At 42.1% G+C, this 71,785-nt stretch overlaps 1 protein-coding gene and 2 long non-coding RNA genes across 6 annotated transcripts; 1 reads left to right on the top strand and 2 right to left on the bottom strand.

Annotated features, from left to right (window-relative positions):
* Window positions 1-8,278: 8,278 nt before the first annotated feature.
* On the bottom strand, window positions 8,279-15,989 carry LOC101872802 (protein NDNF-like). Of its 2 annotated transcripts, none has more exons than XM_031053440.2 (4): window positions 15,956-15,989; window positions 13,650-13,845; window positions 11,579-11,712; window positions 8,279-10,579 (listed from the first exon to the last, which is right to left on the bottom strand). In XM_031053440.2, exons 2-4 carry the CDS (start codon window positions 13,835-13,837, stop codon window positions 9,228-9,230), a joined length of 1,674 nt encoding a protein of 557 aa, XP_030909300.1. In that variant the 5' UTR covers window positions 13,838-13,845; window positions 15,956-15,989; the 3' UTR covers window positions 8,279-9,227. The 2 variants fall into 2 exon arrangements, with proteins under 2 accessions (XP_030909300.1, XP_005153707.1); XM_005153650.3 differs by lacking the exon at window positions 15,956-15,989 and adding an exon at window positions 15,674-15,718.
* Window positions 15,990-39,408: 23,419 nt separating this feature from the next.
* On the bottom strand, window positions 39,409-43,628 carry LOC115947293 (uncharacterized). Of its 3 annotated transcripts, XR_004081233.2 has the most exons (4): window positions 43,522-43,628; window positions 42,325-42,371; window positions 41,230-41,369; window positions 39,409-40,799 (listed from the first exon to the last, which is right to left on the bottom strand). It is a non-coding gene; the product is annotated as an uncharacterized lncRNA (long non-coding RNA). The 3 variants fall into 3 exon arrangements; XR_004081231.2 differs by having other exon boundaries at window positions 39,409-41,369; XR_004081232.2 differs by having other exon boundaries at window positions 39,409-41,369; window positions 43,518-43,587.
* Window positions 43,629-48,027: 4,399 nt separating this feature from the next.
* Window positions 48,028-71,575, top strand: LOC115947294 (uncharacterized). The gene is made up of 3 exons (XR_004081234.1): window positions 48,028-48,159; window positions 56,175-56,273; window positions 71,094-71,575. It is a non-coding gene; the product is annotated as an uncharacterized lncRNA (long non-coding RNA).
* The last annotated feature ends 210 nt before the right edge of the window (window positions 71,576-71,785 follow it).

Raw genomic sequence — 71,785 nt, 5'->3', positions numbered from 1 at the left:
GATGGCTGTTGTCCTCAAAGGCACTGGTCACTGTCAGTAATGCTTAATATTGATTCCCTCTTTGGTCAGGGTTCTTCTATATGAATAAAAGGGCAAAGAATCCTCCAAGTTTAAAATTTCCACCATTTACAGTAAGCATCCTGAGGCCTCCTGATTGTCATCATAAGCAAACTGCTCTTGCTTTCATGATCCTTCATGAATCTGCAGCTGACAATCCACAGTCGTGGGTACTGTCAACTTCAAATGCTTAGAAATCATTAAGCTGGTCCCAGGTTATGAGATTGAGATACTGTTAAGCCAAGTAGCTCATGCATACAAATACTTCCTGTATATTGAGAATGGGAAAAGGTGAAGGAACAAACTAACTCAATACAATTATAAGGGTGCAGTGAATGAATCATTAGGAGATGAGCCATTGGTAGCACTGCAGTGAACAGCAATAGCTCTGCTTGTCCCACACTAATTATATGACAAAGTTGCGGACATCCTGGAAACACAGTGAGAACAAACAGTGTTATGCATGTTGTTGGTAGCTTCATTAGCTCCTGAAATTATGTAAAACTGCAACCATCTAACTTTTTCAGTCTCCTTTACTTTTTTCATTTCTGAAACATTGAGTTATGATTTATGGCAAGTTTTTCCAGTCCCTGCTCATGTTAATTTCTTCCAAGACAAGTTCAATGGGATTTGAAAGACTGGATTTATTTGTTTAGGAGCCTTGTGTGTGGCTGGGTGAATGTGTGGAGACAGCTTTAACTCTGTTCTTTAGTAGTTCCTAAAGCACACATTGCTCAGGGATAACTTGGTATCTGTCCAACTTCACATTAAGTTGTTTGAAACACAGGCTTTATGAAAATGAAGATGAGTTCAGGAAGAGGCTTTACAGATTCTCACCTATACATCTTACAGATGTACTTAGTATATCATACTGTCAGTTACGTGCATGCATGAGTATTGATTTGAAATAACTTTCCAAACAGATGGTGCTCATCTTCAACAGCCCTGAGTCCTACTTACCTCATTAGTGAGGCCTAGGAAACCAGTCAGGTTGCAGCTGTGCTTCACAGCCATTTCTGAGAGATACACCTGTGAAACTCTCCACTTGGACATGCTAGGAAAGTCTGCGCTCCTGTAACTGAAAGATCCACTCAAATAGCCAACATTAAACTTTCTAGTTAATTCTGTGGCCTTATCAGAGCCAGATCATGCCTTAAGTTCATAGTGGACTTTTATCTAACCTGCTTAAAGCCATCACCAAGCTCTTCATATCTCCACAGAAAAGTATGGGAGTGCACACCAGTACTTTCTATCTTTAAATTTGATGTTTTTCTCAACCATGGCATCACCTCAGCTGTGCTATATAGTGCCACTTTGTTGCCAGGCTGGTTTTGACTTATGCCTCCCAGAAGAAAGTAGAAAGTAGAAGAGCTATACTTTTAACTATTTGCTTCAAGGACCAGTTATGGTCTTGTGAGGGTTTTATGTAGCTAACCTGTTAAATGTGAAATCCTCATTTTACAGAACATTACCTTAACAGTGTGTTGTTTGTGGTTATTTTCAGAGGTCTCTAAAGGGGACTCTGAGATAATTTCCACACAGTCATGGTCTTGGTAAGGACAACATGCTGCCTGCTGAGTTCTTCTATTTGTGCGAGTCATGAGCTACAGGACTAGGGGCTTAGTGGGTTTATATGCTGGCACTGAATCTCCAGAGACGGAAATGAATCAGTAGTGAAGCTCAGTCTAGCCCAGTCTTCCTCGTGCTGGAAAGAGAATGAAAAAGTGATTAGTATCATAGTTATCACTGTGGTGCTGGTGCCTGGGAAATCCTACAGAAGGGTCAGGACTGATGTATCTCACTGGCAGCCTTTATTAGGGCTCCTGCAGAGCCCTGCTGATTAATGTCCTTCTTGTTAAATCTCTCTCCACCCAAAAACTCTTCCTGAGTTGCAGGCAACATATAAAAATGGGAGTTCAGTGCAAAATATGGATCCAGGCTGGGCCTTTCCTTTCCTTAGAAGATTCTAACAAACTCCAATTTTAGCTCATTACCTTCAGATTCTTCATGCTTCAGCTCCCACCCTGGCCTCTGAAGGTCTTCTTTTGCACTAGGTTCTGCTTTTAGAGCAAATTACCATAGGAGTCTGAAAAAACCCCAACATTTCAAACTGAGGTCCCAGGTCACCTTCTCGAAGTCCTGCTTGTGTCGCTCATGACCAATACCTGCAAAAAGAAACAGCAAGCTGGTGCTTGCTTCTTCAGTCTATGCTGCTGCTAGCCAGTGGAAGGTTATCCTTGTTCAAACACTTTCATCAGTCTGAGGTAGAGGACCAGTACTGGAGACAAACTTCCTCAGAAGTACAGTTTTCAGGGAAGGGTCTTAGTCCCTGTAAACAAATCCTCAGTCTCTCACAGAGGGCTCAAGATCAGTGACCAAATTCCCTGAAGAACAAATCCCTGAGAAATGGGTTTATTTGCCCCTGGCCCAGAGGACTGGTGAGACATCCAGCTCTGGTGCTGCTCAGGTGCTGCTGTCAGTGAGGCAGGGAAGTGATGTTCCAAAGAACCTCCCTCGTGGCAAGGGCACTACAGGGGAAGATACAGAGTTGTCAGGAGGATGCCTGAGATCACAACTTGCTGGGCAGATCATGTCTGAACTACCACTCCCCCTTATACCTCATGAAACCTGTGGCTGTCCTTGGCACCACTGTATTTCTCTGTTTCATGGGAGTTTTGGCCCCATCAGTGATGGCAGTCTTTAACATCTTGGAGGAAGTGGAAACACTGGTATTAGAGTGCTTTCAGCATGTGCCCATTTTCTTTTGTTCTTTGGCTGTCACTTTTAATTTTAAACAAGAACAGCCACATGAATTTGGAACACTTGAAAGACTAAAAGAAAATAAAATGTAAGCTCCTTGGATTTTTCTTGTATCTGTTCTTCCTTAATCTTATCAGTAAGATGCCTGGGTTTTTTAATTTGCTGAAATATTTACCCCTGATAAGCCTTATCAAATGAGCTGTTTCTGCTTCTCATGCAGTCTGATGCTGCCCTCTTGCACTTGCAGGCCTGGCAGCAGCACAACACTTTATGTGCTACCTGGGATGCTCAACCAGATCTTGGCAGCACTGCCTGCTGGAGTGGCAGCGGCTTGTGCCAGCAGCTCTTGTTAGCCCAGAGTCCTCTGGGCTCACCCTCGAGTTGTACCATACTGCTTTGCAGAAGAATGCAAAGAAGGAGTGAGACAAGCTTATTGTTAGCCTTTTCTAGGAAATGTAGCTGCTTTTTATGATGTTATTTCTTAATATTCCTTGAGAGACTTGCCCAGGAAATATCTGCTGTTTTGCAAGAGAAATACATTCACCTGTCTGTGCTTTGTTATCCTTTTGATTTCTCAGTTTAGGCTGTGCCGAATAGGCAGCACTGAGCAGCCATGCATCTTGTGTTCACCTTCACCCCCAAAGATACAATAATCTATTTTGTTTTGCCTGGGGTTTGTATTTGCTGAATGAGTGTTCAGCTGCCAAGTCATCCATCTTTTTTCTAAATGCCAGAGAGCTTCAGTTGCTTTAAGAGCACCTGAAAGCCTTTGGCATTCTGGGGTCACTGGTTTGTACTTGCTGTCAGTGCTAATATTACTTGACTTTCAAAATTAGATTTTAAGCCTTGTGCAAAGCTGCATGTAGCCAGGATGTTTAACTGCAGTGTCATAAACTCATAAGCTCTACCCACCAAACCCCAGCTAATAGTAATGAACCCAGCATGGGGGTGATGTGTAGACATGTAAACAAACACATCATCTCTGTGTCTTTGAAAGCAGTGAGCAAGATTTCAGTCCAGCCAAAATAGCAAGACTATTTTCAACATATTGCTTTAAGCTTGAAGCAAGTCTTCCAAGTGGGAAGGCTTTAGCCAAGAAAAAACATGCAAAGATGAAATAAATAAAAAAGCTGCTCAAAGCTGTGGCTGCATCACTGCCTGTACTTGAGGGCACATAGGGAACAATTTCTAAAAGGCTACCAGAACCACTTTGAAGGATTTATTTACATTTGTTAGAAAAATCAAAGTAATAGGGAATGAATAAATGGGCTGTTAAATACAGGAGGTAAAAGGAATGACAAAATAGATGATTCTCAATGTCAGTTAAATATTAATGCAGAAATGTTGTCAGTCCTTGAACCCTGTGTCAGAAACCTCTACACCCGTTTTAGGCAGTAGTATCTTTCAAAGTGTATAACTTAATCAATTACTACCTTAAGTTAATCTTAAAGTTTCCAATAATAGCAGTTGTATGAAATACTGGAAGTAGATGCTGAAGACCCCCTTGTACTGGTTTGCAGCTTACAGGCATACACAGTGCAAACTCAGAAGCCCATGCTTTGCTATTTCATTGTTTCACATACCAGAACCTCATTTCCAGAATATAAGTGGTGATTTGTGAGGATGAGCACAGCAAAAAGGGATGTGGATATGAAACCTGTTTTCTCTTACTACTTGCCCTCTTTATTTTTGGTAGCTGGATAAAGAACTGGCTGGATGGCTGCACTCAAAGAGTTGTGGTCAACAGTTCAATGTCTGGCTGGAGACCAGTAACGAGTGGTGTCCCTCAGGGATCGGTGTTGGGACCGGTCTTGTTTGACATCTTTGTCATTGACATGGACAGTGGGATTGAGTGCGCCCTCAGCAAGTTTGCGAATGACACCAAGCTGTGTGGTTCGGTTGATACGCTGGAGGGAAGGAATGCCATCCAGAGGGACCTTGACACACTTGTGAGGTGGGCTGATGCCAACCTCATGAAGTTTAACCATGACAAGTGCAAGGTCCTACACCTGGGTGGGAGCAATCCCAGGCACAGCTACAGGTTGGGCAGAGAAGAGATTCAGAGCAGCTCTGTGGAGAAGGACTTGGGGGTGTTGGTCAATGAGAAAATGAACATGAGCCGGCTTCAGTGTGTGCTTGCAGCCCAGAAAGCCGAGTGTATCCTGGGCTGCATCAAAAAAAGTACAACCAGCAGGTCCAAGGAGGTGATCCTGCCCCTCTACTCTGCTCTTGTGAGACCTCACTTGGAGTATTGTGTGCAGTTCTGGTGTCTTCAACATAAAAAGGACATGGAACTGTTGGAACAAGTCCAGAGGAGGCCATGAGGATGATCAGGGGACTGGAGCACGTCCCATATGAAGACAGGCTGAGAAAGTTGGGGCTGTTCAGCCTGAAGAAGAGAAGGCTGCATGGAGACCTCATAGCAGCCTTCCAGTATCTGAAGGGGGCCTACAGGGATGCTGGAAAGGGACTCTTCACTAGGGACTGTAGTGATAGGACAAGGGGTAATGGGTTAAAACTTAAAGAGGGAAAGTTTAGACTGGATATAAGGAAGAAACTCTTTACTGTTAGGGTGGTGAGGTACTGGAATGGGTTGCCCAAGGAAGTTGTGAATGCTCCATCCCTGGCAGTGTTCAAGGCCAGGCTGGATGAAGCCTTGGGTGATATGGTTTAGTGTGAGGTGTCCCTGCCCATGGTGGAGGGGTTGGAAGTAGATGATCTTACAATCCTTTTCAACCCTAACTATTCTATGATTCTGTGACACGCCATTTTCCCATTTGGAGTGGTGGCTTAGCAATGGAGCAATTCTGTAAAAATGCTGGGAAGAGATATATGGCCTCAGGCTTTGATCTCAGCTGTGACAGGTCTTGAGCTGTGATAGCTGGAAGCACACAAATACTGGCACCTACCACTGAACACTAGGAAAAATACTTTAGCCTGATGATAACAATTTTGAGAACTTTAAATGATCCACAAAAGCAAAACATTGCTCTTGAAATGTTCTTCATGAAGATATCTCTCTGCACATTCTATGTGACTCAGATTCAATGGGGATGGGTAGCAGATGGGAAGAACTGATGACAGCTTAGGGCAGGCTGGGCAGAAGGAAGTGGGCTTCCCTAGAAATCCAGTAAGAAAGACTGCAGAAAGCATTAAGGAAGGAGGTAAATGTGGCTTGGGAACTACGTATAATCAGAATGCAGCAGGCAAGCACTAGTCAAATGGGAAGGCAAGAAGATGGAAAGATGCCAAACTGCTTTGAAGAAGGACTTCTGATTGTTGAAGACAGATCTCCACACAGGTGCAGATGGTAGCGCGCAGGAAGAGCACCAATGTCATAATTCAGCGCCTATGGTTTTGTTGTGGACAAGGCTCTGAAACTTCACTTCCAGGACAGAAGTCATCAAAGTGGCACCCAACTTAAAATAACTTTTAACACAAAGGCTGCCTCATAAGCAGGGTATGGGCAAGAGTGAGTTAAAAACAGGTTTGCAGTCTGGTGCACACATACAGAAACACGGTAGAAAGATCAACAGAGAGGAATGTTCTCTGCTGCTCCTGGGGTCTGTATTACAGACTGTGGCTGACTGCACGCGTAGGTGAAGTGGGCTGATACCTGGAGGGCAGGCTGCCTGCTCTGCTTATATTAGAGGCGATGGGCTGTGACAGCACAGCATACTTCTCTCTATAGCCAGGCTCTCCCTCCCATGTGCAGGGGCCTTTGCTGTTGGAAGTACTGCTATGTGTGGCTGGCAGCTTCTCCTGTGAGTGAGGGACGAGCATCAGCTCTCCCAGCAGCAGCAATAGATATTGCTCTGCCTGTGTCACAGCCCAGGCTGCAGGAGCAGGAAATCGAGGTCTTCAAAGCTCCCCTCTGGTTTCTGCCTCAGTCAGTAGTCTATGTGTGGCAGTAGTGAGTGAGGGAGGGGTGAAGGGGAGCTGGTAAAGCTGGGAGGAGGAGGAGAATCTCTTGGCTCTTCCCACAGTCCTCCTGAAATATCTGTTGACCTTTTTCCCTGCAGATAGTGACTGTCAGTCAGCTCAGTGCTACACCAAGCTTTTGCTGCTCACCTCTGATGGCTCAGCTCTCCTTCTGCCCTCTTCCTGACTCTCCTTTTAGCCCTTCCTCAAAACCTCTTGCCTACAGCCTTAAACCAAAGTTTTGCTGAGAAGTCTAAAGTCAGTTCTGTTATGAAAGGTGTATTTTCTTAGAGGCACTGGTATCAGGCAAGGTGCCCATGTGTCTTCCTCTTACAAGTGACATTTTTGTGGCTTTTGTCTACAAAGGGCAAAAGCAAGGGTTAATTCTCTGACCAGCTGATGGCAGTGGATTAAGAATATATTGCATCTGCAGTTAAACAGATCTTCCTGTTCCTCCTCTATTAGTATTATGGTTGTTACTATGGTCATTCGTAGGGCATCTAAGTGAAGTTCACCCAGAATAGAGATGCTTGAAACTGAGGAGGAAAGCAGAATAAAACATGAAGATTTCCAAGTGAGGATAACATCTGTTGCTCTTTGAGCTCAGACTATGTGAGTGCATGATGACCTCTCATGTGACTCAGCTGTAACCATCAGTCCTCATCCTGTGAGGTGGCACAGAATGGAGTCCCTGAGCAGTGTGGATCATCAGGATACCTGATAGCTTTGTATTCTTTCTGTAGTCTTTCCTAAAGAAGTGAATTTCATGCAAATTAAGAAAAAGACCAACAAGCAGGAAAATGAGGAAGTTTGCAGGAGTGATTGGGTGGTGAAGGGAGGGCTTGCCTTGGAAAGAAGGCAGTGCAGCTGCCAGCCTGTGTAATTAGCCAAAAGGCCTGTGGAGTGTGGAGAGGATGTCACAAACTGCACAGCTTCTGCCATGGCACTGCTCACTCCAGAGTAGTGCCTGCAGGAATGTAAAGCCTAGCCAAAGCCCAGATATTGCAGCTGATCCTGTGTGAATGCCAGAACCCTTCTGGGCTAGTGAGTCTGCTAATGTATAGCATGCACTATACAGGGTGCACAATTCTATGAAGACTTTGGAGAAGGAAATGCATGATCCTCTGTACAGAGGACTGATTCAGTCCTTATGAAGTGCATCTGAGCATGCTGGGAGGTGATAATTATTACCTCAGCGTAAACTACAAACACTGATGACAAAGAATTGCAAGTGAACTTCTGAAATATATATTAATAGAATTAGTCATCTGTATCTTTGTTTAGTGTAACTGTAGAGGAAAAAGAATTATGGTAAACAAGGTATCTTTGTTAACCTCTGGGTCAGTGGATCTATCATATCTCCTTATATGTAAATCCCAGTCTTCCCAGGAGCCTACGTTCAAAATATTTTCTGCTGATCATTGAAATTGAGCATAAGGAGCCTTTTATGAGTTGCTGGTTTGGTTTTTGTTTTCAGATTTTCTTTATCCTGTCTCGTCATCTGAGGTGGGTAATCAAGGAAAAAAGACAACAAAAAAAGTGCTTGTCAGGATTTTTACTACAAATATTTTCCTTCTATGATATTTAATACAAAAGCACATTTAATTTTTCCTAAAGCAATTCATTCATTGATAAAGGCTGGGTTAAGGATATAAAAAGTGAGTATATTACACTCAGGAGTCACAGAGTAATAGATACAGGTTTGATATCAGAGACTATGGATAAAGACCCCATTTCTGTGGCCAGATTCCTTACATGCTGCTTTCCTCAATGGACAGCAGCACAGCAGTGTGTTTGTATGTTTCTTAGGAAAGCTGGATTCAGAGCCAGTTCCTGGGCTGAATGTTGTCTGTTTCTAAGCAAGCATTTTTTCTCTATGGAAATGAAAGCCAAGCAAGCATGCAGGTGATAGGGGAAGATGTATTTCAGCCTGCTTTACTGAAGGCATTGAGCTCTAAACCAGTTCAATTCCTTTTATTAATTTCTTTTTTGTCTCCATCCCTGTTGAAGTAGTGGGGAAGTTCAGCTTCTCAAAAGCAGCTTGACTTGTGGTGTCACTCAGTTCCTCATTAGTGATGCAGTTACAAAAGGTAGAAAACTCTCCGGGACTTTAAAATAATGATGTGTGTTTCTTGAGAGGTATTTCCCATCACTTCTGTATTGGATTTCAGAGGCTTTTTAGGTAACCAATCCAATTCTCATGAGTGCCATTGTGGGTGTTTTATTTCCATGTGCACAGATTTGTTTTGCAGGTCTGTTTTCAATGTCTGAATGAGTCAGCTGGGAGGAAAAAAAAATCTTAAACAGGAAAGAAGATGCAAAAATAAGCATAATGATCTAGACAAACATGAGATTTCCTCCTTAGAATCTCACAGCTTTAAATCTTTTGTGTGTCAGCATAATTTAAGCTGCACAAGCTCCGGTATTGATTGGCATATATTTTGATAATAGTCTTCATTCATTCACTGCAAAACATTTCTTTAAAACCTTCAACATTTTTTTCTGGTCTTCACAGTTTTGCTGTGATATCTGATGGGGATGCCAGATGGCCCAAAGAGATATACATCAAACAGGTAAAGTGTCCCTGCATCCAGCCCTTTGATGGTCTCTGTGGTGACAGCTCGCTGAAGATTTATGTCATAGAAATACTTGCACAGCACTTTCTCTGACTTGGGTCGAGATTCAGGCCCAGAGCACCTGTCCGCACTCTGCAGTTCTGTCCAGACCTGATGTTCTTCAATCCTTTTCTTGTACACACAGTACTTACTCTTCTCTTGTGTTCCTAGCCAGGCAATAGTGACAGAATTGCAGGTCCTCAGTTTACTGAAGGACTTGATTTTTAAGCTGTCTGGAAGAAGTGGGAATAAGGGCTTGTGGGAATGGGTCGACACCTGTACTTTCACAGAAGAGTTAGACTCCTCTGTGGAGCTAAGCTGCACCAAATACGTGTCCAGCAGCTTTCCCTTCAGTGAGAAATACCTCAGCCCTGAGATGTTTTCTGATGCCACTGGTTTACCATTCTTAGTTATGTGAACCTGTACTTGGCCACGACACAATTGAAAGGTGAATTGTATTTTCTTGTGCCTTGCCTGGTACTGCAGGCTGTAGAATTTCTGCTTTTTCCCATCCAGGACAACCTGAATCATTTTCCCATCTTTCAGCTCTCTCACCTTAGGTTCAGGTTCTTCCAGGGTTCTTGCAAATGTCCCAGTGTAAGCAGCACTAGCGTTTGTGAGGAGATTGACAACAAAAACGTCAAAGTAATACTGGGTACTGGGACTGAGATTGGGCACTGTGTAAGTGTTCTTGGTACCTATGCATATCTGCCTGACTTCCCCACTACTCACTTTGTTAATGATGCTCAATTCGCTTTTGGACAATATCATCACTTGCTGCGGTTCAAGAAGGTACGGAGAGAGAGACAAAGCTAATGTAGGTGGCAGTTTCATTCCAGAGGATCTGATTGCTGTCTCAGCAGCACATAAGCTCTTATAGTTGTGCTTTTCATTAACCAGAAGACAGTACTGAATGTTATCTCTATGTTGCAAGACAGAGGGACTGTGTTTCCAGGTTAGAGTCACAGTTGTATGCCCAATGCCAATAACATCTATCCGTGGATCCATTGGAAGTTCTGGATAGAGGTGCCCAGATGTTGTGTCAGTTGTTAAGTACACAGTAATATGCGTGTCTCGCTCAGTGGATAAGAACTCTAGCATATAAAGGGCAGAATGAGAAGACATACCCATATAAGTCTCTACAGAATTTCCTTTATAGTTAAAAATGGTGGACACCATGCTTGGAGCCTTCTGAAACATTGAGACCTCTTCTGTGCCATGATCACCTGCAGGCAAAAAGCAGACTTGTAGCTTTTTCTTTAAACAGATGTGAAATAAAGTACACTGCATAGCTTTTATTGTTCGTATGTCAGGGAACATCATATTTTCTTCTTGAAAACAATTATAACTAAAAATGCTTTTTGCTACTAGCAATTTATTAAAATTAAAATTAACTAGCTTTTATTTTAGCAGTGCAGTTGTAGGATTATGTTTTCAAAAGGACAATAACTATAAAACCACAACTTGCAAAAGCTTGACTTGAATTATCCCTGATGTCCCTATAATTTTCTTCTTCCAATGGCTGTCTCTTCGTGTACTTTACTTCAAGGAGACTCATACTTTCTGTGGAAGGGGTTTGCTTTGGTTTAGTTTTGTGTCATCATCTCTTGTGAAGAAGGAAGATTTTTCTCTTCAAGGGAACATATCTGAACTCCTCAGTAAGCTGTACCTGCCTGACAGGTAAGAACTTGTTAAGGGCAGCTTTCAGATTTCAGTTTGAAAAATTAATTCAAGAAATCACGAAAGAGAATGGAATTTCCTTTTAAGCTAATGGCAGCGTAATGCCCACTGCCATAGTAGATAGTATTCCAAGAAAAATAAACTGCCAAATCTTCTCTGCATTGCTGTAGGGAGCAAAATGATAGGTTGAAGTGGCCTGAGCCACAGAAAAAGAGCTGAGGCAGCAGAGGAAAGTCTGGGCCAGTACAAATGGTTTATGAAGCTGATCTGTATTTGTGGAGCCCTGAAGACACAGGGTTTCTCCCAGATATTAATTTTAGATTTAGACTTTGGCATTTAATCCTGAATTTACTTGCCTCTACCCCAAAATCCCATGGGCCCCCATGCTTTACTCATGAAGACAGAGATGTCCTCTTCAGCCCATGTCAGTTTACAGGAGAGGAAAGCATGAGTTGTTTAAGCTTGCAGGGAATTTCCTGTAACACAACTCCTTAAGAATAGCTTATGCTTTCTTTGTCTCTGTTTAGGCAGACTGAAGGTTTTACCTCGTTCTGCTTTTCCAAGGAAACTTGCTGAAGCCTTGTGCACAAGTATGCTCCATTCAATGGGAACATCACAGGGGGTCACTGTTATTGTGAAAGGTTCAAGAGCTCTGCCTTCCTCCAAAGCAAAGTAGTACCTGTAAATGTAGATTAAAACCAGAGGGAAAGTGTTAGGTAATTCAAGTCTACCCGAGATTCCCTGGAATAAGCCGTTCTGGTGTGGATCACTCCACTGTAGGTAGAAATGACTTGTTACTTGAGGTTCATCAACACAAGGGGATTATGAATGTCTGAAATCGTCAGCTGTGGGAAGAATACTTCGTGTGTTTTTTTTTCTAATCCACAAATATTTGCTGAAAGGTTTATCCACTTACCATAGGCAATATTTTTCCCACTTTAAGATATATTATTGTATTATATATTATATATATTATCTCAGTGCTTACCTGGTTATTTTGGATGATGGATGTGATTAAACTGAATGACTTTTAGATAACTACCAGCTGGCTAGCTCTGGGGAGTTTGGTATGCTTTTCCCCAGGATTTCCTTACTGGAGTCCAGTGAAACCTCTTAGAGCCTTTCTTCCCTCATATGTGCTTACATACCTGGATCTTCCTGGGTATCAGACAAAGTGGGTGTAACAGAATGGTTTTAGCCAGTCCTGAACATTATCAGACATCAGTGGCACTTTTGGAACAGGCCAGTCCTAAACTACTTGCCTTCATGACAGAAGCTGCTGCATGTAAGCAGTACGAAGAGACATCTTTCTACTCTGTTAGGTTTTGATTCCAGCCTCCTGCCTCATTCCTTTGGTTTTCTGTTTATTTCTGTTGTTTTGGTGTATGTGGACTGTATACAGATACAGAAATGTTTCCACTTGTGTCACTCACTCTGCAGTTAAATGAAGGCAATTCAAGGGGTTTTATTCAGTAGTGAGACAAGCCTAGTCATTATGGATAGATTATGTGAGCCTTGAGGTCTGGCTTACTTTCAGGATATGTATACTGGGCCACAGTCAAGCTTCACTGGAAACAGTTTCACATTCTTGAGTCTTTTACTTTAAGCCAAAACTTGTCATCTCTGGGTTTCCTGTTTGGATGGCTCTGGGGTTCATAAGGTCCTTACCTGATCATGCTAAACTGAAAGGGGTTTGGCTTCCTGATTGCAATCTTAATGTTATGCCACAAGAGCACAATGAAATTAACTTTTCTTTGAGATTTCAATACTCTCTTTTAACAGGGAGAGCTCCTAGTTTTGCTCTTGTGAGCATCGTCACATTATATAACATGTGCCATGTTCTGGTTTCTTTCTCTGAAATGCATATGAAGATTGAGCCATCTGGCTCACCCTCTGCTCCATGCCCACTCCTCTTGGGTGTCTGTCAAAATCTGTAAATGTTGGTCACTGTCCAAAGTGGAGTCTGATTAAACCACTTAAAGTGCATGTCTTCCCAAACAAGCAAATTGGTCTTTTCTACCCCAGATGCAGTGCCAGTTGTAATATCTAGATCATCTACATATCTAGATATGGCAGAAAACATTGTAGATACCTTGGGGAAGTGAAGGAATGTCTGTCTGCAAAACTCTTTTGATTGTAGCAAGCTTTTGTGCCATTCAACACTTGCAGCATGCAGGACATCGGCAGACATCTTTTAATGAGTCCATGCAGATATTCTAGTGATTTGGGGGATAGTTAATTTGCTAGCTAAAATTATTTTATTGTACAGTGAACACAAAACTACTGATATGCTGCAGTTCCAAATCCAGGCTGTTTGTGATACAACTGTTTACTGTTGGAGCCCACCCACTTTGTGTCAGCTCTGCTACTGCTCTGACAACCACCACAGAAAGCTGCCTGAAGTACGTATACGAATCTAAACTTCATCTCAGAGGCTCATTCCAGATTCTGGGCAATGTGATGACACTTAAGCATGACATCAGTGGAGCATTTCTCTGGAAATCCAGTGTACACTGATAGAGCTTTGCACATGCATAGCAATTTTTGTACTGGTAGCATGCAGCTATCAGTGTCATAAGAAGTATCTGAAACTAGAACTGATTGATTTGCTCTTACCTCTTAGGTATGTCCTTCAGCAGGTGAACTGTAGTTTCCTTACCATCAGCAAGTATCAGGGAGTGGTAGAAATTGAAGAGATCTGTGTTGAAGCTCTGACGGGAACTGGTGATGGGTGCTTTCATGGAATGACACAAACAAGCCACCATGAGAAGATGGAGAGGCTGATAAAACCAGAACCAGAACATCTTCGGTACTGCAAAGTGAAATGGCAAAAGTAGATGGAAACGGCTGACTTGGAGGCAGTGAAAATAATCAGTGACCCTCTCTTCCTGTTCTTTTCTTGCTACTAATCATAATTACAGCAAGCCAGACACTCAAACAGTGCCAGTCTTCAGTTTGCCAAATTGCTTGAAGTTCGCAAAGAAACATTTCTTAAAGGATTTCTCTGCAAAAATTGAATGTCAGAAGCTTCTATGAAGTTATTTATTACAGAAAGATATAGTCAATATAGCACAAGTGCAATATTACAAGACAGTTATAAAATTAGTTTCACTGCTAATAAAATGAGTGAAGAATTAAATTTAAAATAGTTTTCCTAGTTTATAATGTTGAATTATAAACGAATTTGCTAAATTTCAAGGCTGGGTTATTTGGAACTGTCACTTTCAAGCTCAAAGGAGGTCACCATATCCCAAACACTGCTTCTGCTGTTCTGTCAGGGATGATTTCATTTTTATTTCATCCATTGTGACTGTAGGTATGTGTAGAGAGGAGGGTCAGTGTAACTTACTCAGAGCAGTGTAAGATACTTTGGTGAAAAATGGAAAATCCTGGATAAGAATCCCTAAACTGATATTTAGGACACTTTAAGCTCTTCTCCTCATTTAAAAGAAGGCTTTATGCTGTAGGGCAGCTGGATAAATCATTTAGAGATTTTTGTTTTACCTTTCCCACCTGCACCACTTCCACCCCGTCTAAACATTTGCTGCTCACTGGAACTATAACAGCTCTATTGTATTCACTCTGTTAAGAGATATTTTGTTTAAAAAAGCATGTGTGCCCCTTCCTTTTGCCAGGAGGTTTTATGATCAGCTTTGAATCTATGGAGGAAATGTACACAGTCTCAAAATTCATCTCTGGCATTACATCTGCCATCACAGCTGGCATTATTTAAACTGCTGTGTACTTTGCACAGAGCTACACAATAGAAGATTCCAGTCAGGATGAGACATTTTCACAGTACACTACTATGTGAGGTTATTGATTATCCTTACAACTTTTTTGTCTGCCACATCCAGTTTCAGAAAGAGAGTAAAGTGCAAAAGCAGAAAGGGGAGAAGAAAGGCATGGATGTTTAATGTAGGTGCCAAGCTGTAGCTCAGGGATTTGGAAAGCAGAGGGAGCTCTGTGAGCAAGATCCTTTTTCTGAGGAAAAAGTAGCTCATGGCATCTTACAAGCAGCAATCAGTAAAGATCCTGGTTAAATCTGATTACTGGTTAATGATAGAAGAGAACATTAAAGACAAAGGCTCAATATTTTGTAAGTGTTATTTGTTTCTGAGCTCAGCCCTTTTCTCATGATGCCTGCAAATGTGCAGAAGGTCTTAGGCAGTCAAAATATCTACAGTTCAGCAGATCTGCTGTCCATTACAATTAAAGTGATTTTATAAAAGGACCAATTCCTTTATAAATATTTCAAACATGTACATTTAAACATAGTATTGAATACATCTGAAGATTTTGCTTCACAAAATATGTTTTCATCTGTGATTCCCAGAGTAAATCACATCTTTAGTATCAATGAGACTGTTACTGAAATTAGCACTACCAGGTCATCTAAGTCTCAATACATGACATCCTAATAAAGTTATTATCTTTCTCTTTGTAATATTTTTATCCCAAGATTAAACAACCATCTGAACAAGTTGAAAGAATAGTTAAGATTACTCTATCAATTCCATTTTTAATGTTGTTATAAAAGAGCTTTACTTACAACTCGGAGTCACTTTGCCAATTCGTTAGTCTTGTAGTCTAATTACAGCTTACAGATTCAAAATATAACCCCAAATATTTTGTTTTACCTTTGACAGTGGAATCTGAGTTGCTCCGTGCTTCAGAGAGGATTAAAAAGAAAAAAAAAAAGCCTTCCTGCTGCTTAAATGACAGGATCTTGCAAACCACACTGATACCACAGCTGCTCAGCTTTTCTTGATCAGGAAAACAAACAAGGCAAGCAAGCAACCAACCTATAATCAGCTTATCCCAAAGAGAACATCATCCTAAAGGCTGATTTCACTCAATTACACAAACAGCTTATTCTCAGACTCTTGGAAATATCCTACATAAAAAAAGACTATGCTTACCTATTGTGTTCCTGGCCAGATGATCCCCAGACTGCTCTCTTTCTTTGCCGAAAAAGCATAAAAAGAAAACAACATAGACTTTTCAGATCTCTGTAGGCAGATGAAAACCAAAACTGTGCAACCAGTTTAACAGGACAGAACTGATTTTTCCATATGGCTCCTGAACAGACATAGTAACTAAAATGCTTGCAGTTTTTCAAGAAGAGAAAACAGAAAAAAACCCAACAACACAGAGTTTTGGTGTTATCTTATGTCGGGTGTTTTAAAAGATCATTTTAAACTTGTGTAAATCTGTAATCTTCAAAGTCCTGATTGCTGCCTTTTCAGTTCTAGAGTTCCTTGTGGAGGGCTGTGAAGCAGGTTCAAGTGTGCTGCCTCCAGACAGCAGGACTTTATTCCTGCACAGAGTGTCAGCCAGACTGTTAGAGCAGCCTAATCCCAGCGGTGGCTGGCCAGAGAGCAGGTCTTTGACAGAAATGCACAGAAAGGAGGAGGGGGTGAGATGGAAAGAGCAAACACTGTTAACCCTTGTTTGCCCTTAATATGAACCAGCCAGGGGCACACCAGTCTCCTCCAGAAAACTAGTGCTGCGTTAGCAGTTTGACGGCCCTTCCACTGAGCCATGAGATGTCCTCGCTCACGGCACTGAAGAAGTTTCTGGTAGTTTCAGGTGTATCATGTTTCTGGTGTGTTTTTATGGTCCAACAGATGTTGGCTGGTTTACAGAAGGAAGGAAAGTCTGAAAAGCTGCAAAGGAGGGAATGCTCCAGCAGACTGGAATTAGTGATCTTTTGAAGACTGACAGGAATGTACTGAATAGAGCTGAGCAGACTTCTTGGCTTGAAGAGGCCGTGTAAGAAAGAAACTCCAAAAGCGTATGGGCTGGGGGAGTATTTCTGGTGTGAAAGTATTGTGGCTGATGGAGCAGGCAGGAAAAGGGTGCATGGGAAATGGCTCACAGCAAGTACAAACAATTGGGGTTACAAACCGGGTGTAACAAGCCATGGTCCTGAAAAGGCCTGCTCCTGCTGAATGAGAATGGTGTATGGCCAGGGTTCTTATGCTGCTTGTACTTTTTGGCCTGAGATGTCATGAAAGGAGCCCTGAGATCATCCCTGTTGTGATGTCTACTCAGCTTCAAGTCTGCTTAGAAAGGCAAGCCCCCAAAAACTGTGTGAGCTTCTATGCAGGTATTTTGCAGGGGGCAAAGACAGAGTATGTGAGAGAGGCTGGGCTTTTAAGAAGAGTCTCTTGTTCAGTGTTTGAGTGAATTGCAGTATCCCTTTGCTGTTGTCTCCCTGAATCTGAAGATGTATTATATAAGATTTCCTGGGGTGAAAAGCATGCTAAGAGGAGGGGCAGGTGAGGGAGAAGTAGAAAGAGACTTCGGATTCTACATAGCAGATATTAATGAAAATTTACATTTTCTCCTTGGCTAATGTAATGGAGAGAAATATTTACAGTGTTTCTCTCATTGCAGAAGATGGCAGGAGTAATTATGATTTTGTTCATCAAACATCTGCTAAAAATGTTTGCAGGAAAGTTTTGCTGAGCAATAGGGCTTTTTGAAAATGGACATTGTGTGGGAGCTTTGATACAGGCACTATACGGTCACAGTATTGGCACTGTGGAGATAGGGACACTGCATGATATTTGCTAGACAACTAGCAAAAGTAGGGTAGTAAGCAAATGGGATCTTTCAGCTAAACTGTTATTCTGGTGTGAAGTCCAGAACAGGTAGTGTCTGAGTAACAGACATAGAAACTAATGAAAATATAAGCACCTAGCCAGAAGCAAACCATTCTCCTAATAGAAGAGAAGCATGATGTTGTGGTTTAAGCTCAGCCATAACTCATGCAGTTGCCCTCTCACTCCCCCCCTTTTCTTCCCCCCACTCCGAGAGGGATGGGAAGGAGAATTGAAAGAATGTAACTCCTATGGGTTGAGATAAGAACAGTTTAATAGCTAAGGTATAACACAAATCACTACTGCTACTACCAATAATAATGATAAAGGAAATAACAAGTGAAGAGAATAGAACACCTCACCACCAACTGACCGATAAAACCCAGACCAACCGAGCACCAACCGATACCTTGTCCCACCTCGGCAGTGAACTAACCCTTCCGGGTAACTCCCAGTTAGATCCAGGCCATGACGTGCTATGGTATGGAATAACTCTTTGGTTAGTTTGGGTCAGGTGTCCTGTCTCTGCTTCCTCCTGGCTTCCCCTCCTCCCTGGCAGTGCATGAGGCTCAGAAAGTCCTTGGCCAGACCAAACATTTGAGCAGTAACTAAAAACATCAGTGTTATCAGCGCTGTTCCCAGGCTGAAAGTCAAAACCACTGCACTGCACCAGCTACTAAGAAGGAGAAAAAATGACTGCTACTGCTGAACCCAGGACACATCAGAAAAAAAGTGCTGTAAAGTTCCTAGAGCAGGCCTGGATGAGGGAAATGTAGGCCAGAAGAGGATGCTTCAAAAAATATGCACTAAAACCAGGGCATGAGAGAAAAGATATTGTCTGTAATACAAGTGCAGGGACTACAGTGTGATTTTCTGAGATTTGGAGGGATTCGTGGGTGGAAGTAAGCAGCGTTGTAAAGCAGATCTTTGGCCAGGGCTTGGGAGCAGATGTCACTCATGTTTGGTAAAATCCCCGGTCAATATGGACACAGTGGACATGTTTTTTAGAGAAGGGATGTACTCACTGTCTTATACTCCCTGAAACTCTCCACTGATATCAAGACAAGCCATTTCCCAGGGCATAATTCAGCTAATGCAGCTCCCAGGGAAGGCAATGGGAGTCTTTCTGTTGGCCTTCATTTCAGGTACGTTACGCCAAATGTTTGGAGAAGCACTCTGTCTCCCGCTGAGTAAAATATGAGCAAGGATGTCAGGTGAAAGAGGCTGACAAGATGGTTTAAGTATGGAAGTAGTCCAGTTCCTCTCACAATAGTTTGTCACATACTTCCCACGTGTGTGCTTACATGCTTTGCTGGAGCAGGATGCTTGTTCATAAATTTAGAGTTCCACTGAAGTAGTATCAAAGGAAAAACCAATATTCTCTATGGAGCAAGTTAAGAGCAAAATTCATGACTCATGTAGCTTGAATGGAGTTACAACAGGGATAAGTCAAACCCTTGATTTGGCACAAAATTGATACAGCAGACTTCTCACTAGAAAACTGTATTCTGTAATAAATAGGCTCTGCTGCACTTCAGAGCTCAGTCAGTGACTTCAGGAGGGCTGTTTAGAGTTCCTACTTTTGTCCCAGCTGTGCTGGCCATCAACACCTTTCATATATGTGAGAGATGACCACCTTTGTCACTAGAGGCTTGATTTCTATTCTGTTATGTAGTTGCTCTGCTAAAAGATCAGTAACTCTGAAAACAAAGGAGCTTTGTTGAAATGGCAGCAAGAAGTCAGACCATCAAGGATTTAGCTTGAAGCTCTCTAAGACAATTCAGATATTCAATTCACAATTCAAAGACTGCAGTTCTTTTGGAACTGTAGTCCCAGTTTCTGTATTCAGGTGAGGGATTCTGCAAGTCCGAGGAGGATTCCATGGTCCTGACAACACTCCTGACAGCAGTGTCCCACAGCACTCCCTGCATGCAGCATTTGGTCGCTCCTTTCATAGCATGCCTTGCAAAAAGATGCTGTGAGTGCCTCTTGGAGCTGTGCAGCTGGTCCTGGCTTGCCCCACACAGTTCTCTGGTAACTGTATCACGCTGCTTTGTACTTGGTAGGGGGATGCAAAAAGTTGACCACACATATTTCTGATGAGGCAGCTCCCCTGACCTGGCAACCTTGAGATGGTCAGGTCACCTTTGTCAAGAAATTGCACCTATGTGAAGGGCCAAGAGAGCTCCAGTCCCCCCCGATTAGTATGACACATGAGAGAACGATAACAGAAGTGCACAGTCTTCCCATCCACCATCCAACCGGATCACGCCCTGGCTGTAACTGCCGTTACCCAAACACAGACAACTTTCCTGCACTCCCAGCAGGTAGTTCTGGCCCATGAAACTGTAATCACATTAAAAATGCATGGGGAAACAGAAATCTAATCGTTCAGTTATAAGACAAGTCATATTCTGCTTTTCTGTCTTTTACACATGCACACATATATCCTATGGATAACTGAATTGAAATTGTTAATCTTTCTGCCTGCAAAATACCTTCTTAACTACCTACTGTCTTCATAGCCCTGGGTGGAAGTGGCTGTGGATGTCTGATGTTGAAAATGTGTTCCATGTCAGATCTGCAGGGGGAATTGCAGCATCCAAATACTCTTTGCATTTTTCATGGCTGCAAGTTGCAATCCTTTCCTGTTGGCAAAAGGATCTAACTTCTGCCTTGTCTTTATGGCTATGAGAAGATGGGAGTAGATTTCTGTAAAACTCCTCTCCCAAGTGGAGTGATTGAATCGTTTCTTGAAGCAACTGGAGCTAGCTGCCCTTGAGAAGTTCACATACTTCTGGGGAGTATTACTGCTCAAAACATGTCTTCTTAGACACACAGCTGGGCTCCAGAAAGAATCACACTTTCCTTTGAAGCTGTGAAAGACAAGTCTAAGCTAAAGTCTGGCACTTAAAACCTTTTGAGGGTTCTGTAGTGGGGCAGCTGCTTCTATTTCTTCCAGGATTTGTCAAATCCTGGCAATGCACAAGCACTCAAAGGACTGTCTGATAAGAAAGGCCCTAGTCTGTTCCTATTCAGAGGCATTAATAAGCAGGAGAGACAGGGAATTGCTTATAAGTCCAAAGCAGACTGGAAATTTTCCTGCGGTGTATGTCCAGGTGAGAGTATAGGAATAGGTTGTTTTGGAAGCTGGTAGGTTGTCCTGGCAGCACCTATTGGTTTTATAGGGTAAAAAGCCAGCGGCCTTCTACATTTGGATCCATAGCCCCAGGTGTGACGTGTCTATGCTGAAAAGTTCTCCAGGGAATTATTGTGATAATTGCTATATCTACTAAAATTACATGAGTTTCTTGCTTAGCAGTCCCTCTCCATGATCAGACTCTGGCACCTTTACACTTGGAAATTACCTTTCTCTCATGCTGTTGAAATTAAAGATAGACTTGAAGTGTCTTTTAGTAAGCAACAATGTAGAGGCATTATGGACACGATTACCTTTCTGTATTCCTTGTTTTTAAGAATTAAGAAGTCTGTCAAGAAATAATAGATGTGATATAGGGGAGATTTCCTGTGCAAAGCTCTGATCTCGTGGGATATAAGTGATTGCTTCTGACGTTACTATATTGAACTTATAGGAAATTCATTTTTTTAATGACAGATTTTTTTTTCCTCCATAAGTGTAGATTCAGTGCAACAGAAACATCTTCAAGTCCCCAGCCAGGAGACAGTATTACACTAGCAGCTTCTTTATGAATTAAAGAGGAAAACATATTGAAGGTCCTAAGCTGCTATTTTCATTTCCTTTTCCTTTTACCATACCACTAGGCTTTCAGGATTGTAGGTTAAGTCCTGTTAAACAATGCCTTAGAAAACACCTACGAAATTCCCTTCAAGCCATCAAAGCAGCATAGCAGTTTGGCAGGTATGGAGCAATATGGCAGGTATGGAGCAATAAGGCAAGGTTTTCGCTTAATTAAGAGTTATTGATTATCTCAGTTAAGAAAGTCCCAGATAGGAAAGAAGTGGCATTGTCTGTAATCAGTGTGCCATTTTAGTAGTGTAATCCTATATTTTGGTTTTAGCTACAGTGTTGCTTGTTGTATATGCTAAAGGATTAAGCTCATATAAACAGAACTAATCCACCCTGGTGGACAACAAGCATCCAAGTGTTTCTTATGGTGGAAGTTCTCAAGTGCCAGTTTAACTCCTTTCAGTGAAAAGTTAGGGAAAGGGAATGCTGAGCAGCCAGACTCCTGCTCTTAAATCAACCGTGGGCTTGTGAAATTCCATGCATCTGGAGGGAGACTCTCTGATCCTGTGCTACTCTGTAAGCTTTTTAACACCCTCAATCTGATCAAGAGGCCTTTCATCTTGAGGATGCTGGTTTGCCTTACAGCATTTCATCTTCCTCTTGGGCTCCTTGGATCACTCCTTCCTTCACATACACAGGGGAATCTGCAAGCAACCAAGATTTCCACCTACAGTGCTGAGCAGTTTCTCAGAAGGATGTGATTATTGGTACTTGGTTTCTTTGTCCCTATGGACTGCAGCAGTTTGCTCCCAGGAGTTTTATACTGTAAAGAGCCTTTAACAGTATTGGAAAGCAGCCTGCATTTTATTTCCTGACCACACCTCCTCTTTGGAGGCCAGCAGAGAAGGAGTTAACCACTGTCCTCTTTTTTGCCTTTGCTGGCTGGAGTCACTGGCATCCCATCTGGTCCAGGCTGTCCGTAGCTCTTCCCAGCATTCTCTGGGGAAGGCACTGTAATATCCAGGAATTTTAACAATCCTAAACAGATTGGGGGCCACATATGGAGTAAAATGATTAGATTATAAGAAATCCAATCACATTTGCTGCCCCAACCTTATATTTTTAAGCATTTGGGATCAGGCTTTCTGCTCAATTACAAATATTTTACATGCAACAGAGATGAAGTTATTATGTTTGCCTCTCCAACTTGTCCCCAGAGGAATAATTTTAACATTTGATTGTAGGAATTTGATGAATAAGTTACCATTACATCCAAGAAAATCTTCCACTTTTGTCATAAATCATCATAGTGACTTGCTGTTCACGATAGACTGTAGACAAGAAGGAATACAAAACATGGTCATACATATGTATACAGAAGGGGAAAAGTAATCTCTGTGCTTTGTTTATTCTAATATGCCTTATTGGTTTGGGTTTTTTTTCTGTTCCATTAAAAAGAACTGGATATTTCATGAGAAAGTTTAACAATAAGAGTTTATTTCTGTGGAAAAAAAGAAAGAAAACAAGCCAAAATTATTTATTGATCAAATCCCTACAAATATTGAGTGTAAGTATAAAAATTAAGAGAAAATCATGTCACTCATCCTCCAGCCCTCTCACCCTGCATCTCTTGATATCACCCTCCCTTGTGATACAGAACATCCCCTCCTGTGATGCCCTAGCAGCCACCTCTTCCAGTACCTCTGAGTGAGCCCAGCAAGCAACAATTCATTTTGATATGGAGTTTTTGTACAAGAACATCTTTTGAATGTATTTAGGCATTGAGCAAAGTCCCCAGAAGTGGCAGAAGAGAATGGAGGTAGGCTGGGGTATGTCTTCAACTGTATGGAAAGCTGCCTTCACACCCACATGGGCACCTCCAGACTAGTCTGTTGCCTGCTCTCTACACTCCTCTGTTGTGGTCTTAGCACACCTACGACCAGTGATGAACAGCAGTGGCTGGAGGCAGCTAATGCTTCAGGGTGTCTATGACAATCGCGCTGTTTTAAAAAACCCCAAAACAGTTTGCTGAAGGACTGCTCTAAATTTACAAGCTATTTTATAGACGCATTAATTTTTCAAGGGGGAAGATAAATGAGTGGCTGGAGAAGAGCGCAGAATATGGGCTATTTACACTTAATTTGTAAGTGATGAACTTGAAAGCTGATACTTTATGGTACTTGTATCATTTCATAATGGAATGAATGTCTCTGCTTCTACACTGTATCTGGCATAGCATTAACATCTACACTTCCAGGCTGCTTCTAACAGCAGTGACTGAGCACTGCTCAGCCCTTGGGTGGTAGAAGGGTTTCCTTTGCAATATTCTCAGCTCATTTTCCTTGTGTTCCTTCTTTCCTTTAGATGTTTGGTCCCCACATTCTACAGATACCAGCTTATCCATGGTCTGGGTAGAAGCTGTGTTCCTGTCCTGACTCCAGAACCATCCCTAAGGAAAAGACCACCAAATCACCCCTTGAGGCTTCTGCAGCTCCAGGGGGAACTAGGGAAAACCAGAAGAGCCCCAACAGCAAATTCATTCTGGGGAATTACATGAACTATCTGGGGTAAGGATAAGAGATAATGCCCTTTCTGAGCCTCTGCTGTGTTCATGCGATTCCTAGTGTCCATGGGCAAGTTCCTGGGCACAGGAACAGGCCTCTGGAGAGTCCTATGACAGGAGAAAAAGCAGTGATGGCACTGCAAAGGCAGGACCACAGAGGATTTTGGGAAATTCCACCATTTACATGATGCTCACTAGGACTGGATTTGCACTGATTCAAAGGCAAATGTATGCAAAGAAAGTGCAACCACAAACTCAGGTGGGACTCATTCGGTGTTCTCCCTTCGCTGATGCAGCTACTTACATGTCAGACTTGGTCTGTGTTAAAATACTGTTTCTGATGTTAGATTAGCTCTTGTGTTGCCCAGCTTTTTGATTTATTCCTGACAGTGGCCTCATTTATTTTACCACTTGGCCAGTGGCCATTCCTTACTGAGTCTTGTCCTTAGGTTTCAGCATGAAATGGAATTTCATCACCCTGTTAGAGCTCCCCATCAGTGCACAGCTTTCCAGGAAGCAGCTCAGAGTGGGCCTACTTCTGCACAGGGTAGTCTGAGAAGTCTGTTCCATATGTGGTGGCCCACACTGCCAGCCCCACTCACTGACAACCCCTTGGTTTCTTGCTCCCAAGTCCAGTTTTCTGTTGGGTGTTCTGGTAATGTAATGCCAAACCATTTCAGGCTGAAGTTTTCTCAGGGACCTGAAGAACATGTTGTCAAAGAGGAACAATCATCAGAAATCCTTGAGCTTTCTTTCTCTATCTGTGAGATTTTGTGAACTTAATCTAATGCCTCTTTGCTGGTTCCCTACATGGAATTCTTTGGTTGAGTCAGACTTGATTCTAATTTATGTCTGTCTAATATTAGGATGGGCACTAAGAATAAGTTACCTAATGTCGTGATGTTGCCAGATCCTTGGCATCTGGAAGTGCATCTGGATTGCATGTCAATTTATGCTTTTTCATACTTTCCTTTAGCAGTGATTAGAAACTGCTGGTTTATAAAACTGGTTATCTATCAGTATGGCCTACCTTGTGCAATAGGGTGCAAAAGCATTAGGTTTTGACATTTACTGCACTGAACGCTTCATGTGAAGGGTTGTTCATGCTCGTGTACTGTTTCTCCCCCAGGCTGTTAGGAACATAGGAATTCATTTTTCTGTCTGTTGTGTTGCACACAACTCAAGAGAGTGAGGGGGCAGCTGGGGGCTATGTCTGACTCTTCCATATAGGAAAAAACAGATTTAATTCCTCTGAAGACACAGGACTGGGACTGGGCCAGGGATGGGATGTTCCTGTCACAGAAAGGGCTACCCTAGAGCTACCCTAGAAGGAAGCAATAGTGCAAGTCAGCTGTAGAAGAAAAGCATCATTTCAAGACATGATGTGCCACAGGGCAAATAGCAGGCAACTGTTGAATTTGTGAAGACAGAAATGAGCAGAGCTTCAGGAGGTGTCTAATTCTCCCAACAGATGCTGTGTTTGGAGAAGTCATAAGGCAGGGTCAGGAAATGTCTCTTCCCGAGATCAACTCCCTGCTTCTCTTCAAATTCAATTAGGTGCAAAGCAATAGGTATGCTGCTCCAGATGGCAAGGGCAGCACCGGAGCAGTATCTTCTCCTTCTGACATAAAGAGGAGCAGAGGGGAAGAGAGGGAAGCTGCTGACTGAGGAGCAAAGGGAATGAGTTGATGAATGGAGAGCCAGGAGGTCAGGAAGAGGAGGGAGCAGGAACTTCAACCCCATTTTAGCTACAGGTCATTGCCTCTAAAGGCTAGGTGCTGGTGGCTGGGGCGAGCACTTTTGCAATGCAGGCTTATCAGATTCTTTTGGCTGGAGCAACTTGAGTGAATGTGCAATGTGTTTTATTAGCTTCCACAGCCTGGAACTACACAGGCCAAAGAATCAAAACACATCTCCCCTCACCTGGCTGCTGGGGTGATTTTGTCTGACACATGATATCCCAGATTTATATCCTAGATTTATATTCCTGATTTATGATAACAAATCCCCTTTTCACAGGGGAATACAGGAAGAATCAGATAAGTGGAACTTATAACAAAGCACAAGCAACTGCTGGGAAACCAGATGTTGATAAATGTCTGCTCTGGGAGAATACCTTCCTAGGCAAAACTGCTCCTAGCGCTATTGTCAGGGAAGCAACAGTCAATTCCTACAGGAATTAATCTCTTCATAATCTCCTCTGATGAGCATCTTTATCGTACTAGCTGAGTGATTGCACTTCTGCCAGCAGGGGACTTCTGTTAATTGATTAAAATGTATTTTTTTCACTGCAGTATGCACCTAACTCATTTATATGATGAAGGGGAAAAGCCTGATAAAGCATCTTGGCTCAGAGAAAGATGCTAAAATAGAGCTGAGGAGAAAGGTGGAGAAAGAAAGTAGATTTTCCTCAAAGAATCTACTTTGAAATACAAAGCAGGTTGTCAGAGAAATGCTTTCAAAGGAATAATGTCTCATTACAAGACCACAAGGAAATTAAATCCACCTTCACACTCCAATATGCCAATCTGATCCAGCCACAGAAGGAAGCTAAACTAGGGAATGCACATTGCACTCATATGAAGATGTGAAATCTAACAAGCAGCTAAAGAAAGTCAGCAGTCTAAATGATCAAGACAAATGAGACATTGTTTGGGCCAAGCTGGCTTTATTCCTGGGTTTCAGAAGCCCACACATGAGCTCTCTGATAGAGCAGATGATCAAGCTAGCTCAATTGTGCTCTGACGAGCAAGCCAAAAATATCATTTCTAATGTGGGGGTTTCAGTTTTGGGGTTTTTTTTAATATAAATATCACACCTTTACAGAGTGAGCCCTTTTTTTCCTTTCTTCACAACAGTAAAAGCGCTCAAGGGGCTCAATCTGCAAACATTACTCATGAATTATTAACAAGTCTTCTGCCAGTGCAGTTATGCATGGGGGTGAGTGGTTACAAAGCTGAGTCTTTGGCCCAGAGAACCCATTCTGGCTTAGAAAGGTGCTAAGAGTGTGCTTGTAATTGCATGGTTTAAAAAGCCAATTAAAAAATGATTAATGCTGCAAACAGCACAGTTTAACCAGAGGTGGGCCCCTCATCTTTGAGACAGAAACCCCCCACAACTTCATCATCTCTATATAGCTGCTTAATGCACAAAGAGGCTGAAAAATCTGGCAGTTTGACCACATAGTTTCCACTTATTAAAATGAAATGTGTGTAACCTTTTCTCCAAGCTGCTTTGAGATTATCTACCTATTAACTTTCCACATAACGGATTTCCCTGAGGTTTTCCACTTCTCAAAAACCCCTTTTCCATGTTGGCAGCTCCTGCAGGAGGATCTGAGGCTGCAGTTACCTTCATTATCTGGAAAGCCTGAGGGATGTAAGTGCATACTGCATATTGCAATACAATGGAGAAGTGCCAGGGCAGTATGCTGGGTCACCACCAGCAGGCCATTCATAACATTGGGGTGTTCTGGGTATCCCCACAATAGCAGTGGGCTAAGCATTTTCACAGAGGCTGAGCATGGCCCTGGGGAGCAGCTTTGTTCTTGGCTGGAGGTGTCTAAAGGCTATGCACAGGGAGCACAGATGCAGATTATATTAATGCTCAGAGAAAGAGATTGCTATGGTACCTTAATGGAAAACCTCCCCCCTCTGAGCTCCCCACCGTAAACAATACTGGAAAGAGGTTTCTGGTGGCAAAGACTGGCTCAGTAGTCTTAACTTACCTCCCTGACTGCCCCTGCTAACTAACAGCCTGCGCTCTGCTGATGTGTCCACACTACTTCCAGCTAAATAGGGAGAAAAAAGAGTGGAAGCTGGTAAGAAACAGTTCAGAAGCTTCTGTTTCCTTGTAGGATAGGTTGAATGTCAAATGTGGTTTGCAGGGAATGCTGAGAGCCTTCTCTGGAAGTAGAAGATAAAACTGTGAAGTCACCAGCCCTTGCCAAGCTGCTGCAGACCCAGAGCTCGGTTTCTTTCAGGGTCTTTTAGCTGATGTAGTCCAAGCACTCACGAGGGATGTGCCCTCATTGTATTACACAAGTGACAATGTATATAAGCATTTAAGTATGCAAAGGCTCCAAACTGTACATGCTGTTAAGGTCCTCTTATAGAGGTCCTCTATCTAATTAAAACCTGTTTTAGCTTTTGTTGATGATGGCGTTTTGTTTGGTTAAATGAGAAAAATCTACTTTCTTTTAGATGTCCTCCCCAGGATTTTCCTTCCATGAGCAATGGGGATAGCATAATATTCACTGGTCAAAACAGAGGAAGGCAAGTCACATGTGGAACTTTGCTGGTTACATTTACTTTGAGCCCTCTCTCTTACTCTTCCACTTTCCTATTTTCTCTACATGTTCCCACTCCAATTAATTTCATTTTATACCCATCACTGGGAGACTTTGCACTGAGTTGAGTGTGAGCAGGCCCTGTGCCTGGCACATGAGAACATAGACCCTTGGTCAGTCCTGATTGTGATACCATTTGTAAAGATGACACTTTCTTGTGAAGAACACTGAATACAGTACAGGGGCTTCCAGTTTTGTCCCTATTTTCTACGTGTTTCTAATTTTATCTCCACTATTATTCTATCATTCTGGGCAGGTGTTTGTCTTTGGTCCATGGGAAATACAATACTTTTGCCTTCTAAATAAACCCAGCATCAGGAGGATTAAAGAAAGCTTGAGAAATGTTTGCAAACCCTGGCAAACCCACAGACTGTTATAGGTGCCAGAAATTAAAACCACTAAATAACCATCTGGAAATAATAGCAATAGTTTCACAGCAACAGAAAAGCATAACTTATCATATGTCTGAAGCTGCCTACATTTTCCCTATATTAAAATATCAATTTCTGAACCATATGTAGAGAAGTTAGGCTACCATTTGACAGGTTGTGCTGCCCTTGAAAATTCTGCCATCAAGCCTATCTTAAAAAGCCGATTGATGATTGCTGTGTGGTGACGTTACCTCTATTTCTGTCCATCAGTAATGGACAGCAGGCACCTGTGAGAGATGGTATATCAACTTCTTAATTGTATTGTAAAGTATATAGTTTCTGCAGTACAGATTAGGCCTCTGTCTTTAACCTTGAGAGTCCTGAGGCAGCATGTTTCCCTACTACTTTTGGCAGGAGATGATACAGTCAGACTCAGCTTTAACACTTTACATCAGCCCCCGATGGGACTTTCAGGCAGACAGACAACGATGAGATCTTGACTGACTGACATGCAAGCCTTGGATGTAAAACACTCTGGCCTGAAGCAAGGAAAAGGTTTTTGGAAGAGGGCTCAAATTCTGGTGGCTCTGGATGCTCTGTAGTGTGAGCCCAGATATATGATCCTCCATATTTTATTGGGGGTACTGCCTTTGTATTTAACATGCAAATAAAGAAATGTTAACAGTACATAAAGACTATGATCAGACCTAATTACTAGGTAAACATGAATAACTTTTTTTACCTTGGAAGCAAAATCCCTGTGTGACATGCATGTTTCTCCTGTGATAACCCTTTCCACCCTCTGTGACAATGGATGAAGCCATTCCTGGCTCTGCAGTGTGAACCCTTCAAGTAAGATTATTGCAGCTGGGCCCTTCTCTTAGCTCCCAGCACAGATCTACAAGTATTTTCTGTGTGTAGGAATGAGACATACAGTGTAGTGAGGGGAACATGAGCAGTGGAGGACAATGTCTGAAACGAGACTTATCTCAAGCCAGTATTACACCAGATGTGGAGGTATTCCTCATGAGGAAAAGTCCCCGTGAGGCAGAAAGGAGCGGACAGAGGGAAATCCTTTCTATGTAGGAAATCTCTTTAAACTAAAGCATCCTTTAATATTAAAACAGAAGAGAAGGGCATGTAGGCGTTTTGGACACTGGCCCTAATACTTGGTGATAAATTTGGTACTTGCTTCTCATTCTGTCATTCAGAGAGCCTGTCATTCAAAAGATTTTAGCCTAGATTCTTGCCTCACCTACTGTGTCTCTGTATTTTAGGAGGAAGAGGTTCCCTCCTTGTAGAGGTGCTGCTAACCAAAGGACAAATACCAGACAGCATGACTCTTGTGCCTCTCTGACACAGGTATGAGGAAAGAGGGAACCTTTATTAATAGCAACTTAATTTTTAATACGTGATTTACCCAGCCAGTGCCCTTACAGATTGAAGAACAAGTGTATTTATAACACTGGAAAGGAGCCATGCTAGGGATAACAGATACATTATCATAATGAAGCAAAAATAGCTGTAATAGAAAGAAATAATAATAGTTCCAGTTTAAACAGGAATATCAGCCACCTCCAGAAAATGGAAAGTAAAAAATACAGCTCCTGAGAAAGTACATTGTATGCAACATCTAATTCTGCACTGTGGAGCTCAGGGAGGAATTCCTCTTACTTGTGTCTTCAACCCTGGAGCCTTTGGGAAGCACGTGCTTTTCTCCACAGATGGAAATAAATCCTCACTTTAGACAGGAATGAGAACTTGCACACTTAGTGACGCCACTTGTTTCACAGAGCGGGCATAAATGATATCACAGGTTGCCTGTCTCCCTCATGAATTAGTCTTGAGACTTCAAGTAGGTGAGTATGCAGCTCCTCCTACACTTAAGTCAACTATTTTCTGTTTGCAGATCATGACCCTTTCAGCCTTTCTGCATTGCTAAATAGAGCAGGGTGGCATGAAGATCTGCCTGGGACCCAGAGTACTGTGAATGGTGCTTTTTTGTGGGGAGTCACAACTGGAAAAGTTAAGTCACTGATTTGATTTTCAGAAGAGAGCAGATGAAGTAGGAGACAAGACTGTTTCCTTAAGACTGACATTTACAAGCAGGTGGCTGCATTCTGAAATGAATGATAATCAGTTAATCTATTCCTGCCTATGGTTTGTTTCAGGGTATTTATCAATGTTATCTGAGACGCAGTGTCATCTGAGATGGACTGGTAGACAGATTTGTATGGAACAGCTTGATGCTGACAGTCCATTTAGGTTTTCATCCTTTATTCTTGTTATTGATTCACTTTAACACCACAATGTTGCCATTCAGAAGTCAGATAATGCCAATGAAAAAGTGCTCCATTTCCTGACCTCCACTAAAGTGCTATATTTTTTTGCTGTGTGTTTCCAAATAGGTCCTCAGCTCTCAGGTCTTTTCTCTGACCTTGGATAAACAACCTGATCACAAGTAACATCCTATTTGGGGAATGCCTGAGCAGTCTAAGTCTTAAATTCAAACCTTAGGTTCCAAAAATATAATTCTTCTCTCTCATTCATTTCCCTCTGGGTGCGTAGGAGAGGAATGGTTGAGTGTTTATGGAGTTCATAGAGCTCTCAATAGAGCTGAAAGGCACTCATTTAGCTCGGAACAAGCTGATGGGGATCTGGGCAGTCTTGGTACAGAGGCATAGGCAGTCAGATGGGTACTTGTCCTCAGAAGTAACAGATGACAATAAGGACTAGGGATTTTTTCACACCATTCCACTTGTTTTTTTAATGGTACAGTGAAGAACTACATCAAAATAATCTCTCTGAAAGAGTGCAAGTTGATAAAAATATAAATCCACAAGTGCAAGAATTGATTTGCAAGATGAATTACAGTATCATTAAAAATTCGATATGTAGTAGAAACGGCAAAATGCTGGTAGTTTAGCATCACTCCAAAGATTTAACAGCACTTTTAAAGTACCTGGGTTATTTGAGCAGGAGACAAAATGCCACTGTGTGAGGGGTTAAATTACAGGACATCTCAATTTCCTTATCTCTGGTAATGGAATATGGAGCTTTTCGACCCTAGGTAACTTAGAGATCTACTGATGTAATTGAGAGTTATGACTGCCCTCTGTGACATGGTCCTATTCTCCAGGTGAGATATAGAATCATAGAATCGTAGAATAGTTAGGGTTGGAAAGGACCTTAAGATTGTCTAGTTCCAACCCCACTGCCATGGGCAGGGACACCTCACACTAAACCATGTTGCCCAAGGCTCTGTCCAACCCGGCCTTGAACACTGCCAGGAATGGAGCATTCACAACCTCCCTGGGCAATGCATTCCAGTGCCTCAGCACCCTAACAGTAAAGAATTTCTTCCTTATATCCAATCTAAACTTCCCCTGTTTAACCCATTACCCCTTGTCCTATCAGTACAGTCCCTAGTGAAGAGTCCCTTTCCAGCATCCCTGTAGGCCCCCTTCAGATACTGGAAGGCTGCTATGAGGTCTCCATGCAGCCTTCTCTTCTCCAGGCTGAACAGCCCCAACTTTCTCAGCCTGTCTTCATACAGGAGGTGCTCCAGTTCCCTGATCATCCTCGTGGCCTCCTCTGGACTTGTTCTAACAGTTCCATGTCCTTTTTATGTTGAGGACACCAGAACTGCACACAATACTCCAAGTGAGGTCTCACAAGAGCAGAGTAGAGGGGCAGGATCACCTCCTTGGACCTGCTGGTTGTACTTTTTTTGATGCAGCCCAGGATACAGTTGGCTTTCTGGGCTGCAAGCACACACTGAAGCCGGCTCATGTTCATTTTCTCATTGACCAACACCCCCAAGTCCTTCTCCACAGAGCTGCTCTGAATCTCTTCTCTGCCCAACCTGTAGCTGTGCCTGGGATTGCTCCCACCCAGGTGTAGGACCTTGCACTTGTCATGGTTAAACTTCATGAGGTTGGCATCAGCCCACCTCACAAGTGTGTCAAGGTCCCTCTGGATGGCATTCCTTCCCTCCAGCGTATCAACCGAACCACACAGCTTGGTGTCATCGGCAAACTTGCTGAGGGCGCACTCAATCCATTGTCCATGTCACCAATAAAGATGTTGAACAAGACTGGTCCCAACACCGATCCCTGAGGCACACCACTCGTTACTGGTCTCTAGCTGGACATTGAGCCATTGACCACATCTCTTTGCATGCATCCATCCAGCCAGTTCTTTATCCACTGAATGGTCCATCTATCAAACTGATGTCTCTCCAATTTAGAGACAAGGATGCTGTGGGGGACAGTGTTGAACACTTTGCACAAGTCCAGGTAGATGACATCAACTGCTCTACACCATCCATCAGTTCTGTAGCCCCATCATAGAAGGCCACCAGGTTGGTCAGGCAGGATTTCCCCTTAGTGAAGCCATGCTGGCTGTCACCACGCACCTTGTTGTTTTTCATGTGCCCTAGCATGCCTTCCAGGAGAATCTGCTCCAAGATTTTGCCAGGCACAGAGGTTAGACTGACTGGTCTGTAATTCTCCAGATCATCCATTTTCCCCCTCTTGAAAATGGGGGTTATATTTCCCTTTTCCAGTTGTCAGGAACTTCACCTGACTGCCATGTTATTTCAAATATGATGGACAGTGGCTAAGCTCCTTCAGGATCTGCGGATGGATTTCATCAGGTCACATATACTTGTGCATGTCTCAAACCAGATCCTCTCCTACAGTGGACCTAAGGTCTTCATTCTCACAGTCCCTGTGTCTGCCTTCCAAGATTTGGGTGGTGTGGTCAGAGAATTTGCCAGTGAAGACTGAGGCAAATAAGTCATTAAGAACCTCAGCCTTCTCCAAATCCATGGTAGCCAGTTCTACTGATAGCTTCCGAAGGGCACCCACATTGTCCCTAGTCTGTCTTTTATTTGCTATGTACTTATAAAATGCCTTCCTGTTATCCTTAACATCCCTAGCCAAGTTTCATTCTAACTGAGCCTTAGCTTTCCTAACCTGGTCCCTATCTTCCCAGACAACATCCCTGTATTCATTCCAGGCCACCTGTCCTTGCTTCCACCTTTTATAAGCCTCTTTTTTCCTTCAAAGTTTCCTCAGCAGCTCCTTATCCACCTAAAGAGGTCTCCTGGCCCTCCTGCTGCACTTCATTCTAGTCAGGATGCAACACTCCTGAGCTTGTAGCAGGTGATCCTTGAGTATCAACCAACAGTCTTGGCCCCCCCTGCCCTCTAGGGCTATATCCCATGGAACCTTACTAAGCAGGTTCCTGAAGAGGCCAAAGTCTGCTCTCTTGAAGTCCACGGCAGTGAGCTTGCTGCATGCTCTTCTCACTGTCCTGAGGATCTCGAATTCAACCATCTCACGATTGCTGCAACCAGGGTTGCCCTGGAGCGTCACATTTGCAACGAGCCCTTCCCTGTTGGTGAGCACAAGGTCAAGCAGGGCACCTCTCCTTGTCGGCTCCTCTATTGCTTGCAGAAGGGAGTTGTCTTCCACACAATTGGGGAACCTCATGGATTGCTTGTGCTGGGCCGTACCATCCCTCCAACAGATACCAGGGTGGTTGAAGACCCCCATGAGAACAAGGGCATGCGAGTGTGAGGCTTTTCCTGTCTATCCAGTGCTTCATCCACAGAGTCCTCTTGACCAGGTGGTCTGTAACAGATCCCCACAGTAATGTCTCCCATTGCTGTTCTCCCTCTAACCCTGGCCATGAACTCTCTATTGACTGCTCACCTGTCTCCATACAGATATACCAGTTTTGGTACTTCTAATGAGATGTGTATACAAATGTTTCACCAGCAGAGTCAGAAACTGTCCAGAACCTGCTGCTACATGGAAATAGGAAAGGGCACAAGGAGGTTATGCATCCTTGATGGAAACCTTTCTTAACCCTGAGAGATCTGAAAGGATCACCTTGTATGAACACTTTAAATAGCTTTGAAAGTGATTTTTAAGTAGTTAGTCTATGCAGTCCCATTGTGTTGAGTGGCTAAAACCTAAGCAAGCACACTGCTTGCACTGTGTGGTGATGAAACCACTCTACAGACCTGACAGCACAGGAAAAGAATCATCACTGTCTTGCTGCATGTGTTGATGTTATATTGTCACATCTTTATTTGCAGTTGCTGCTTTGTTGATGGACACAGGATATCTATCTGCAGAGCTGTCAGTCAATAACTTTCATCAATAGTCACTTAATTTTTAGAGTCGAGAACAATCACACTGCACCAGGAGATAATAAGTCAGTGTGTCAGATGTCTTGGCGTTTTGCTATTATCTCTCTGTCAGTTCTGTTTAGAGGCACACACAAAAAGTCTCTGAATCGTTCACTTGTCTTTTTGCTGGATAAAAAGCCTTTACAAACCTTTTGTAGGAAAATTAGTTTTTACTAATCTCACTAATAAGCCTTAATGGCCCTGACCAGCCTCACTTGGGGCTACACCCACAACCCATGCTCATGGGCCCAGGAGCTCTTTTTAAGTTCAGCCCTTGGCCTTCAGCTCTAACCAGAGCTGCGTTGAAGAAATGCTGGTCTCCAGGTTAGCCATGCTTGTGTCTGTCTGTGGACCCTACTGCTTCATGCCTATGGACTGGCTTAATCACGACCTTCCTCATCACTATGAAGTTGTGTGATCCAGGCTGCTATCTCCAGCTTGCTCTGCTCAGGTAGCTATGAGATGGGGCTGTGGCTGGTAAGGCACCTGTCCTGATAGTCTTGTCACTGTACCTGCCTCCCTTCCTGTCCCTTAGGCAGCAAATGGCACTTGCTGCTTCTTGATCAAAGCTCAACAACCAGCCAGGGCAATCTTTAGTGCTGACAGTCACGTTTTTCCAAATGAAAGTTCTGGGAAGAAGTTCCTCTCCATTAATAAAGTATAAATGTGCAGATGGCATTAAAAATTCAGATGACTTCCCCTTCTCCCAGATCATTGCAAGCTAAGGATGCATGTAACTATAGAAGCAACATGTTTTTTGTCACTCAAGCACTAACTGCTTTGTTGTGCATTGGTGGAAAAGGTGCTTGTGTTCAAAGAGATAGCTTATGGGTGTTCCTTCCCCCAGGGGGCTGTCTGGAGTTGAGATCCCCATGCCACATCTAGATGCTAAAGCTAGAACACGCTGTTTGGATTTCAGCATTCTGCAAGGTGGATTTTGTGCTGACTTATTGCAATGCCTTCAGAAAGACATGCAGAGTATAACCACGTTTACTATTTTAGAATGCTTTGTACTTGCAATCAACTAGGCACTGTCCAGGAGCACTGCATACAGCTTTGGACAGCTGTTGACATGGAGCAGGGAAAGATGAGACTCTATGCAATGGATAGAAGCTGTGAGCCATCTGCCTCAGCAGTTGTGCTTAACTTTTGGTCTGGCTTCTCTTCTTAATGGTAAAGAGGAAATGGACTGTGCTTCTGTGGCTTCAGTTTCTCATTGCTGGCTGCCTGTTATTTGGTAGACTGCTGGGCCCCAGTTTGATAGCTGAAGAAAAATAGGAAATTAACAATTCTTTTGGTAAAGCAAGAAAAGGAAAACCAAATATGTAGTTCAACCATCATGACTACAGCTGTGCTAGGCTCTCTTCCAGCTCAGGTATGGAAAAGGTGTGTGGAAGTGTGTGGAAGTACCTAGAGGCATCCATTCTAAATCTGCCTTTACAGCTAATTCCTGAATGTTTCTGTTCAGCAGCATCCCTACATATGCTTTGTGAGCCAGTTCAGCAGGTGTGTGAATGCTGTTTGTTTCCTCTGTCACCTAAAGCTTGGTGCACAGTACTGTGATCTGTCTGGAGTCTGCTGCTTGGCCTTCGTGCATTAGTGTTTCTTATCAGGGCAACAGGGAACATAAATAACGGGCAGAAGGGAAGCAGGCAGGGCAATGACCTTGGTGGGCTGTTTTCCCAAAAGGCCTGGAGCAAACCTCTGCTCTTAGACACCATTTCCAGTGGGATCAACAGTGAAAACTAACAGTAAGGAAGAGTTACAGAGCACATGCACTGCCTTGGTTAGAGCAAAACAGCAGTTAAATTTGATATTCAACTTGCCAAATTACCTCAGCTGAAAGTAATTTTGCAGCAACTGTGCATATATGCAGCAAGCAGTGGTCCTGCAGGTGAATTCAAATTACTTACTGCTCAATAAGATCTATCTATTTTTTAATCTTTGTGAGTCTTGCTCCTACATTGCCTTGGTTGTACCCTTCTCATTTTGGGTATTTACCTTGTAATTGGGAGTGAAGGGCCAAAGGGCTTGGCTCTTGACTGAAAGCAGATGTCCCTTTAGGTTGTTACCTTTGAAATTTTCTCCAACAGGGATAGTGTTTCTGCATGAAGCTGTTTATGCCTGTTCAGGATTCTTCATTCAGTGTTGTTTGGAAGGGAGAACACTGCCACTTATCAGCTCTGAGTGTAACAACAACTCTGGCTAGACTCTTACCTTAATTTGTACCTTATTTTTTTCCAGGCTTGTTCAGACTGCTCCAGGATTTCCCCATAAATTCATAGCCGTTCTTTCTAGAAAAGCCTTTTGAACAAGTGAATGTCACATGAATATTTGCAGTGCAAGTGTCATGGGATGGATATTCATATCAGTGTTTTCCACTGATATGAATTGTGCACTCCTAGCCTCCTTGCCTTGTGCTCAGCACAGGGTGGTATGTACTCCTTCAGGAGCCTAGCCTAGCCTAGCCTAGCCTGGCCTGGCCTGGCCTGGCCTGGCTGGCCTAACCCAGCCTAGCTTAGCCTACCCTAGCCCAGCACAGCACAGCCTGGCGTGCTCCTCCTCCTTGCCTGCCCTGGTCTAGCCTGCCCTGGACTGCCCTAGCCTAGCCTTGCCTAACCTAGCTCCTAGAATAGCTGAGTGCCCAGTTTAGCCCACTTTAGCCTAGCCTAGCGCCTTGCCTTGTGTTCACCACAGGGCAGGACACTTTCCTCCGCATATCCTAGCCTAGCCTGCTTGCCTTGTGTTCACCAGAGGGCAGTATATGGTCCTCTGCCTAGCGTAGCCTAGCCTTGTGTAGCCCAGCCTAGTTTAGCCCAGCCTAGCCTAGCCTAACGCCTTGCCTTGTTCTCCCCACAGGGCAGGATGTGCTCTTCCACATATCCTAGCCTAGCCTGCTCGTCTTGTGTTCACCAGAGGGCAGTATATGCTCTTCTGCCTAGCATAGTCTAGCCTTGCGTAGCCCAGCTTTGCATAGCCCAGCCTAGCCTTGCCTAGTTTATCCCAGCCTATCCTATCCTAGCCCAGCCTAGCTTTGCCTAGCCTAGACCAGCTCAGCCTACTCTTGCCCGGCCCAGCCTAGCTCTGCACAGCTGAGACAAGGGGGGGCACAAAATTACAAAATGAAATATATAAACCTTTAGAATCAGTTCTAACTAATGTTAAGTTTGATGGATTTGTAACAGTAGCAATGGAAAATTACTGAGGTGCATGGTACACAGAAAAAAACCCAAAGTACAGCTAGAGAACATACTGAGAACTCTTGTACAAGGTAAATCATTATAGTTGACATAGTTTTACACCCTATGACCTTTAGTACAAAAGGAGTTTCTGGACCAACTAGAATCAGCTAGGAGCAAGCAGCTGTGTGGTACTTCTTTGCTGTTTTGTTGTTTTGAGGAGTTTTTAACATGAGAAGAAATATTACAGTGTTTATACTAAAATATCTATTTCTCACCTTGGATTACCTACAAATTTCTCGATCAGCATTGCATCATCATTGAAAGACTTCTTTCTCCTAGCTGATACTAGTTGGTCCAGAAACTCCTTTTCCGAGTGAGTAATTCTCATACCCTAAAATACAGAAAAAAGCATACCTAAATGTCTAATAAAAGTGTTAGCAAAAAAAAAGTCATAGAAACCATCAAAGTAACAATTTAGTCATCTAATTTTACACAAATCCATCAAACAACTTTTCTGCTTATGTGAATTACCAGAGATCCCTTGAAATAAACAAAACTCTTCCAATTCATACCATCTACTTACCTTGCGCCTTACCACACAACAAAAGGAAGTGAGATTTCATAGTGCTAGACTGGATAATAATAAATTTGAAGGAAAATCAGTTTTCTATTTTCTTTGTTTTTATTTTGGAATATTCTGTTACAGACACTGAGACATGATAACTTTACACCATGTCATGAACAGGTAAGTTTCTTTACCTTTCGTCCACCTCCACGAACAGCTTTAATCATTATTGGATATCTTATTCTTTTGGCATGTTCCTTTAGACACTTCTCTGATTGATCTTCTCCATGATGCCCTTCAACAACAAGTGTCCTGGGTTCAGCAGTAGCAGTCATTTTTTCTCCTTCTTGGCAGCTGGTGCAGCGCTGTGTTTTTGACTTTTGGCCTGGGAATGGTGCTGATAACACTGATTTTTTAGTTACTGCTCAAATGTTTGGTCTGGCCAAGGACTTTCTGAGCCTCATGCTCTGCCAGAGAGGAGGGAAGCCAGGAGGAAGCAGAGACAGGACACCTGACCCAAGCTAACCAAAGACGTATTCCATACCATAGCACGTCATGCCCAGGATATAACTGAGAGTTACCCAAAGGGCTAGGGGACTGTGGGATTGGACGAGGTATTGGTCAGTGCTTAGTCTGGCAGGGTGGGGTGAGTTATGGGTCAGCAGCTGGTGAGGTGTTGTATTCTCTTCATTTGTTATTTCCTTTATCATTGTTATTATTATTGGTAGTAGCAGTAGTGATTTGTGTTATACTTTAGTTATTAAACTGTTCTTATCTCAACCTGTAGGAGCTACATTCTTTTGATTCTCCTCCCCAACTCTCCGGGAGCTGGGGGAGGAAGGGGGGGAAATGAGCAAACGAGCTGTGTGGCTGGGTTTAAACCACGACAAACAGGAATGCCAGCAGCAGATGTTACAGCTTTGGAAGTGCTTTGACAGAACAGTTTCATGTTTAGAATGATAATATACTTTTTATTCTTGCTTTAAGCTCCAAACCTGTCTATGTTTTCAGTGTTAATTCTCCTCACATAAGTAGTTCCACTGATGTCCACAGGACTACTTACACAAGTGGGTTACATACAATTGGATTGTAATTAATAAAATGCTTCAAATGTTTAGTTGTTGGTTGGTCGTTTTTTTCCTGCAAGCCCTCTACACAAAAGCACAGTAAATTTCAGGCTTATGCTCTTTTCCTATCTTTGAGCCACATCATATAGGCCAAACCTAGCATTTTCAAATTACAACACTGTATCCTGCCAAAGCTACATTTAAAGTTCTACAAAGGCAAAACTCTTTTTATGATACAGGCTGGATTCATACCAGACATAAAACACCTCAGCATGACAGCTCTGGTTTCCAATATGCACGCAAAGTTAGTTAAATTACAGAGTTAATTTACTCTCACATTAGGAAGTGATAAAAAAATAATTATCTAAAATTAGTATTACATAGTTCATGTGTTAGTAATCACCTTATTTCCATATTCTTGAGTTATACTTCATATCCTGGAAACATTTCTTTGATTTAAGTAACAATAAGATCCTTTGTGATGAACAAAACTTACCACACCATTTTAAATAAACCACACTAACCCCTGATGATGTGGGTGTTTCTCTTCCACTATTCTTTTGACCGGTATATAAATATCTGATCTGACTGCTGAACCCTTACTTATGTAACATTGCAATGCCCCAGTTCTGGAAAACTAGAATCAGTTACATATTTAATTACCAAAGTTTTAATTACTGAACAGTCTTGACTGTTTCTAAGTCTGTATGAATCTATAGATCTTACAGATCTATAGATCATCTATAAACCTAGAGCTTATTTCTTTGAAGACAGCCAAAAAAGACAAACTGACAGAATAAAACAATTATGAAGCAGCTGATCATTTGTTAACAAAATAAGCTTTGGCAAACTGTAAACTGCATAGCCAAGTAAAAAGCAGAAACAGATACCTCTTAGTACCTGTATCTCTGATAGCAGATGAAGGTGGACCTATGGAGATGATTCTTTCTCACTTGCACAACTCTGCAAACTCTTAAGGCAACACAAGATGGAAGCACCCCAGGCAAAAATAAAGAGCTAAAGAGCATGATAGTAACAGAAGATTTAAGGTCATGGTCTACTTGCCTGAGCTGCTGAGGCCTTGGTCACTTGCATTATTTTTTCTGAGGCCAAGTAACTCTGCTGTGAGGGTGCTGGACCAATGCAATATGCTTCATGTGCCCATTATAGAAAAAATACATTTAATACAGGATGTTTAATAGATAATAAAAAGCAAATTTAACTGAATTTCTGAGCCAATTACATTGTTTATCAGATTGCTAGCATGCAACAGTTTACATCACTGCCTCTTCATACTCAGCTGGGTGAAACAGTTTTGACTTATTTCCCCAAACCAGAGTCCCTTCTCTAACTTTCTGCCTACTCCAGCATTAGAAAGCCAAATCTTAATGCACTTCCTGTAAAGCTGTCAAGTGTTGAGACAGAGACTAGACAAAATATTCAATGATTCAAGAAAAACTTGGAAGTCACTCTACAGATGTGAAAATCAACTGCATTGGCACATAAATCTACTTGCATGTTTTACTTATCAATGAGAAATAGTGTTGTTAATGAACATCAATCAAAAATAATATACTTCACCATTGCTACGTGCATGGAGTTTCTGTCTGCTTCACTATAAACTGCTACAGACTCCACACCCATTTTCTTTGCTGTTCGCATCACTCTGCATGCAATTTCTCCTCAGTTTGCGACAAGAATCTTCCCTATGTTGTGACCTCCTGTTTGAAAGGATGAAGCCATTTTAAAATTCAGATTTCTTTTTAATCATTTATAGCATTTATGCTTTTCTTCCAATAATGAAAAAACCCACACTTCACCAGAAAAGCATCCCATGCTAGTCTGCAAATTTTATCCGTAGAGTCCTTATGCAGAAAAATGCTTAATTCAGTCTTTTCCTTTTTTTTTCTTTCTAGAACTAAGAAATATTTTCTACAACTAGAACACTGAAACATAAAAGTTGGTGCTTACGTTTTTATTATGTACTTTCTGGACCAACTAGGGAACAATAAAACCTGTCCTCACTGGCTCCTCACCCCCCAGAAGTAATTCAAATTTCCTTGATGAGCACAGTCACAGTCACAAGTAACAAGGCATGAAAGCTTTGGGGGTTGGCTTATTTGTTGGTTTTGTTTGGGGTTTTTTTAAGTAGTGACTCACGAGCTTTTATGAAGTCTCCTGACAGTTACAATGGTACAGAAATATGCACAGGCATAACTAAATAGCTTAAAACTAATGAATATAATCAAAACATACCTCTGAATTCTGAAACATCTTTTCAGACAACTTGACAACAGGGTCAGTTTAAATCACCTTGCTATATACTTCTTACTTTCCTTCATATATTGTTGAAGTACCATTTTATTTAAAAACCCAATTCTCTCACACTTTACATTTGTATCAGAAAAGAACTCAGAGGAAAACACCATAAAAATAAATAGTTTTCATTGAGAATACCTAAATATGGCAGGCAAAATTATCCAAAATGTTGTTTACACATTAAGGAATAGTTATGTTAGGTCAACTACAGCCTCCTGTTTTCAAAAGCTATACAAATATTTAATATTTATTTTGAATGTACAGTTTTTCAGCAACTAATGGTCTAAATCTAACTGTAAAACCACCCACATTACACAAGCAACTAAACCTACTGGCTAAAGAAGTTCAACTTCATACCTGTCGTTGAGGCACATTTCACACATCTTTGTGCTTGGTTCCATCACCTGTGCAATTACAAACACACAGCAGTGTTAGAAAGGTACATGAAGAACTGGCCACTGCCCTACTTTCATTTTCAGGTAAGAGAAAAACAGAGCTATGATACAACCACTTACACAGAACACGCTCAAGCTCAAGGAAGGTTTGTGCAAACTTCATTAGATCTCTCTGTAAGTGCTTGCATTTAGACACAAGAGAAATTGTTCCCTTGCTTTTCTACCAGCATTCAAAGTCTCTTTTAGTGGACACTGGTACTTATTAGACTGCAACTTGAGGTATTTGGGCAAGACATGAACAAGCACAACTTAAAAAAGCTTAAATGGGAAATAGGAGTTGTTTGTACAGAGAAAAGCTGTCGAGATAAATGTTAAAGATAACAAGAAATAAGGGCTATGAAGAGCTATTTATATTCTGAAATTGAAGATTAAACCTCAACCAATTAATACTAAAGAAATGAGATCGTGAAAATTACGTGTCTGGGAGAAACTGTAAATTCCTAGAACTGTTTTCATTTCACATATACATCAACTTTGGAATCCTGGATCAAGTCCAGCAACTCTTAAACTGTATTAGACAAAAAGACACGAGATGCCCTTGACATCACACAACCAAAGGCTCATTTTCAATAACAAGAGAGGGAAGTTATGCATTTCCTAAGCCCCTAATAAACTGCTATCGGAGTCACCAATTCCTATTGCCCAGGCTTCCAGCCGGTGGAGTGCTGGCAACGACAGTTGTCAAACCCCGAACACCCTATCCCGTTCCATGGAACCTGTACCAACTACTAACACTATGCTTGAAACCCTGGGTGGTTTCTTTGCTCTTTCTATCCCCAGAGGCACCAGCATCCAGGTACACACACACACACCCTCAGCAGCAGGGCAAGCGGTGGCCCAGCTCCCTCGCTCCTCCTCATCCCCTCTCCTTCTCTCCCTCCGACAACCCAGCCCGAGGCTCTGCTTTGGGAAGCCTCCCCCCCACCAGGCCCAGCACCGGCCGCCGACTCCCCCCAGGCACCATCCCTGCCCCTCAGCCCCCATTAACAGCCCCCACAGACCGCTCCGCCCCAGCGGGGAAGGCCCCCCCCGGTAAAGGGCAGAGGAAGCGCCCACCGCCCCCGAGGGGCCTTGCAGGCCGTGCGCCGCACTCACTAACACCACAGAGCCCGGGGGCAACAGCTCCGCTCCAGTGCCTGCACCAGCGCCATGTCACTGAGAACGGGGCCGGAGAAACGGGATGTGGGCGGCAGCGGCGTGATGAGGAGGAGCTCGGTGAGGAGGAGCCGGGGAGCGAGCGCAGAGAGGTGGGATGTGGTGAGGGAAGGAGGTCGGAATGGGGGGGTGCTTACCCCGAGGGACCCGGGATTGGGGTGTGACAGACAGGGGATGGCTGCGGGGGTTGTATGACACCGAGAGACAAGGCAATAAAAGGGCAGATCCAGGAGGATTCATATACATGTGAAATGATGGGCGCTGTAGGATTCCTGGCGTTATTTGTGGATGCCTGGGCTCAGAGCTGACTGTTCCCTCGGGAATGACATCCAGAGTGGTAATGGAGCGAAACATGAAAGGTGAGGGTGTTTGGGAAGTTCATGGGGATCCCCGGAACTTGTAACATCCTATGCCCAGGCCCGACTCCCCAGCACAGAAGTGTGTTCTCTTAATGGATGAGCAAGTCCCAGCCCATGGTGAGTCAAGCCTAGCCTAGGCTAGTCCAAGGAGCACATCCCAGCCCATGGTGAGTCAAGCCTAGCCTAGGCTAGTCCAAGGAGCACATCCCAGCCCATGGTGAGCACAAGCCTAGCCTAGGCTAGTCCAAGGAGCACATCCCAGCCCATGGTGAGCACAAGCCTAGCCTAGGCTAGTCCAAGGAGCACATCCCAGCCTGTGGTGAGCACAAGGCAAGAAGGATACGCTGGGCTAGGAATGGCTTGGGCTAGGCTGGGCTGGCTTTGCCTGGGCTGTGATTTGAAGAAAACTCCAGAACAAACTTGCCAACAAAGTTTTCAAGTTGATAAGCAGATATTCTTTATTGTGGTGCCAGGAGACACGGGGGATAACTCCTCCTAACGTGTGTCTCCCTATTGCTACACAAGCCGTCCTTATATAGTCCCTGGGCACACATACATATTCATGAGGCTACGTATGGATTACATCAGTTTCCAGAAAGTTCCCCACGTGTGTACGGAATTGTGGTGATGGTCTCTGAGGGTCGTTTACTTCTTCCAACAATCTTCATCACTTCTGGCAGCCTTTGAAGCACACAGGAGATGCTCATACCAGCTTAATTGGTTTGTTAACACCACAAACATAACAATCCTCCTACTACTGTCCTACTCCTCAGTTAGTTTAACTGCAGCCCATCCTGGACACCTGCCATTCCCAGATACTCCTTATTCTTGTGTCCTGTTCCTCTAGCCTGTTTTTCTTACATTCATTTTGTGGTTTAGGTCATAGGGCCTAAAACTACGTCAACAATAACTGTTTATCTTGTACAAGAATTCTCAGTATGTTCTCTAGCTGTACTTTGGGTTTTTTTCTGTGTATCATGCACCTCAGTAATTTTCCATTGCTACTGTTACAAATCCATCAAACTTAACATTACTTAGAACTGATTCTAAAGGTTTATATATTTCATTATGTAATTTTGTGCACTTCTTGTTTCAGCTGTGAAGAGCTAGGCTGGGCTGGGCTAAGCTAGGCTGGGCTAGGCAAGAGTGGACTGGGCAAGAGTAGACTGAGCTAAGCTGGACAAGGCTGGGCTGGGCTAGGCAGAAGGGCACATCCTACCTTGTGGTGAGTACAAGGCACACAAGCTAGGCTAGGCTAGGCTAGAATATGAGGAGGAGTGCATCCTGCCCATCGGTGAACACAAGGCACACAGGATAGCCTAGGCTATGTGGAGGAGCACGTCCTGGCCTGTGGTGAAAACAATGCAAGCAGGCTAGGCTAGGGTAGGATACGTGGAGGATCGTGTCCTGCCCTGTGCTGAGCAGAAGCCATGCAAGCTAGGCTAGGCTAGGCTAGGCTATGCAGAAGAGCACATCCTGCCCTGTGGTGAACATAAGGCAAGCAGGCTAGGCTAGGCGGAAGAGTGCGTCTTGCCCTGTGGTGAACACAAGGCACGCAGGCTAGGCCAGGCCAGGCTTTCATATCCTGAACCATTAGGATTGCCTCTTACCTTCTATTCTGCTCTCCATTCACTGGCAATCTATCCACACAGATTGATTCTTGTGGGGCCCTCCTACTACCTGTTTACAGTTCACTGCAACCCAATGGCTATTTCCACCTATGTGGTATGAGCAGACCTACCTGAAACAGATATCCAGGCCAGTTTCAGCTTCAACAATACAATTATGAATAGAAAAGCTAAAGTACAAGTGAGAGATTGGTTTAATTATCTATCATACGTTGCAATGAATTTGATTAATTCCTCTCATTTGGGCCAGGAAAAGGTCTGTGCACTGTATATTGTTGTGTCCCCAAGTCCATGTGCTAACTGGGAATTGCACTCCACCCGACAGTCCTGTGCTTCTTGTTCTGTGTTCACAAATGAATTGGAGAGAAATACAGTATGTTTCTGTCCAATCTGTGAGCTGAAAGGGATGTGCTTTGTCATATGATCCCTTATGAATTATTTGCCTATCATTAATGGGAACATAGCAGCCATGAATGGATAAATATGCCCTTTCCAGGAAAAATTTGGTTCCTTAATGGAGATGCAAGGGAAGTAATATATTCCTTAATGTTTAAAATAAAACCTGCCTGCTTGTTAGCTGTGATTTCTTGGTTTTGCTTGGGTCTTGCAAATGGAATGGATTCAGAAGGTTAAGCCCAGATGAGCTTATGCTGTTCAGCTGGATGATATTAGGAGTTAATCCCTTTGCATGCTTCCATATTCTGTAATGCCTCTCAAGCCTGATGATTGAATCTGTATTTTAGAAGCTTTTTTAAATATAATCTGATGGAAATGTGGAGGTGGTAGAAATAAAATACTCTGTTCTTTCCATGGAAAAGATATAGTATTTGCTTCCATATTTAAACTTTCCTTTGAACTGCCTTGCAAAACAAATTCAGGATTGAATACAGGCTTCCAGTGATGACTTCTAAATTTAAATCTATTGTAGAGATGTAACTGGTAATGTTTCCCACAAATGTTACACATAATTAAAGGTCTCCTTCACAGTTTTAATAACCTGCTTGTTTTCTGGCTACTAAATAACTTCTATGCCATGAGGTTTCTCTTTGCTTTGTGCTGCTGATACTTAAAATGGATGATTTCTGGGAGCCCATGAACTGCTCTTTGTTTTAACTGCAACTTATCAAGCAAGTAATGTTATAGCCTTCTGGCTATGAGATAATTAAATATATGTATAAGAAACTTACCCTGTAGACTGAAACTCCAAGGATGCACCTGGTTGACCTAGGGGTCCTAGCAGGGGTTATTTATTTGATTCCCATGCTAACAGAACATTTTAGGGATTTGCTTCTGAGCCATCTACCAAACAGCTGATCCACTCATCCAGGGTAACCTTCTTGTTTCCATCTGTGTCACAGGACTCAGAGGATTGAAAGTGGAGTGCAAATAACAGACTTGCTCTCTTTGAAGAATTGTGGGAACACTGCAATGCCCCAAGTGCTTGCAACACACCTCTGAGCTAAATATCAATTAAAGTAAGCTTACTTTTGAAAGACAGCCAGGGTATTACTAACTCTGGCTTTCTTTTTAGTTCTCATGGGTTTTATTTCCAGCTTCTGTATAAAAAAGTCCATATGGCTGCAGAGAAATAAACAGAGCAAATTCTAATAACTTTGAAATCAGAAACCAGAAGAAACGGTTTAGTACAGGTAAGCAAGCCTGTTCTTTTAAGGTGTGAGTTTAAATGCAAAACTCTCTAGAACATTACAGTTTCAATAGATGGCCTTCGTCTGGTCCAGCAGGAGCTATAAGGAGTTCTTTCTCTTCTTTAATGACATTTAGTGTATCAGCTGTTACTCTAAGCTCCTTGTAGGCCTGTGCTCTGTGTGAAGAAATGAACTTTGCAGGCACACCACAGGAGGGCTCTTTTCAAGATCTGTGTGATCTGTAAGTCAATCAAGTAATTCTGTGGGTCTGACTTTCATTTTAGGAATGCTTAGACTTGCCAGTGGCAGGAATGAATCAAAGTAACAGAAATGGTGTGTGGAAGGGAACTGAGAGGAAATAGACAGGAGAGGGGGAAAACACAGTATTCTTACACCATTCATACTTTTCAATGGGTGTTTCTTTCATATGTTTCCTTGATTCCTTTCCTGTTCCTTCTTCTGCTCTTCTTTTCTGCTTCTCCCCTGCTTAGGTTCATATACACATTGCTAGAAAGTACTGATCCTGCTTTTCATCTCCATAAATGTGCTGAAGAAACAAGAGTTTAAGGGACCTCGCTTCTAGGCTGGAATTTGTGTGACTGAAATAGATTACCAGTATGGATATTTGGCCAAGAATATAATACTGGCTCCTGTGGTGTTAGAGAAAAGTTGGTCTTAAAGTTCAGGAATCTGGCTCAGCAGGGCTAAAAGGGAGATGATCTGTGTGAAACATGAGACTTTGTCTTATTGGTTGATTGGAACAGTTCTCAAGGTTTAATATTTCAGTTTATCTTTTCTGGTGTAGGTTAAAAAGCTTCCAAGTTGAGGCTGAACTAAGACTTGAAAAATATTTTGCTTCTCCACTATCCCTCTGAATGACCTTTGGCAAATCTGACCTCAGTGCATCTGTTCAACAGAAGCAGTATGAAGAGTCCCAGGAGTGGGAGAGGTAAGTCACTGATGTTTACAGCATCTGAGAGTTTCAGAGGGATGAGTAGCATACAAATACCTACAGAGACTGGCAAACTTCTAGAGCTGTAAACTGGAAATGCCATCTTATTTAGTGTCTGATAGCTGATAACTTGTGAATGGCTTTAAATGAGCATGGCTAAAGTCTGCTTTGAACACTATTTGAACACTAAAGTGAAATAAAGAAATAGTAATATGAGCTGTGAGCCTAAATTAGACTGTGTCAAAAGTTTCTCAGTATTGTTATCTGCACTATGTATATTTAGCAGGCTCTTCTGAGGAACACCTGCATATCACCACCCTAACAAGCAACTCACCAGCTTGTTTTTCATATCTTGTACTCTCCCTTATATTGTCCCAAAGCTCCTACAAAAACTGGCTCAGTGAGATGGGAGTCCAATCCATAAACTTGAAGTTGCTATACTGTGTTGGCAGGATGGGTAACCAGGATTTAGTTCACCAGCATTGTGCACCCAGCTGGGTGGCTGTGTAAAACTCTCTGGGGTCAGTGCTGTGTTATCCCTTCCTGTAACATTGACAGCAAAGCATTTCAAAGTGTTTCCCTCCATGCCCTCCCAGGGTGGCAGTGCAGCTATATCAGGTGACAGGATAGCTGAAGATTGCCCAGAAGTGCACAGAATTGAGTATTGGCACGTTCTGCTTCACTGGAATCTTGAGTTTCACTTATATGGGGCTCCACTTACTTCTAGTTGGATGATGAAAGCTGAGACATTGCAGGCATGGATAACAGGCAGGGGTTACGGTCAATAGCCAGAGGAAAACAGCAAAAAGCTTTCTTAGATGTCCCAGTAGTAACATCCTGTTTCTCTATCAAAAACGAATCTCCCTCTAAGCCCTGCTGTCCTGATTTTCTTTTCTTAGACTTCATCATTTTGGTTGCAGCAGAGTGAAGAGGGAACACTTTGGAATGAAATTTCTGAGTTCCTCAGACTTTCTAGTCAGAGATTAGAAATGTGTAGAGTCAGAAATGTGTAGCTGAAAGATCCCTCTTGTACTTTTACTTAAACTTGAGGTTCCAGGAGGTACTACTGCCTGCTGAGCACCATACTTAGAAAAGGATGGGGGAGGTCTTCAGAGATGCAACCTTCAGGAGGTAACTTCACATCCCTTGGGTCTCAGATAATGCACCTGGAAATAAAATGCATTGCATTTCAGAGGAGTGAAAACAGAGAAGCACATCTGGAAAAGGAAGCAGAACTTTCTGCCTGACCAGTTTATAGAAATGATGTGTTTGTTGTTTAACAGGCAGGGATTTTCACTTTAAGCTTTAGTGGAAAAATGCTTCAGCATACTATGCGAGGGGAAGGTGTAGATAATGAAGCTTTTCCAGCTTTTGCTGGCCACATCTATAGTTTCTGTTGTTCTGAGATGTGGGTTCTCCACTGCAATATTCCCAAAAGGGAAGGAAGAAATAAGCTTAGAGAATCAAAACATTTTTGTAATACTGGTAATTTAGGCCTATTGTGTATATTTTTTAAAGTGTGAGAAAGTAAGAGTGACAGAAAGGTTCAGAGATTTAAGTCTTACTTCAACCATCACTTATTTTGGCTGCGATAGTACTTAAACAGTTACTTTTAAAGTCCTTCTATAAACTTGGTTGGATAATGGCTTCTTCAAGGGGAATCATGTTCCTCTAATTTGCTGAACTTCAAGTACACCAGCAATACAGTGGACAAAGGCATACTCTCCTTGTGATCTCAAAAAATATCTGTTGCCAGCACAGCTCTTAAGAGCTTATTAAAGTACTAAGCTATTATGGATTAAAGCAACGTCCTGGCTTACATACAGGTTAAAAACTGATTAAAAGCTTTTTAGTTACATTTCAGCACAAAGGTGTGTTAATTGTGGCATACATCAAGGTTTTGTTTAAGCCCAGGTTCAATTACACAGGATGCAAGGAACAGTGTTTTTGAGGTTAAGTGAGATGGAGATGATAGGAGCTCCAAGGAGCTTTCAGATTTCAGTGCTTTCCAATGGCAAATGAAATACAGAATCAATAAATGCTATATAATGCCAGCGAGAAGAATTAATTAATTTAAACCATACAACGGTACTGAAGAGTTGTTAACTGATTAAGTAATTACTCAGGAAAAAGCCTGGATATTGCTCAGTCATGTATTGCTCAGCAAACAGTGTGTGAGAAAGAAAAAGACAAGCAGCTAGCATCTATGGGACAGAAAAAAGGACTGACTGCATGCCAGAGTGTGTGAGTGCTCTTACCTGATGCCATATTTGGTCCTTAACAAGCAGGGAGGTGCATTAGAAACCAGGGACTTATGCAGGAAATGAACTTCAGAAGCTCTCATAATGAACTCATTATTGAAATGGAATTTTCAAGAAGATGAACTATAGTTAGGAAGAATATTTGTCTGCCCCTCTTCTGTTTTTACTTTATTATAATCTGATTTCTTGTCTGAGTACCCCAAAGTACAGCTCAGATGTGATTTGGGGCTGGTAATCGTCCTGGGAAGTTTAAGTGGGTGTATTGGTGTTAGAGACAAAGTAGTTCTGTGGAAAATGATGGGCACAGCTTCCCTGTTTGAACCCTGGCCAGATTTTGGCCCAGATCACAGTGGAACAGTGCTTACCTGCTCCACTGATCACCATTACTTTGCTTTGGAGTTCAGGATTTACCAAAGTCATGGCCTTGTTACAAAATGCCAGTCTGATGACTGTTTAAAGCATGGTTAGCAAGATTATATGTGAAACCAAAACCAGATCTGTGGGCTTTTACCCTAAAGAGGAGGACATAGTTAAAAACCACTGTCTGACATGATGACCATGCTGTAACATACTTGCCAGTAATATACTTCCCCGGTGTTGTTATGAGGAAGTAATAAGCAAGGTTCGTCTTTTTTGTGTTAAATCTCCCTATGACACTCCTTTCCCTATCACTGTGCTGATGGTTAACTCTCGGTGAGTGTTTTGGCTTTGTTTTATAAGCTGTAGACAAAAATTAATTGCATGTCATGCCACTGAGTAGGCAGAGCTTTCTGGTATTGTTCCATAGCGACAGGTTTCCCTGGGGTGTTTGGGTTGCATGCTGCATCCTGACCTGAGGCAGGCCTGTGAATGCACACATACACTTCAGACTTCTGCTTGGCATTCATTATTTGACATGAATGCCTGACAGCTTTGCTGCTTTTTTTGTGAGCCTGCAAAGCCTTTTCATGAAATGGGAAAGAAAATGCAAGGGGAGAGGTCTGCATTGGCCTTCACTCACTCGTGCCAGGGATGGCAACTTCAAGAGGAAAGGAGACACTTTTGCAGTACTGGCTGCCAGGGCCAGTAGTTACGTTGCACTGGAGCCCTGGATCAGGAGCTGAGGGTAATAAATGTGTTGTTCGGCTTGGCTGGTGACTTTCTCTGGAGTCAAGCCAGTCATCCAAGCAGCTTTCAGGGAGAGGTAAAGGCTAGGATAGCTGGATTAATACAGGATGCAGGCAGTCTTTTTTTCTGGGCTTGAAAAGCAGCAATGAAATTTGAGAAGAGCACAGGCTGAGGGTAACTGCACAGAGCTTACCTTGACCATAGTTTTGGGATGTGTGAGAGCCTGCTGGATAAGGGCTAACTATTCAGTCTGCTCTTAGTCTGCTATGCATGGAGGTGTCTTCCTGTCATTTGATGGAAAACCTGGAGCAGGCATACTCTGATGAGTCACCCTCTATGTCAGCCAGGTGTGTTCAGAATGTGCATATAGCCAAGGTACAGCCCCTTTTCCGGCGAAGGCAAAGCAACGTGCCTCCAAGAGGCCTGGGCTGCAAATCACTGTGCAAAGCAGGGCACTGCTCAAAGGTGGCCTGTGCCTGAAAGCGTGCCCAAAGTAGAGCACTTCATGAGTTAGAAAGAGAGCCTGCAGGAGTGGAGAGGTGCTCCCTGCTTGCCTGCTCAGTGGCTGTCTTCAGCTGTACACAGTACAGTTCATGGCAGGAAATCATACGTAACAGCTACTAAAAAGTTTCTCACTGAAAGGTTTCACTGTAGGAAGGGAGAAGAAGGGAAGAGCAAGTTACAATGCGATTCGCATACAATCCTCCTTGAGTAGGAGGAGGAAAGAGCAGACAAATACCTCGGGCTTTCACCATTCCTCCCAGGTGACTAAGCAGCAATTTTTATCTTGAACAAAAGCTAAAGCTAGGAAAATGAATAGAGCTGATGATACATCTGAGAGCGCCTGTGTCACTTCCTGCATTGTGAAAATCTGCTTCGGCTTTGAGAGATGCATTGCATTGCGTTGTATTGATTTTTTCTACTTTGGGTTGAGTGTGCTTGTTAGCTTTCTCCCCTGTGACAGATTAGGTCATATCTGCTGAAGGTCACTGATGGGTTTCAGCATCTTTTCCATTACTGGAGGCTGGGGTTTTGGCTTCCCTGTCTGTGCTTGTTTTGGCCAGCAGAGGGTAGTAAATGAAAGGTTAATACCGAAACAAGTTTGGTTGTCAGGCTGAGCTCAGTCAGGGAGCTGCACTTCTGATGACAAGGAGGCCTATGACAGGAAACAAAAAACAAACAACTACCTTTCAGTGCAAATTTGTTTTGTTTTATGATTAAAACATTTGAATTTAAAGCTTGACAGTGATGTAAATGACTGCTGGTTTCATTTAGTGTTCATTAACAATGTACGTTGTTTCACATCCTTGATGGCATCTTCTGTAGAAATGAATAAAAGCCAATAATTAGGCTTTTAGTAAAAACAAAGCCATAAAAGCAGTCATAAAGTGATTTCATAGTTGGAAAAAAAATTACTTTGAAGAACGTATATCTAAAGCTAATGCATGAAAGCATCAATAAAAAATGTTTATCCTCTAAGATTAATGTGGAATTTTCACTCACTATTCTAATCCTCTTGCCACTTTCTCTTATGTCACATCCTTCTCTCATTGCCAGATTTGTCTGTCCTGCACTGGGAGGGATGTTAGTCTCTCTTACTCCACCTCTTCAGGCAGATATTTTGCACAGGTTTGGATAAAGATGACTGCATTTCCTGACTTATAGCTGCTTATTGCTATAAGCCCTAGGCGTGGCCTCACTGTGTTAGTCACTATTTCAACATGTAGACACTCCAGAGGTCCCTGTCTGGGAGGATGTGTAGACTAATGCTGCTGAACTCTTGGAGCTGCTTTCGCTGCTCCTATTACATACAGCATACCACACATTTGGGTCACTAGATGGAGCAGGCTGCAGTCCTTGTCAGCTTCCTGTAGCAGGAGAATCTCCCCCTATTCTGCTGTCCTAGATCTGAGGATAGAAGTATTAGCCAGTTAATATGCTATTTATGAAGTTTGTTACAGCAGTCATGCACAGTGTTACTACTGGTGAACTTGAGTGGTGTATGAGTTGTTATCAGAGTCCATGGGCTGCCCCTGAGAAGGGCTTCTGTGCCACCAGTACTGTGTTCCTGCCGAGCACATTGCTGTGCAGGGCTGTTGCAGCAAGCAGCTTGGATGGTGTCTGGAGAGTCGTGACAATGGGGGTTGAGCACAGGGCTGCAGGCAACAAATCTGCCCATGCTGGCTCATTCTGAGGCCTCCCCATGAATCTTATTTTTTTTACCCTTCTGCAAAACAAGGTCAATACTTGAATATTTCAGTGCAAAGCTGTCACCTGCACTCATATGTTCAAGAAAATACTTTATTGATGTTTTGTTAACTTCTCCAGTCTAAACCCATGTTCTTATTTGGGAGCAACTACACATGGAAAAGTGAAACAGCTGTTACCAGGAAAACAATAGGGTTTTCAGAATATTGTTAGAAAAAAACAGGTTAGGAAGAAATAAAGGTGACATTTTTCAGCATAAAATCTAAAGCAATTTTACATTACATCTGGGTCATACTTTCTTCCATCTAGTGTTAGAATGATATTTTGTAGGTATATTTCATATATAAATGTACTCATTCTTTTTCATGTTTTGTATATATAATTCTAATATGATTAGTAAAATTAATAATCAAGCATTTATCAGGAAAAGCAATTTAACATTGAGATCCAATGTGATTGAAATGCAGAACTCAGGGTCAAAGCCCAGATGAACTGTGCAAATTATTATAATTATATTAATTTTTAGATAATTTCAAAATTATTTTTATAACTGATTTTTAATTTATAATTAAATTTTAAAGTATTTTAATAATTATTTTAATTTTATGTGATAGCACCTCTATTGCATGTTATTTGTCAAACAATACGTTACCCGTTGAGTATAGAGCAGTGAAACGTGTATGCATCTGCAGTAATGTAGTATGGGGGGGACCACGAGCTTTGCATACCTATCCTGAGCCTCAGATCTCTGCACCTTTCACCCTCTATGCTGCTACCAAATGTGCAAACCTACAAATCTTAGGTAATCTTCAGAAAGTGATGAAGGAGTGAAAAAGGTGTTATAATAGAAGCTGTAACTCAACCTTGACAAGGTGAAACATGCATCTGCTAGCTGGTAACATAAAATGTGAAAGAATGGGCTTTAGAAACCTACCTATAATCTCCATCTGCTTGTTCCATTTCTGACTGCTTTCGCCTTTACTGCTGTGATGTGACTGCTGTCTGTCCTTGCTGTCAGGAGCCCCTTTCCTCCCAGCTTGACCTTTATCTCTAGGGCTCTTTTTCTCTAGTTTTATTTCTTTTCTCTCTAGTAATTCTCCTCATGCTGCTAAAGCTCCTCAGACTCACATCAAGCACACCCTCTTCATCCTTCTGGACCAGATAGTGGCCTTCCACAACCCTCCCTATGTTTTTCCTCCCCAAGCCCCATCTGTTTCTTTCTGTGATGCTGTCATTGTCTAGCTCTTTGTCTGCCCTTCAGCAGTGTTTGCTGGAAGATATTTCTCTAATGGTCTGAGAAGCTTCTGCCAAGATCATAGGAATTTCGATGCCATTTTCTCCCTCCTCTACAGCTTAGCTGTGGGAAACCTTGCGTACAAAGCCTTAAACAAGTGTCTTTATGCACACAGTTTAGCATCCTCATTCTGTTATCCCTCCCTCCAAATGAAAGTCTTGCTGGCACCATGTCAATATCCACCTTAGCACAGTGTTTGAGCTTTTTCTTTCTGACTACTGCAGGCATCACCACTGTCCTGCTGTGACTCAGGGCAATACCCACAGTGTGGATATCATCTAGACCTCTGTAAATGCCCTTACATCCAAAAGGGTTCTATATTTCACAAGCTGACCTTCAATGAAAGCTTTAAGGGATACAGTCAAGGGATACAGTCCTTTCTTTCCATCCACACTAAACCCCCTCCTCAGATTGTAACCCTTTCACATCTTCTTTACTATAGCATGTTCCTCTCTATCCTTAGCAAACCTTCCTACATTCTGATGACATTCGAGGCAAGGGCTTTGTTTTGGTTTAAGTTTGTTTTCAGTTTCCCATCTTTCACCACTATCTGTTCTAGCATGAGATGTTATTGATCTCTCCTTCAACACAGTCAAGTGCCTCTGACCCCTTTGCAGTGAGATGTCAAACCTTGCTTCTGACTAGGCCACAACATCAATTCTCACCATCCCCTTGGCTGCAGAAGTCTCACAATGTTTTATTTCACTGCAACGGTTTTCTTAGATTCCTCTAGGCTTTCCATAACAAATATTGGTAAAATCCCCACTAAAAGCGTCCATGTTAATCTCTATCTGAATCTCTTTCAAACTGTCCTCTGTCTCAACAACAAATCAAGAGGCTTAAGAGTTAGACAATACTGCTGGTGGTCTGAGATCACTGCCTGTCACAATGAGCAATGCTGTTTTGTACTTCTATGTTTACTTCTATCACTTATGTCTTGTTTTGTTCTAGATATAACCCTCTGGCAGACAGAACAGCTTAATGTTTTAGCTGTATTATACTTCCTCCTAACTGATAGCTAGAAAACACAAGAGTAATGGATAAATGAACCTGGCTACTATTTATAAAATGAGCATCTAAATGAGAACAAAGGAGCTTACCCATAAACCTCTATAGCCATAACTACCCTTGCTTGTTTGCAGCACAACCTCCGTGGAGATAGTACATCAGATACGAATTGGGAAGATAATCTGCTCCACCTTGCATCATCATCTGGAATAGAACAGCCCTCTGTTTGAAAGGTGGGTTAACAAAGTGAACAGTAAAAACAGTGCTTGCTTTAGAGAACAGCACCATTATGCCACATTCTGGCTCTGATAACAGAGATGATTAGCATGTGTATAAACCCACCTGCAGAGTGAGGCCTTGAGTCACTGAGTGTTTATCTATGTTACTTAATTACTTGTATTAAGCTGTGACATGCCTCCTTAAGGACTTGTACTGTTTTCTAGAATAAGTATTGAATTTCCGAGTTTAGTTTTGCCTCTTTCAGAGGCTTCTCTGGAGATCTCTATACAACTCAAATCTTTAAGTGCATATTAGGAGCTTCAATATTTTTTTAAACCTGGTTTTAAACCTGTTTTCCATCAGTTATTTGTGCTAAGTGTTCACTAGTGCCCTTGAATGCTCAGCATGAGCAGGTCAGATGGATTCTTCTAATTCCTGGATTTCTCAAAGCCTTACATAGCATTTAAGCTACGTGATTCTCTTTAAAATAACAGCTGTATGACTGCAATTCTGTGTAATGCCCTGAAAGTGTAACCAAAGCTATCACTTAATACTTCCACAATATTTTTCTGCTTTTGATTCTTGGGAGCAGATGCAGGCTAATTAAACTATAAACTGAGCTTGCAGTGTGTGACTATTATCATGATTTATTCAGGATTAATAAGACCAGTGAAAATGACCCCTTTCTATCCTGCGACAGAAATTGTGTGTGTAACTGTACATTCAGGAAACAGCAACATAAAGCCATGCATAGTCTGCCATAAATCTTAACAGCTGTGCTATTTATTCTCTTGTGCAGTATAATATAGCTACATGCAAAATAAAGATTCATTGTAAAGCACTCTGAGGGCCATGACATATGCCTGGTATGTCAGCAAAGTTCAGCTCACAACACTAGAAGCTTTCATGTGCCACGAGCACAGGATGAGAAAGGGAGTAATGGTATATAATCTAGTGCCACATAATCACAGACAGCTCTGTAATTGATACTGCTACTCCAACCTTGCTTTTTTTCAGTTTGGACTAGACTTTACAGCTAGTCTGCTGTCTGAGGAGGTGGAACTGAAACATGAAACAGTCCTGTCCTGGTCCCATTATAATGAAATTAAAATGATGGCAGAGACAGCAATTGGTGAGTTTTGCCTCAGTTGTGATTTCAATTCCTGAGATAATGTGAGAAAAAGGAAATGGAGCTCTTTAGTGTGGTGAGATCCTTACAACATCTCTTCCATGCACTGCAAAACATTTTTTAGTATCTTGAAGTGCTTTGCACTGGTAATTAGAGATCATAACTGCAGTGCTCTAAGCAGGTGCTCATGCCTGCAGTAATGGGAAGACTGAAAGAAAGACTTTGCCCATTAATACTTGTTTGAGAATACAAACCCATTCAGCCAGCTGTTAAGGACTCTAGTTACTTTAATTTCCCATCTGGACTGGATTTGAACCATTGCCATAAGGGTAAAAAGCTTGCTATCCTGTTACAAATCCTCTGATACTTCTGTTTCACCAGCTCTCCTTACTGGTAAATCTTTAACAGCTACCTCTCTCATCCGGTCTGGATGGGAAGGTCTTACAGCTCTGACCTTAAACTTCGTGTGGTTTTACAAATCAGTTACATTTCCAGACAATCAGTAATGTTCCTAACAATGCCTGACTGTCTTGAACATCCAGGCGGGGATTAGGCTAGAGGCATCTTTTACTCTGAGTAACTGCCCGATACTGTAAAGTCAGCTAAGAATGCCCTGGCCCCTCTTCCCCTTTTCATATTATTTGCATGTATTTGGGTCACATAATTAGCATAATGCACTAAGTAGCTGTTTATGTAATTAAAAGGCTGCATCTGGAAATAGTTGTACTTTCATATTTTTGCTATGATTTTTCAGTTTGAAAAACACAGTAATTTTTTAGAGCAATAGATAAACCATAATTTTTCAGCTCTGAGAAGATCGTATGAATAGCCTCTTGGGATTTTTCTGTTGAAAGAAGCTTTCACAGGTCATGCCTCAACTTTTGATTGCAAGGCATTATTAAATACTCTGAAATATCATTAATTCAGCAGACAGTGGAAAGAAACCCCCCCCCAAACCACATTTTCATTTTTCTAAAGTAAAATTCTTCATCTTGGAGTCTATCTTCTGTATAATTAGAATAACTTATTCCTATATTGAAGATGTAGTGCCAGGTGCACTGCAGACTCTGTCCTCTTGAAGTACTACTTAATACTGTTTATATATGCAAAAACTGTCTATTACAGTGCATGCTGTTAAACAGTTCCCTTCATAAGGAAGAAATGGCAATAACTCCACAATAGCCACTTCTACATTTTACATGTATTCTTTTCTGTAAAGCTCAACAGGAAACTCTCAAAAACAATACAAATTTAGGGTTCCAATAAACTATTTGATTCTTTTTTAACAAAAACTGGAAAGCAATCCCTAAGATACATGGGAGATACCAGTGTGAATTACAATTACAAAATGGTTTTATTATGTCTAAAATACGTTATTTAACATAAATTGAAAGAAGGCAAGTGAGACAGTGGGCTGCTGACTTACGCTGTGATTTTTGTGATGCAGTCTTTTAATGTACTGCCTTTGCTGTTGGCTAGCAGCATAAAACGTGTTTTGTGTGGGGCTTGATATAACAAGGCTCTGTGCTAGGGAGGGTTGTGCCCTCTGTGTTACTCTAGTATAGACTTGGGTTTGAGAGGGAGCTGGCAATGCTTCCCTTATAGTGAGCCCCACTGCTGTGAAGCTGTTATGTTGGCATTGTTGCACCAAGGAACATTGGAATTGCACATTTTGCTAAAGTCAGATGTTTCACAAACATCAGACCACTGTGACATGCAAGTGGCTAATAGACTAGAAGTTTGCTACAGTGTGTGTGCAAGAGACTTCAATATGTTCTTGGATATGCAACAAGAAAGTGTAACTATGGGAAAACCTTGGCTGTAACTGTCTTGTTGAAAGGTGCCACATAACAGCAATTGATGCTTAGGAAATGTGCTAAATTTACAGTTTAATACCTGTAATTTTATTAAATTAAATACTCCGACAGTGTCTGTACTGGGGTAGTAACCAGGTCAGATTTCCTTATGTCAGGTCTCCGGAGACCTCAGGGACTATCAGGATGTACACAGGAAGAAGCTATAGCAGGTCTCCTGGTGATTTAACTTGATGTTTATGTGGTTAGGGGCATCTCAATTAGGAAACAATTACTTTCCCTTGAAAGAATAGTACAGGGTTTTTACAGGGGTTAAAGCACATAGGCGTGTGTTTAGCTAAGAGACAAGAGTGAGCAGCTCCTTTTTATGCTATGCAGCTATTGAAATGAGCGCATTGCTGGCTGGAGGCATCAGCACAGCTGCTTTAAGTAGCTTATTGATTCTGAAGCTTTGCTATTTACTGCTGTCCTTTTGTTCCTTCTCAAAACATAAACAGAAAAATCATGTTTGTTCTCACAGAATAAATACCTGTTCCGCTCTTTCTCTATGAAAAAAACCTGCCTGCTTCTGAAAGGCAATACAGGAAGTAAAATAATATGCATGTAGACTTATCCCAGTTCTCCAGAGCCTGAACAAAGCAACCAGCATGTGTGCAGGGTAAGGTCAAGCCCTGTTCTCAGCCTTCAAAGTAGGGCGTCAGTGTTCAGACATCATATAATTTTATACAGCACCCCGTACCATGCTATGTTTCTTCCCCAACATCACAGAACCCCATAAGAAGAACCCTAGGCTCTGACAGCCCTCAGTAAGAGCCAGCACCAAGAGCAGGCAGACTGAGATGATGCTGCAGCTGAGCTTAGCCTTCACAGCACCCAGCAGTGCTCATGAGGAACAGGTCCTTTTTTCCCCTGAGGAACAGTTAACTCCCGTGTCAACTGCTTCATACATTTGGGTAGGGTTGTTGCTTGGTTTTTTTTAATGGCTCCCTCTCATTGATCTAGCAGTGGATAAAGGATTTGGAAATAGCACAGAAATCATCCTATCTGGGAGGCATTCTGGGGCTGCAACTGAGGCACCAGGCATCTCTGAGCCTGGCTTTGGCAAGGCAGGGTGAAAGATCCAGGAGGAAGAGTGGAGGTCAGAACATTGAACTACTGCTGTTCTTCACCCCTCAGTGGATGAAAGGAGTGGAGTAGATGCTGAGATGCCCCAAACTGTTTCCAGTTTGCACTGTCTGTGCAGAATCTGGATTACTACCAGGTTTTTAGAAACAGCTTCAAAGCACAAAGGTTTTACATGGCAACCTCTTTTCCTTGCTCCTTTCCCCATGTGGTACCTAGAGAACTGGGATCTCTCATGCATGTTGTCTACAGTCTTTGATACATGTACATCAAATGCTGTAACACTGGTTAGTGCCTCATATGCATGTAAGAAAAATGGAACAAAAGAAATTTCAATTCTATATAAAACTCAATAGAATAATTAAATCTCATGCTGGTGAGGCAATGTATAAATAAAAAATATAGGCTGTCACCTGTACTTTACATTTATTTCAAAAAGTGAAATTCTTTAGTAGAGCATATGAGTTTCTTAAATTGTTTTATTATATCTATGTACTATGTGAACTTAAATCAAAACAACTGACTACCAAGGAGCCAGAAATAATGCAGTTTCTGTATCAACTTGTGAAAAAAGCTAGCTTTCATTTTAATTTTAGATATGGGCCTGGAAACATCACAAGAATTAAACTGAACAGTATATAATGAGTAATTTTAATCACACTGTAACTTTATCTAAAATTAAGCAACAATTTAAACATTTGTTCAAAAAAGGACACCCCATTCTTTTCTGAAATAGGGTTTCAACAATAGCAATACTTTAATGAAAGTCCTTAATGAGAATTGAAATTAATTACTCAACTGCATAAAATGACTTATGATGAAATTAACACAGTAGAAAATATGGAATGTTAATTCAAATCTAAATTGACTATGGAAAAAACCTTCAAAGGAACTACTTCAATAGGAATCTTCTGCTGAGTTCAAGAAGCATGGGTAGTGCTTGTAATTATAGCAGAGCTGGAAGAAATGACTGAAAAAAGTCAAGAAACAAAGGAGAACATCAGTGTGTATGTCTCAGTGAGTAGCTTTCCTGAAAGTAATGTGGGAATGAGGTCCAGATGTTGATCTCCTTGTGCAGTGGTTGCATGGGCACCTTGCGCTTCCCAGCACAAGGTCTATGTGAAGCTGATGTGTTTGGCTCTTCATGGGGCTCCACAGCAGCTTCTAGCATAAAGAAGTGCTGTTACTCTTAGAGGGTGGGAAGCCTGTACACCAGCAGGTAAAGCTCCTACAAATTACAGGCCTGTCAGGATAGTATCAGACTAACCAGGGACCTGCAGGCTGTTATCAGGGCTTGGCCTGACCCCAGGACTTCCCGAGGTCCTGCTGTGCAGCTGTCCACACACCTGCAGTGATTCCCATCTGCCCATTGCGTAAAGTGTCTATGAAGTACAGCCCAGGTTCTGTCCCTGCTGTTGCAGATGCAGTCTCTGTGTCAGGATACCCTAATCATAAGACTGCCTTGTCACACTAATGTTACCAGTGTGCCAACCCCCTGCGTGTACAGCCCATGACAGTGCCACGTTATTGATGCATCTTATTTGTTACTTCAGGCAAAAATCCCTGTCATCGATGCATTTGAAACTGGAATAGAAAGAGATGACTCATCCAGAAATCTCCAAAACCTGACACAGAGCATCAGTACCCCAATAAATAAACACTAGAAACAGCATTTCTTCAACAGCTTTGCAATGTTCACATGTTTGTAAGGCAGTCCATAAAAATGCCCTACGTCATCTCCTACTGTTTGTGATCCAGATGGATTAGGCTGCACTAAAGATTTCCTGTGTGCAAGGAGAAAGGGCTTGGATGCAATGGAAAGCATTAATCTTGCATTTCTAGATACTGTCATTAATAGGCTTAAGGATGAGAAGAAGCAGAGATGTGTTAGGTAGATGCATATACCAACAAAAGTCTGGTATTGGGTAGTTTCAAATAATGAGTACCTAAAATTAGGTGGTTTTTTTTTCTCACCTAATTAAAAGTAGTTATGATGTTCATTTAGTATTTTTGGGATAGAACTTACATGATCTACTTCAGACTATTATACAGCTTGAGACAGTTATAAAGGAACAAAAATTGCTATTCTGAATAGAAAAGGCTCCTAAACTATAATTACAGCATCATCATTTTCATATAGCAATTTAGCTACGAGTGTTATTGCAGTAACTCAAGAGCAGATGCACAGCATACTCTGTTCAACATGCTAGCTGCTGAAATTTGGTTTTCCTTTTATCCTGGATTTTTCTCTTTTTACTTAGGCTGGATTTGCATTTTGGGGTATTTACATGCAACTCATATTAACTGTCACACATCAAGGCAGAACTGACCCTGAAATGTATTCACCATACTGCATATACAGGCTTAAACCAATCAATAGTGCTATGACAAAATAGGCTAGCTGCAGCATTAATCTGCTTTGTAGCCTCAGTTTAAGCAACAGCAATGCTATCCAGAGCTGCATAGTGCCCTTGGAAAGTGATCTTTGAGAGGCTGAGTACCTTCACAGGGTTACCATATATCCAGTATATACCCAGCTCTTGGGGCTTCTGAGCAGCAACTGCCCTCCTTGCTCTTCTTTAGATGGCCAGGAGGAAACTTCATTATCCGCTCTGTGCTCTTCCTGAACATGGCACATCTCAGAAAGGGCCCTCCTGCCAGCAAGATGAAGAAACATATACTGAAGTGGGTCTGGCTAGGCTTCTAGCACAAGAGGCCTGGTTCTGTGCTGGCTTGAAGCAGCCAGAATGGTAACAAATGACTAAGACAAAAAAGAAAATCAATGTCCCTTGCTGTACAGCTGACTGGGTCCCTGGAGCATGGCTGTGTCCTTGCCTTTCCACAGCCTACCTTGGGAAGACTAATTTGGGAACAAGGAGGTTTATAGATGCCACAGGATAAAGGTTTTGAAGACATTACTGTTATTGCTGTTCTGATTGTTTTATTACTGTCGTAATTAGAATGACAGCAAGAACCAAAAGCCTGAGAAATTACCTCATTGATACAAGTTTATGTAGGATTTCAAATTTTTGTGCTACTTATAGAGCGAGCAAGAGTCAGGAGTGAGAAAGAAGAGCTGGTTTATGAATCGGATCAGATGGGAGCTGAGCTGAATGTATTCCAGCCTGCAGCCAGGAAAGCTGTCACAGACTGAATTGTCGGGGTGAGGAAATAAAATAGGTTTGATTAATTTTCCATCAAGGTCCTGTAACTATTGTCCCTTTTACTAAACATAAGGAAAACTCTGTAGAGTTTGGAAGTTCAGCTTGTATATCACTTGTGTGGTAAACGTTTTTTATTGATGCAGAATTTGCTCAATGTCCTTACACAGATCCATTTTGTTCTCAGGAGCACATTAAAATTTATTTTAGATACCTATCGATGGTGCTCAGAAAGGAAAATTCCTCTTGGATCCCTTGGGATAGTACTCCTCATTTTGCAGCATCATCCTGTGATGCGTCATTTTGCTATATTGCTGAGGACAAATCAGTTCCCTGGCCTGTTCAGTTGTTAACCCACGTGGCTCTGATACCGAGCTCTTCTTTAGCATGTAATGGATAATTTCTGCTCTTATGACAGAACAAAGGAGCTTTCTGCTGAGGAAAAGACATGATGATGAACACTGCAAAGACAGCATTGCAGAGCTGGATGGTCAGACATCACACATGGGATCAGTCTTTCCACTAGCACATACGTAAAATGTTGTTGTCCCATGAAAGTAAAAGGTACATCACATCAGAAATGAAACCAATGTGAGGATGGTTGCTGCATCACCCACATTAATAACATGTAACCCCACTGCCACTTGACTAACATGTACTAGGAGTATTCTAATAAGTAGTGCTGTTGTTTTAAATGCTTTCAATATCAGTGTGGGATAGCGAATCAGGTCTTTACCCTAAGATAAGACAGATCAGGTCCTGGCCCAATGTCAGCTACAATATCATTTACTCTAATTTTTCCACTACTTGTCATCGTTTCTCCTACACTTCTCTGCCTCTGAGGGCAAGAAGACTTTTCCTTCACTTCTCTGAGGGAGAAGACTTCTGTACTCAGGCTGTCTGCAAAGAAAAGGTCTGCTCATCAGACATTTTATCTATATGGGAGAGAGCTAGTTTTCATACTAGTTGAAAGTTTGGCCTTGTATAGTTCATCTGTGTTTTCACATGCATAAGCAAATGCTACTGTAAATAATAGTTTAGACCTTCAGTAACTAATCATTGCCTAGAAAGAAAAGTTTGTGCTCTGTTTCACTTTAATATGCAGCTATGCTAATTGAAAAGTGTGAATACCAGCAGTCTTACTGGAATTTACTCTGTGGGAAATGTTGGGAGTACTCCTGAAGCTGATGGGACGAAAAGGCTTTTGGAGTACAAATGTGCTTCTGGGTTTGCTTGCAAAATGTTTGTCTGTGCTTATACTAGAAACCATTGATAACACTTGCAGCTCCATAGTATGCTAACAGTGCTTCTTTGTATGGTACTTCAAACTATTTGGAAATCAGTAGCAGAGGAAGCGGGACAGGATTTCTTACTTTTGTGGGAATCTTTTCCTGATCTCATTTGTTATCCAAAGCTTTGGTTTTGCAATGAATTTAAGCAAGTGTTCATAGACCTATTCTACTATGTTTTAGTTTTATAGAGTCCTTTGGAAAATAGTACCTCAGTGGCTACATTTTAGACAAAACACCAGAGCATCTCCTGTTACTGCTGTTCTAACAGTATGAGGGCATACCCCACAGCTATCTGTATTCTGCTTTGCCAGCTTGAAACAATGCATCATGCAAATCCCTGCCTCAAGACCAAATTGTAATCAGCCTGTTCTGGTCTTGGTGCAAGAATATTTGTCAAAAGCAACTTGAAGCTTTTTCTCAGGAGTGACTAACTGAATGGGATTTAATCCATGCTGTGCCCTGCAGCCCATGGAGGTTAAGGGGGGAGCAGATCCCCACTGGCAGCCCAGGGAGAACCCCAAGCCAGAGCAGGGGGATGCCTGAAGGAGGCTGTGACCCCACACTGGAGCAGGGTCCTGGCAGGACCTGTGCCCCCATGGAGAGAGGAGCCCACACTGGAGCGGGTTTGCTGCAGGACTGATGACCCAGTGGGGGACCCACTCTGTTCCTGAAGGACTGCACCCCATGGAAGGGACCCACACTGGAGCAGTGTGTTCCTGAAGGACTGCACCCCATGGAAGGGACCCACACTGGAGCAGTCTCTTCCTGAAGGACTGCACCCCATGGAAGGGACCCACACTGGAGCAGTCTCTTCCTGAAGGACTGCACCCCATGGAAGGGACCCACACTGGAGCAGTCTCTTCCTGAAGGACTGCACCCCATGGAAGGGACCCACACTGGAGCAGTCTCTTCCTGAAGGACTGCACCCATGGAAGGGACCCACACTGGAGCAGTTTGTGAAGAACTATAGCCTGTGGGAAGGACTCAGGTTAGGGAAGTTCATGGAGGACTGCATCCCATGGGAGCAACCTTGCAGAGCAGAGGAAGAGTGTGAGGAGTCCTGCCCCAAGGAGTAAGGAGCAGCAGAGACGACGTGTGATGAACTCACCACAACCCTCATTCTATGTCTCCCTGTGCTGCTAAGGTAGTGAAAATCTTGAGCAAAGTTGAGTTGGGAAGAAGGGTGAGATGGGGGGAAGGTATTTGAAGATTTGGGCTTATTTCTCATTACCTTGCACTGATTTGATTAGTAATATTTTAAGCTAATTTTCCCAAGTCAAGTCTGTTTTGCCTGTGATAGTAACTGCTGAGTGATGTCCCTGTCCTTATCTCAACCCACAACCCTTTTGTTGCATTTTCTCTTCCCTGTCCATCTGAGGAGGGGAGTGATGGAGCAGCTTTGGGGGGCTCCTGGTGTCCAGCCAGGGCCAATACAGCAGAAAAGCAAAATTGTTTCTTCTTTCTTTTTTCTTTATTTTTTTAAGGTACCACGGTAATTAGCTTGAATTTGTCCCAATTATGATATCAAAGAGTAAGTATGAAAAAGATTTTGGCCATACAGGAAGCACTGATTTTGTGTGGAAGTATGAGAAGTATAAATACACGGACGTACAAGTACAATGAATTTTCCATTATATGATTAACTGGGTATAGGTCAACCTTTATTTTAAATCATATGATAATTATTCTGTGAACATGAATGCACTTTCTTGAGACACACGTACTAGAACTGGTTTTTAATGTAGTTAAAGGTCAAGCACAGATTCTCATTTTTAAAATCTCAGAGAAACCGAGGAAAGAAAAAGTAACATAAGATCCAAGTCCCAGGCTAAGCTTGCTCTTCAGTTGTGTGAGAAGAAAATAGACATCACCACATCCTGGCCTGAAGTTGTATCATAGGATGTAATGTCATAATCAGATGTCACATCCCACTTTTCCATTTATCAGGCTCATCCTGTAGATGAGCACTGCCTCCAGGATCAGTCAGTTCAGATGGAATAAGGCTGTTCCATATACCATCTCTTGTATTATAATACAGCTGCTGTGGTCCTGATCCAAATTTCACAGACCCAGGTCCTGTACTTTAGATTGTCTTTCCTGCTAACCCTCCAAAACTGCTAAATGACCTTTAGAATCCTTTCTAGAGCAGTTTTCTGAGGAGCTGTAGATCTGTGCTCGTGTTGCCTATGGAAGACCACTTATAATCTCTCATAAGGTCTCATCTCTAAATATAACGAAAAACCTGCATTAATGGACTATTTCACCCATTTAATCCTTTCTTTGATCTATCAAAAACTTGCTAACAGAGCATGATGTTTCAGGCCCAAAGCAGGCTAGTCTATGATACCAGGCCATGAGACTAGAACTGGTCCTTTTGGCTGTTCTACTTTCCTGGTGCTGCAGATACCCATGTGGTATGATCCTTCTCCTGAACTGATACAGCTCCACAGATGCACAGCATGTAATCCTCATCTTCTGTCCAAGCTGGCAGTTGACATCTATTCTTTGTGTTGATTCCAGACTACAAAGAAAATAGTATAGTTGCTGTTAGAAAGCAATTTGTCATTTTGATAATTAATACTAATGGGACACTGGTGTTCCTGATACCCTGATACCATTTAGCTTGGGGGACCCAGGAGACCCTCCAGGCCGGCTAAGAGCAGGTAGCTGGTCAATAGTGATCTAGCATCTCTCCCTGTAGAAATTCATCCCTGGTGCAGCCCTTCTGTGAGAATATGGTACAGATTTCCAGTTGTTGTGCAACAGTTTTATGCTGATGCAGTCTCTGGGGTTGTTGCTGCATCTGTATTTTATTGGCAGATAACTGGCCGCCAGTAGAGAAATCCAGAAACAAGCCTTTAGTTCTTCATGCTCCAGAAGCAAATACCTGATTCTGGAACTTAAATTGATCTTCTTGCCAAAACTTAGCAAAATTTGTCAGAAAGCATCTTGCATTTTTCCTAAGCATTTTCTTTGGGAAGCAATACAGATATCTAGGATGGATGTGAAAAGCTAGACACATCTCTTTTCACTTTCAAGCTGTGCATAAAGTAAGCACAAATGTGTTTTACCCAAAAGGGTTTAACAATTTAATCAGACCTCCCTCTCAGCCACTGGTATAATTGCAGGCTGACTCAGAGCAGCCGTCTTGGGATCAAACCTTCTGTTGGCACAACTAGTCTGTTTGTCAAAGAACACCCTGGTGAGGAAAGAATATTCCCTCAAAGGTCTAGTGGGGCTGATCAAAGCAGATATTTTCTGCCACTGCTGGTATGCACACCTAAGTAACTTCTGTGCAGCTCTGCTGCTACTTATCCAGACACCTGGAATCTGTTGTGAGCTAATGGATAAAGATTAGTATTTGCCAGCCTAAATTTTCCCAGTCTGTGAATCCTTTTCCCAGTTCTCTGCTGACATATGGCTGCTGTACAGTTCAACATACTACTTCTGGGCAAAAAAACATTGAAAGCATCTGTTTGACGGATGCTAATGCTTCCTTTGCCATCCAATATATCCATGGTCCCCATATTCCCTAAAACCCGTCATTGCTGGCTGCTGATAATGATCTAGTTCAAACTAATGGGGCAAGCAGAACTTCACAGGGAGTTTGACCTCCCAGGTGAATTCAACCTCTTGCATTGTAGTCAGTTCATGTACCAAATACAATTGTTTCTAGTAAATCAATTTTATTAGTTACTGAGATTTTTTCCACACATTGCCTTACTACAGCGTCAGTTGGGCATGAAAGCAAGAAGAAAAGCGTGAAGAGAAAAAATGTAAGGCAATAAAGTATACTGAATGTGGACAGCTGTAGAGGGAAATAGCAAATCTATTTTCCCCAAAACTGTAGGCCTGTAAAACTATTTTTAAACCTGATGCAATGTTAGTAATGTAACTGCTGTTTTTCCCCTGCAAAACATCCCTCTCTATGGCAGAATGAGCTGGAATCTGTAGTTAAATCCTCTTTAAATAAGCAGCAGTTTCTAAATTGTTTTTGAGCTTAACACATGGCACGTGGGCCTTCCATGACTTTCCTGCCTGGAAGGCATCTTTGGTAGGATAAAATGAACTATTGCACCAGTGTTTCAGGACATCAACAGATCTGTAAAGGCTCCAAATATTGCTTTGTAGTAGATGCCAAGATCCCATCTGTTACCTGTTGGGGTGATGCTCAAGTGCCTCTGGTATAAACCAGGTGTCAAAGTCAGCAGAATTCAGTCTATAACGTATGAACTCCTACCAGATGTTAAAATTTGGTGTTTGGATGGACACATCTGTTTGGTGCCCTTTATCTCTGTCCTTCCACAACAGTTGAAGAACACTCTCTGTGTTTTATGTATTTTGTATTTAGCTCTGCAGGCTGCCAAAGTTTCTCATGGGAATGACCTTCCAAACTCTTCAGTAATGAAACCCTGCAGAAAATCATGGTGCAACCCAGAATAACTGCTCAATTTACACTGCAGTACATGGAGCAGCACTTGTGATTCCTAGCTTGTGTGCCATGGTGAATTCTTTTGATTCTGAGTGGTGGAATGGCTGAGTACATGCACAGCAAGGCAAATGGCATTGATCCATTAGAGTTTAGTAGGTTATCATTACTGTAGGAAAAGGTAATGACATACATTCTAATTAGAAGAAATACTCAGTGCATAGGGTGAATTAAAAGCTAGAGCTGATTTGACCCCAATCAGTACAAATGACAATACAGTGCTTCATTATGCAGACAGCGCCTATAGCATCAAGGTTCAAAAGCCATCTGTTCCTTCCAGCCTTTAGAAGAAATATGCTCAAGGGTGTTTCTAGGACTGTTGTGTTTCAAGCTTTGGTGTTTTCATGCAAATGGAAGTGAGTTGTGCTTTTTGAGGGCAATCACTTTAATTCTTATTTAAGTCATTGTAATGTTTGGGAAAATTGTATCATGCTGGCAGAATTGATGCCAAGAAGATGACAACCTACTGGCCATGTCTGGCCTGAGAGTTGTAGATTGTAAATTAAAATATGAACTCCATCACCTGGTCACCCTTACTTTAGGGGCATCCATGGGGTTGCAAATCATAGAAAAGAGCTAACAAGCAATTGTGGTCCTGGCTGTTGTTTTTGTAGCTTCTAAGATTCTTACATAGCTCAAATGAAATTAAAATGCAATTCATCTCACTGAATGAAACATTAATAATAAAATATATCCAAGCATATTTCCTAGCACTATGATGGAATGCAGACTGCTATCTGGCAATTGCTACTTATGAGCTATATATATTTTAATATTAAAGCCACTAAAATACACTGGATTTGTCTGAGTAGGACTGTATATCTGCAAGCATGAGGCAGGAAACTTGGAACTGTCATAACTGTGTTAGCTGGGAATTTTAGATAAGCATTATTTCATATTCACTTGCAAGTAATAGAACTACCAGTTCATTCAGATGAATGCACCAGTTTTCATTTCTCAAACTGATTGTTTTGGGTGATGTTTTGGATTTCAAGAGGTATCAACATATTAGCTTCCCCTTTTTTCTCAAGTTTCTGGTCATTTTTGCAAGTCAAAGGACTAGAAAAGTGTATTGAAGCCGTTTAAAGAGAGATGCTTAGGCTCTGAAGCATAATTTCAAGGCCACAGAAAAGCAAATGGAGGCTTTTTGCATCAACTACAGCAGATGTGGGAAGAGGGAGGGTACGTCTAAAAAAGCTGAATGAATCAGAGAAAAGGTTCACAACACACCTGAGAAAACAGGGTACTTGAATTTATACTCATCCCAGTATTTAGCCCCTTCACAGCTTTCAGGGCATAGTGTACTGTTGGCACTCTAGTTCTAGTTTTAGCAAAGACTAAAGCAGTCTCAGGATTTTTGTGCCTAGCTGTGAGTTTGAGTCCCACAGGGTCTTGAAAAAATGAAAGGAAGCATTTAAGTGTATTACAGTCTGACAGCAGCTTTTGCAAGTTAAACTCTGAGAGTTTAACTTTTATTTAAATGTGCAATTAGTAGTCAAAGTCTTAGACATAATCATAGCCTTTGTGTTTAAAATATTTAATTTGTGGATTAAGTCCTTAATTTCTAATGGAAGTTATTTCAGGAAGAATATAAAAACAGAAGCCTGACTTAAACTTAGTGTTATTTTAGGAATTTAAATGCTAGTTTGGAGTATCAGGAAGCTAAAAAAAAATATCAGTCCTGCACCTACTTAAGGTCAAAAAATGATGTTAATCCAGTTAGTAAAACCATGATTTTACTCAAATAAATATAGCAGCCTAATTACTACCTATCCTGATCCCTTTCCTCCTTCCTAATTATTCTAGTTCTTGTCTTTTTTTTTTCAGAGTCTTGGCATTCCAAGTAGCAGAAGACAAATCCCCTGTGACAGACTTGAGGAACTTTATTCACAGCAGCAATCCCGACAGAGGAAGAAAGACACACCTAAGGAAAGCTGCATTGGTGCAGGAGGTTTGCCAGAACGTGAGCTTTGCACTGGGAGAGAGCTCCAGCAATGTGCTATTCTTAGCCTCTTACAGGGGTTGGACTGTGTAACTTTTAATTGATAAAATCATACTGGCTTTCAGTACAGCTTTGGATTTCTGCCTATCATGTTTGCATTGCAAATGAGCAGTAAGGGCTTATGCAAAATAGAAGCACCATATACCAAATAAAAGTAAACCACCTAGATATGGTCTACTGAAAAAAAAAATCTAAAAAGAGGTAGTTATTATTATCCATATCCCACTTGTGCTGGAATGGGAAAAATAAATCAGATAAGGAAGACTTTGTTATGAAGCCTAAATGTGCAAGAGGATTTCTCGGGTAATGTGTCACATGGCTCACAAGAATATTAACTATTACTAATAAACTTACTAATATTATTAATAGACTATTGCTAATTAGACTTTATATGTTAGTAACAGAATATATTTAAAGTTGTCAAATGATAACTTTGTAATCTCTGCTTTTTTATAGCTCAAGAAACCTAACAGAAACACAAATAATTAAAAATGCAACCACTACTCCATTAAGGAAG

The sequence above is a fragment of the Melopsittacus undulatus genome, chromosome 4 (genome assembly GCF_012275295.1).
Source record: "Melopsittacus undulatus isolate bMelUnd1 chromosome 4, bMelUnd1.mat.Z, whole genome shotgun sequence".
Lineage (NCBI taxonomy): Eukaryota > Metazoa > Chordata > Aves > Psittaciformes > Psittaculidae > Melopsittacus > Melopsittacus undulatus.
This window is presented reverse-complemented; position numbering and strand designations above follow the sequence as displayed.

Bases quoted from the DNA above. Each gene is read 5' to 3' on its own strand.
- LOC101872802 (XM_031053440.2), bottom strand. From the start codon at position 13,837: ATGTTCTGGTTCTGGTTTTATCAGCCTCTCCATCTTCTCATGGTGGCT. The intron at 11,713-13,649 runs GTAAGAGCAAAT...CTACATTTACAG, and splicing joins CTGAAGGACATACCTAAGAG to GTACTACTTTGCTTTGGAGG. The intron at 10,580-11,578 runs GTAAAACCTTCA...TTTTGCCTGCAG, and splicing joins CCTTGGAAAAGCAGAACGAG to GTGATCATGGCACAGAAGAG.